This window comes from Eretmochelys imbricata, chromosome 3, assembly GCF_965152235.1.
Source record: "Eretmochelys imbricata isolate rEreImb1 chromosome 3, rEreImb1.hap1, whole genome shotgun sequence".
In the NCBI taxonomy this organism is placed as follows: Eukaryota; Metazoa; Chordata; order Testudines; family Cheloniidae; genus Eretmochelys; species Eretmochelys imbricata.
Genome location: NC_135574.1, coordinates 24,063,770 through 24,135,858, shown reverse-complemented (window position 1 = coordinate 24,135,858; position 72,089 = coordinate 24,063,770). Strand labels below are relative to the sequence as shown.

General features: G+C 43.9%; 1 protein-coding gene across 1 annotated transcript; it reads left to right on the top strand.

Moving 5' to 3' along the window:
- Positions 1 to 21,889: 21,889 nt before the first annotated feature.
- KCNS3 (potassium voltage-gated channel modifier subfamily S member 3) lies at positions 21,890 to 23,371 on the top strand. Its single transcript, XM_077811545.1, has one exon. The coding sequence runs from the start codon at positions 21,890 to 21,892 to the stop codon at positions 23,369 to 23,371; it is 1,482 nt and encodes a 493-aa protein (XP_077667671.1).
- The last annotated feature ends 48,718 nt before the right edge of the window (positions 23,372 to 72,089 follow it).

Genomic DNA, 72,089 nt, shown 5'->3' with positions numbered 1-72,089 from the left:
ACGGTCTACCCTTAAAACGCTGCTGTAATGCTGCTGCAGTGCTTCAGTGAAGACTATGCTGAGGGGAGAGCTTCTCCCGTCAGCGTGGTTAATCCATCTCCATGAGCGGCGGGAATGCTGTCTACACTGGGGGTGCGCTGATATAAGTACGTCATTCAGGGGGTTTGAAAAATCGCACCCCTGTGCGATGTAGTTATCCTGACGTAAGTTTATAGTGTAGACCTGGCCTTAGTAAAAAACACATTTAATGTACATAGCAAACATAAATAGTAGAAAATATATTCTAAATAGTATTTGGAATACTATGAATAACTTTTCAATGTAGGCTGTTAAGCAATACATCTACTGGTATCCCTTATATAGATTTACATGTATTCAAATGTACGGTTCCAACATAACATGCTATACTTCAGCACGCACAGCTAAACACACTCCCTCTGATCTCCCCTCAGAGCTGATTTCTTACTCTTTATGGTGTGGTGATATGCAGTGTGTGCCACCGAGACTCTTCAGAGCTTGAGAAGAATTGCAGCGACTGAGTCCCTTCAAACGCTGCTGCAGAACAAGCTGTCAGCAAATACACAGTCTGGGGATCTTTACAGTTAGCACCATTCCAGCTCTTGGGTTAATAGCTTAATGGTCCACAGTTGCTGGTGAAGCAGAAGTCTACAGCCTGTATCCAAAGTGGTTCAGGTATTGGGATCAGCATATAAAATATTAATTCTCTGCTTCATGCTTCTATACTATCCCCTCTCCTCCCAGTGATGAGAGCTGGTGCTACTATTCAGATTTCAGTGCAGAAATCTAATGATGTCTGAGGAGAGCATGTTGCATAAAGCAATGGGATATTTGTCATTGGGAGCAGGATTGGGCCCATAATTTGTCATGTGCTTTGGGATGAAATGCATTCTATTAATGTACTATATGCTTACTACCAACGAGAACACAGGTATTTAAAAAAGAAAACATGGGAACTGTCCTCAACAGTATTTTCCTTTTAATATGGGGATTTTATTGTATCTTTAAAAAAACATAATTGTTTTTCAGTTGTTAAAATAACTATAAACTACCAAATTGGTTAATTATTCTGAAGCTGCTCTTTAATTTGGTTAAATGTTCTTTATTACAACTTTAAAGAAAATCAGAGTAGGGTTTGACTTTGAAAAGGGCAAATCTAATTATTGCAACATCTCTTTCAGTAAGGTTTCAGTAGCTTAGTTCTAACAGAGTGGCATGTATTGAATAAGGGTTTCAGCATTGTATTGTAGCAGCAAGATTGTTTTTTGTGTGTGGATAGCCTACTCATAACGAAGCTGCTTTATAGAATCCTCTCAAGCTAAAATGCTCTGTACTTCACATATTAATACATGATAAAGCTCACCTAGTATTTGCAATGGAAAACATGGTGTTTACCCTGATGGGTTATGCAAAGATGGGCACTCGCCCATTCAAGTCAGTGAGAGTTGAGGATGCACAAAGAATGTATGGTTGGGTCCCATATGATATTTTACTACAGCCCCATTTGCAAGGCATAATTAAAGGCATGTCAATATTTCCATTATAAGCCGTTATTTTCAGGGGGTTGTAACTTGCTCTTAATGTCTGCAGAGCAGGCCAGGAGCAAATATTTTTTCCTACAGATTAATAAAAATGTTGTTTGATACAGAGGTGCCAAACCAAGAAGTGATTAACTCTTTCAGATACTTGGGGTATTCAATAGCTCAAACCAGAAACGCTGCAGTTCTGACTTTTGTTCTTGAAGTTAACAAATAAAGTGCCCAAACCTGCAAACACTTAGTACTAGGCAGAGTGCTCACCTGTCATTTCATTGAGCCAACCTCCTCTAAGGGCTGTTGTTAAGTAGTTGAGGTTAGAATGAAGGTCCTGCCTCCTTACTGTCCCTCTCACCATGGGGGGTGGGCTGTTCAAAGGCCAAGATCCTACATGACACTAAGGCACGTATTTAACTTTAAGCATGGAGTGCTTCCATTGACTGTAAAGGGACTGCATATGAGCTTAGAATTAAGCATGTGCTTAAGAGCCTCATCCAGTTCCTATTAAAGTCAATGGACAGACATCAAGGACCTGTTCTAAGTCCCAGTGAAGTCATTGGGGTCTCGTCCATTGATTTCAGTAGAAGTTGGATTGAACACTTGTTGACTTCTTCAATAGGAGCTGAATCTAGTCTAGTGGTTCTCAAACAGCGTGTTGTGACCATCAGCAAACGGGGATGCGGCAATCCCTAGTGTGTGGAAGATGCTATTTTGCTCTGCACAGCGAGACCTTGCATGTACAGTGTGTGCAACGTCATGATGCATGGGGGACACCATTTTGTAGAGCAAAATGGCATCCTCTGTGGGACATGACCTTCCATTTAATGTGCGTATGAGGTGGTCACATTGTGCAAAGGATGCCATTTTGCTCTTCAAAATGGCATACTTCACGCTGTCTGGTGTCCTTGGAGGAAATAATTCATTAAAATGGGGTCATGCCAGCAAAAAGTTTTGAGAACTGCTGATCTTTTCCTAAGAGCTTTACAGAATCAGAGCCCAAGGGATCAGTTACTGGCTCCCACAAGCGCAAGGACTGCAATTGTGGCAGGCTCTCATACAGTTTATGCAAGCCAGCTCTCTGTATCCTGCCCCCCGCGTATGGATTAAGGACAGTCTAGCCCTTAGCATGGTGAATATTGTAATGAACCATTAGATCTTGGATGTTTTAATTCACTCCACATTGAAAGTTGGCAGAGTGCTCTAAGCCTGTCAGCATTTTCTCCTCCCAAGGTTTTATTTAAATATATTTGGCCATGTTCTCATTTGAATGTAGCAAAAACAAACAAAAACCAACCAGAGAACTACTTTCAGTTGGTTTCATCCTCTCCCCCTTCCCTCCCCACCCAACGTGTCTTAGTGGGGAAAAAGAAAAATACACTTTAATTTTTGCAGCTAAATAGTATTTTGTTGAACTGGGATTTATTGGTATGTTTTGTTTTAAACAGCTGTTTATAAATGGAAACCATCTAGGTAGAAAACAAATAAACAAAAAAACCCCAAACAAATTCGTCTTAAAATTTTCTGTACAATTGCAGAGGGTGTGCTTAATTAAAAGCTTATTCTGGTTCTAGAGTGTTCCCCATTTTGAAGTATAGGGAATCTCTCTAAAGTCAAACTGAACTGATTAAGGCCCTGACCCTGCACACTCATGCATGTTTAACTTTACACATTGGGGATGGTCCATTTTAGTTGGGACCAAAGTGTGCTCACTGTATTCCACAAAATTGCAATAACTGGAAGAATTTAGAGAAGATTTTTCTCCATTTTCTTGTTCTGTTTGTTCCATTCTGCATTTGACAGCACTGTCTCTCCTTTATAGTCAGGGTCTCTCATCTTGCATCAGAATCTGCTAGCATGGACACCTCTCACTTTTGAAGCCCCCTTGAAGCCAGTGGGGTCCATGTGCAAGGCTATATGGACTAGACTGAAGGATTGTGGCAAAACCTAATGCATGTGCTTAGCTTTAAGCACATGGTAGTCTTAATGATGTCAGACTATTCATGTTTCAAGTTAAGCACAGGCATAGGTGGAAATCCTGGCCCTACTGAAGTCAATGACAAAACTCCCACTGGCTTCAGTGGGGCCAGGTTTTCACACTAAGGTTATGTCTACATTGGTCTGCAGTTTGGACTATGGGGGTGTGAATAGCAGTGCACACCAAAGTGCTCTGCTGTAACTCTTCCCCCCCTTCCTCCCCCAGCTGCATTGTCTCCCTGCCCCCCCGTTACCCCCCCGGTGTGGATGTTGTGGGCGCAAATTAAAAGTTCCTACTTCACATTAATTGGACCTGTTTGAAGAAAACATGATAATGGCAGCTGGGAACCTAACTTCCCCCTAAGCCACGCAGCTGTCAAGCAGTCTATCAAGTGCCATGCACTTCAGGTGCCCCTCCTCCCACTGCCATGCTGCTTCTGCCCTCTGCCTTGGAGCCCCTGGCCAGCTGCTCCTGGGAGCCTCCTGCTTGCTGTGTGTGTGTGGGGGGGGGTGGGGTTATGCATCTTTAGGAAAATGTGGTTGTAAAACCAAAAAAAAAAAAAGAGAGAGACTCTGGTTGTAGTACCAGCTCCTTTGAACTCATTTTTGAATCTGTATAAGTTTCACTCTGTGTCCCCTTTTAGGCCCCAGTCTTTCTCCCATTAAAGTCAAAGGCAAACTTCACATTGACTTCAAAGAGAGCAGTGTTGAGCCCCAAATTTTTAGTTTATTTCTGTACATGTATATTTTATACCTATCGACATGACCAGAATACTATCTGTTTGTATATAACCTTTCCCTAGAATAGATAGAAAAGCATCATTACAATGTGTTGTGCCAATGTGCAGCATTTTCCTGCATATTAAAATGCATTAATAGCTACTTAATTCTACACGCAAAGATGATACATGATGATGCTAACGGAGCTGGTGAGATGTATTGCATCAATGTTCAGTAGTAGTATTTAATAAACTACTTATTTTCAGGCAATTCCTTCTCTTCATTAGTTCTGATTAGAGCTGGGATAATGCCTCAAAAATGTCTGTGAATATTCACCCAAATAGAACATTCGGTTGCTGTGTCTGTGTTCAGGTCCTTTCTGTGTTTGCAATCCACAGATATTCTTGCAAATGCTTTTTCTGACTGAATGATTGTGGAAACAGTGAAGTTTAAATGAACAGCAGGAATATTCAAGGAAACCCATTTCTGCTTAGTGGAGTGACCAGACAGCTAATGCCTTCCTGAAAAGCTGGGGTGGACGTTGGAGGACGGTGGCCTCATAAATAGTAATGGTGAATTGGTGCTCCACGAAGCTCTCAGATCCAAAAAGACTGAGGGTTCTAAGTAGAGGTGGAGATGGGTTTCACTTCACTTCTGAACCTTGGAAGTGAAACATGGATTTTTATGGATCTAAACAGACTTGAAAATTTTTGTTTTTCAGGTGAAAACAAAAGTGTGGTTCAGGCCTGTCCCACTTTAGTTAGTCAAAAACTCCTTAAAGCAGAGTGTTTTACATTTTTACCAGGGCCCCGTCTACTCTGGCAAGTTTGTGCACAGTAAAGCTTTGAGCACTGTAACTCCCGAGGTGCACACACTGCCAAGCCACTTAGTGTGCAGAAACTGCACAGATGCAGCGCTCTGAAAAAAACCACCCCCATGAGAGGCGTACAGTTTCCTGTGCCGGGGCTACAGCGCTGCGGTCTAGTGTAGACACCCTGGTAAATTACAGCGCGGCGATTGGCCTCCGGGAGGTGTTCCACAATACCTGTTCTCGCCTCTCTGGCCATCAGTTTGAACTCTACTGCCCTGTCCTCAGGTGACCAACTGTCAGCCCCACCCCGTACAGTCCTTTTGCAAATTTGAAAGTCCCCTTTCTGTTTGCTCGGTGACACATGCAGTGGTCTCAGCGCATCTGTCCAGGTGGCCGTGCTTGCTCCATGCACCAGGCGATCCCCCGCTTGGAGCAGTGCCGAGCTGCCGGACCTCCTCGGCATCTGGGGAGAGGAGGCAGTGGAGTCACCGCTGTGCTCCAGCCATCGGAATTATGATACCTGCGGACAGATTTCTAGATGCATGATAGAAAGGGGCCATGACCGGGACACATTGCAGTGCAGGGTCAAAGTGAAGGAGCTGCAAAACGCCTACCACTCCAGTGCTAGGCTCACAAGCTGCTGGCTCTACAAAGAGCTGGATGCGATACTCTGGCGACCCCACCTCCACTGTGAAGGACTTTGTGGATACTTTGTTGGCTTCCATGCCAGTCGAGAGTGGACTGAGCCAGGAGGAGGCAATCATGGACGAAGAGGGGTAGGGGGACCCAGAGGCAGAGGATGACTTGGAGGCCAGAGATACATGCAGTCAGGAGCTCTTTTCTATCCCGGAGGAGCCTAGCCAGTCACAGCAGTCAGATCTTGGCGAACCGCAAACAGGAGAGGAGGCCCCTGGTGAGTGGATCTGATTTCGGGAATTGTTGAAGCGAGTTGTTGGGGGCTGGAGGGTTGCAGAAAGCAGGCTTGTCTCCCACCTCATACCTAGCCTGAGCGGCCGAACAGGCTGTTGATCCACTTCCTCATTTCACAGGAATCTTCCCTCAGTGATCTCCAGGAAACTCTCATGGAGATACTGGGCAATCTGCTGCCGCAGGTTCCTCGGCAGAGCTGCTTTGTTTCTTGCCCCATTAACGGTAACTTTCCTGCGCCACTTTGCCCTGACGAGTGAGGGGACCATTGCTGCACACAGGCTAGCCACATAGGCGCTAGGGCAGAAGCCGCAGGCTTGGAGAAGACCCTCCCTTGATTCCCTGCTCACCCTCAGCAGTGAGATTTCTTCCATAGTGATCACCTCCCGTGGAAGGTATGGGGACAGGAATGATTATCAGGCCCACCCTACAGGAGGCCCACCCCAAGAGCCACGTGCCCAGTGTACAGCAGGGTCTGGGAACAGTGATTTACCCTAGCCCTATGGCTACTCACTATTTTGGGGGTCTTGTGGCTCATGTGTGCTTGCCTGGGGTCAGCCAGTTAGTGACAGGTGTGTGAGCACTGGCTGTGTTTTAAAGCACTGAATCAGAGTTGTGTGTGTTGCAAAGAATACTGCTTCTGTAAAATGTTGCATTTAAACTTCACAAAGATGACCTTGGGAGCACAGCCTCCCTCTTTATCAGCGGCAGAATTAGAAAGCGTCCAAGAAGAACTAAGGAGGACTTTCTGCATGAGGTTATGATGCACTCTGCCACCGAGAAAAAAGAATAGCGAGACAGGACAGCGAGAAGAGGGACCGAAAGGAGAACGTGGCACACCAGAAAGAAGCCACAGAGTGGCTCTTAACAGTTATGGAGCGTCAAGTGGACATGCTCCCGGGGATACTAGTTGTTCGAACCGAGCAGCCCCGCACCTACCCTCTCCTACAGCCACTGTCACAAAACTCTTCCCCATATGCTCCCCCTACACCGCCAATACCCTCTTATCAACCTCCTGGCTCCACCCTCTACCTGCAGCATTCAACTTCTCCCTCCTCACAGTCCAGCAGTGTTGTCTCCCACCACCCTCTGCGCTCAATCCCATCCCTCTGCGGTTTGGCCCTGCTGAAGTACAGCACCCACTGTATTGTACTCCAAAGGAGAAGGTTGGGTATGATCCCTGGACATACACAAATCTGTAGCCATCATGGGACCCCACCTCCTCTTAAGACCTTCTCTTCCCCCATCCCGCTCCCGGCTGATGATTTTTTTTCATTTGACTTTCTCCTCTGGTGGTTGCCTTTCAATAAAAGATTTGTTTGTTTGAAAGCAGTCTTTATTCTATTAAGTGAAAGCAAAAAGAGCACTGAAAAGCAGCATACAGTTATGTCAAGGTCCCTTCTTGCATCATGTGCACCTAGCATTACAAGCTCTGCAATCCTGAGCGTAGCAACAAATATTAGTGGCTTTCAGCTTCAAAGTGCTGCCTCATGGCCCTCTAATAGCCCTGGTCTCTAACTGTTCAAACTCAGTCTCCAGGCACTGAGCCTCTGGTCCAGCCCTCAGTGAAGCTTTCACCCTTCCCTTCACAAATATTATGACGCGTACTGCACGCGGCTATAAGCATAGGAATATTGTCATCGGCCATGTCCAGCTTCCCATACAGGCATTGCCAGCGGGCTTTTAAACGGCCAAATGCATGCTCCACAGTCATTCTGCACTTGCTCAGCCTGTTGTTGAACTGCTCCTTGCTTTCAAGTTGCCCCATGTCTGGCTTCATGAGCCATGGCATTAAGGGGTAGGCGGTCTCCCAGGATCACACTGGGCATTTCAGCTTCCCCTATGGTGATCTTCTGGTCAGGGAAGAAAGTCCCTGCCTGCAGCTTCTTGAACAGGCCAGTGTTCCGAAAGATGCATGTGTCATGCACCTTTCCGGACCAGCCTGCATTAATGTCTGTGAAACACCCACAGGGATCCACAAGTGCCTAGAGAATCATTGAGAAATACCCAGTGTGATTGATGTACTCGGTGGCTAGGTGGTCTGGTGCCAGAATTAGAATATGTGTGCCATCTATTGCCCCTCCACAGTTAGGGAAGCCCATTTGTGCAAAGCCATCCGCAGTGTCACGCACGTTGCCCAGATTCCATCAACACGACTCCAGTGGTCGACTTTCCCACTCCGCACCGGTTAGCGACTGATCGGTAGCAATATGGAGTAGCCAGCTTCCACAGTGCAATCACCATGCGGCTGTCCAGCGACACAGTAGCTCTCATTCTCATGTCCTTGCGCTGCAGGGCTGGGGCGAGCTCATCACACAGTCCCATGAATGTGGCTTTCCTCATGAGAAAGTTCTGCAGCTACTGCTCGTCATCCCAGACATGCATCACCATGTGATCCCACCACTCAGTGCTTGTTTCCTGAGCCCCAAAGTGGTGTTCCACTGTGGCCATCACCTCCATGAATGCCACAAGCAATCTTGTGTCGTAACTAGTATGCGTGGCGAGATCAGTGTTTTACTTCTCTTGCCTTTGTAGTTTAAGAAATAACTCCACTGCCACTCGTGACATGTTGGTCAGTGCGAGCAGCATATTGGTCAACAGCTCGGGATCCATTCCTGCAGCCAGAAAGAGGCAGGACAGGGCGTGCAATACACAAACCGTTGAAAGATGGCACCAAATGTGGACAGAAGCACAGGGATTGCTGGGATGCGAAACAATGCATCGCGGGACATTGGGATAGGACCCAGGGTGCCCCGCGACCCCTTCCGCCTTCCCACAAGTCTTAGCAGCAAAAAAAAGAAAGAGGTGCTCTGTGGGATAGCTGCCCAGAGTGCACCGCTCTGAATAGCGCCACAAATGTGAACACGCTATTGCTCAGGCAGCTGTCAGTATGAACACGCAACAGCGATTTTCCTTCGGCGCTCTCTGAGCGGCGCTCTAACTGACGGCACTGTAACTTTGCAAGTGCAGACGTGTCCTAGGTTTCACAGAAACAATTTACAGTAACAACTGTAAACTGTAGTAGTTTTGCTGTTCAAGAGAGTCTATAAACATCTTGGAGATTTAGGACTTGGCTAAGAAACCAAAACCACACTATTACTTTCAGCAGTAAACATCTTTCAAAACATCAAAAAATCCCATATAACTTCAGGTGCTCAATCTGCAAAGTGCAATTAGATATATAGCAAAGGAAGTGAGTTGTTAAGCAGAATTTGAAGAAGTCTGATTTCTGCCATACATCCTCAGTGATTCCATCCCATTTTCACGGTGCTCTTTAAATGTGTTCTCTTTCTACACGTGTGCGCATGCATGAGTCTGAGGGATTTTCATGAATGAAGCACAAACAGTCGGGGCAATATGGCATGGCAAGAAAAGTAATCTCTCAAACAGTCAGGTCCCAAACCATCTCAGGCATTACAGGCTAAAAACAACCAATCCTTTGAACTCCACCTGTAAACTTACAGGCAGCCAGTTCAGATTCCAGAACACTGTTTAATCATGTGCTTTCTGTGGCTGCATCTGTGCTTGGAATGTGGTACCCGCTTTCCAGTGTTAGCAACAGTGTAAGTGCTAGTGTAGACAGGGTTTAGCCATCTTCGGCGTGTCAGAACAGGTTTCTAACCTGTCAGAGCTAGTTTTCGTGACGTGGTGTTGCTGAAAACACAAGTTTGGGGGTTGTATGTTCGGAGGCTTCACTTCACAGAACAGGAAAAGTCCCTCCCTATGAGGTACCTAGATGACTTTTTAATTCTAGTCGTGTTTTCACAAGGAAGGTATTGTGGAACTGATGAAATTTAGAGAAGAAGAAAAGAAATGGTTAGAGGGCGGGGAGAAATTTAGGATTTAAAATGAGAAATCAGTTATGTGTAACTTGTAGTTAGTTGCCTCAGAGGGTGGGTGGGGGAACAGTTTACAACCGCGAAAGATGTACATCTCAAGGAGAGAAAGGAACAATTAGCAGGATTAGAGTTATAACTAGGAGTAATGGGATGAAAATACAAAAGGGAAAATTTTGCACTGAATATCAGGAAAATCTTCCTGGTATGATATGAATTTATTCTCCACCTTCTCTTGGACCAAATGCAAGATTTCTGTGGGTGTGGGGTGTGTGTGTGGTTTTTTTTTTTTTTTAAATTATTAATTAAAGATCATAGACTCTAAGGATGGAAAAGATTTAACAGCTCATCTGCTGTGCAATTCATTATGTGCAGAGGATAGCACTAGGCCTATGCACCATTTAAATCCTTTTTTGAGAGTTCAAGTAGGTCTTAAATAAGGTTGCCAGGTGTCCAGTTTTCGACTGGAACGCCTGGATGAAAAGGGATCCTGGTGGCTCCACTCAGCACTGCTGACCCGGCTGTTAAAAGTCCGGGTTGGCGGTGCAGCAGGGCTAAGGCAGGCTCCCTGGCTCCACGCTGCTTCCGGAAGTGGCCGGCATGTCCGTGCGGCCCCTAGGCGGAGGGGCGATCAGGTAAGCTCCATTTGATGCCCCTGGGAACCATGGCCAAGGAGAGCTGTGGGGGTGACGCTTGCGGGCATGGGCTTTGGGAGCCTGCGCTGAGCCTTGCTGCACTGCTGACTGGGAGCTGTCTGAGGTAAGCGCTGTCCGGCTGGAGCCCACATCCTGATCCCCCTCCTGCACCCCTGCCTCAGGTTGGAACCCCCTCTCACACCCTAACTCCCTCCCAGAATCCTCACCGTAACTCCTCCCAGAGCCCACACCCCTACCCCAGCCCTGCACCCCCTCCCATACCCTAACTCCCTCCCAGAGCCTGCACCCCCTCCTGTACCCCAACACTCTGCTCCAGCTCTGAGCCTGCTCCCACACTCCAAACCCCTCAGCCCCAGCCCGGAGCCTTCTTCTGTCCCCCAAACTCCTTAGCCCCAGGGGGCCTGCACCCCAACTTCTTGCCCCAGCCTGGAACCTCCTTCTGTATTCTGAACCCCTCATTTCTGGCCCCAACCCTGAGCCTGCACCCCCAGCCAGAGTCCTCACCCTCTCCCGCATCCAACCCCCTGCCCCAGCCCAGTGAAAGTGAGTGAGTGGTGGGTGGGGCCTCTGGGAAGGGGCGTAGCAGGGGCAAGGCCTCCGAGAAAGGGCGTGGCAAAGGTGTTTGGTTTTGTGCGATGAGAAAGTTGGCAACCCTAGTGTTAAATGTTACATAGGCCAATGCATAAGGGTAAATTTCACCCTTTAGATCGTATCCCTTTCCTTTACATTAGGCCTGGGTGCTGGTAAGGGGCAGAGTAATTTGTGGAGTCTCACCTTATTAGAAAATTCTGCCGTCTGTCTCTCCAAATACTAATGTCTAAAAATCCATTTCACTCTGGAGTGTGTGAATAATATTCAAAGCTTGCACTGTTGCTAAATACTTGGCTTTGTTTAGGATGAGACATCAAAAAACGTTATATAAACCTTCATAGGATTGATCACAACACAGTTTCAGTTTTGGGGGTGTAAAAGCAGTGTTGTTTATAATAAGACCCTGGATCTATGTGGGTGGAACCCTCTGCTTGTGTGGGGGATTCATTTACATCATTGTTTTGACCAGTTGATTTATCTGGGCTCCTTGCAGGTTCAGGGGTCCATCTGCATGGATTCAATTGCAGGGTGGGCTGAAAGGCCCAGTCCTGAAACCCCTTGCACTAGTATTCCATTCACTTTATGTCCAGTTTCTTTGTGGAAATAGTGTGGACAGAGCACTGGATTTAGAGTCAGGAGACTTGAGTTCCATTTCCCACATCTACAACTGACCTGCCGTGTAACCTTGGACAAGTGACTTAACCTCTCTGTGCCTTTGGTCTGTTTGTCTCATTTATTTAAATGATTAACTCTTCGTGGCTTACTTGCCTCTGACTGTGTGAATGTACACTGCCTCGCACAATGGGGCCCGCCTCTCATTTGAGGCCTCTAGACCAGGGGTTCTCAACCTTTTTTTTTTTCTGAGCCCCTCCCCCCCAACATACAATAAAAACTCCAAAGCCCAGCTGTGCCACAACTGTTTTTCTGCATTTAAAAGCCAGGGCTGGCATTAGGGGGTAGCAAGCAGGGCAATTACTCAGAGCCCTACACCAGAGGGGGCACCCTAAAACTAAATTGCTCAGGCTTTGCCTTCAGCCCTGTGTAGTAGGGTTCAGGGCCCCGGGCTGCAGTCCCTTGCAGGGGGGCTTTGATTTTCTGCCCTGGGCCTCAGAGAGTCTAATGCTGGCCGTGCTTCACGACCCCCCTGAAACTTCCTAGCAGCCCCCCAGGTCCCTGGTTGAGACCCATGGCTCTAGATATTACTATAATATAAATATTGATGATAATAATATTGGATATTAATTGGACTGCTCATGTGAATAAGAATTTCCTGAACAGATGCTGCAGGACTGAGCCCAATATGAAATTCAGCACATCTCAAAAAAGATATACTGGCATTAGAAAAAGTTCAGAAAAGGACAACTAAAATGATTAGGGGTTTGGAACGGGTCCCATATGAGGAGAGATTAAAGAGGCTAGGACTTTTCAGCTTGGAAAAGAGGAGACTAAGGGGGGATATGATAGAGGTATATAAAATCATGAGTGGTGTGGAGAAAGTGAATAAGGAAAACTTATTTGCTTGTTCCCATAATATAAGAACTAGGGGCCACCAAATGACATTAATGGGCAGCAGATTTAAAACAAATAAAAGGAAGTTCTTTTTCACACAGTGCACAGTCGACGTGTGGAACTCCTTGCCTGAGGAGGTTGTGAAGGCTAGGACTATAACAGGGTTTAAAAGAGAACTGGATAAATTCATGGAGCTTAAGCCCCTTAATGGCTGTTAGCCAGGATGAGTAAGGAATGGTGTCCCTAGCCTCTGTTTATCAGAGGGTGGAGATGGATGGCAGGAGAGAGATCACTAGATCATTACCTGTTAGGTTCACTCCCTCTGGGGCACCTGACATTGGCCACTGTGGGTAGACAGGATCCTGGGCTGGATGGACCTTTGGTCTGACCCAGTATAGCCATTTTTATGTTACATCCATCTCATTCCAACGTACTGTGGAAATTTTCCTCCTTACAGAGTTCTTTCAGCTAAAATGTACAATATTCACATCAAATAGCATATCTTGTTTTTAAATTGTGCTCCTGATAGTAGCTGAGCATCATTAAAACTACCCGACAAATAAGATTATTGTCTCTCTGCAGAGAGACATTTTTTCTTTATCATTGAACTGTGCTGATGTTGACCTGGACATAACAATGCACTCGGGTTCTCCTCATCTTCCTAAATCGCTCCGTGAAGTTCAGTAATTGGGGCAAAGTAGCTCAAGGAAACTCTTGACATGATCCACTGCCTCAGGCAACTGAAAGGTGTCATCCTTGCAGCACTGTAATTGTTGTTAAATTGGCCAGGATCACGGATGGGCTTTGAAGCAAACATTATTTTAACCTGTCTATTCCACTTAGTACAGGTTGATAGTGATCCATCTGAACACTGAACCTTTGAGTCACTGTATGTATTCTGAACAAAATACAAATGATGAAGCCATCAGAAATTGCGTCAGGTGTGTGTCTCGTTAATTAGCATACTGCACGTTATCTCCAGGGTGTCTCGTCGTGTTAGGAAGACTGTTAACGGTACTTTTTTTTCTTTTTCTTTTTTTTTTTTTTTGATCCTTACGTAAATGACATTCAGATAACTAGGTAGTATTGTATCACACTCCTGGGTGTTTAAAGTTCATGAGAAAGCAATTAAAATAATAGACTACAATCACAATGTACCCCCTATAATACTGCCTCTAGAGCTGATAGCATTCTGGAAAGTCAGCATGCCCTTCACCCACATCTAGCCATATACCCTGTAACTGCCAACCAACTCAAAACAAAAACTAGTAGATAGATGCAAATATGCAATCTGCATGAGTAGATACTTATTTAAATAATTTGCATAAATTCTGCAGTCCTTATATGTGTAAAACCTCCCGCTGACTTCAGTGTATGTTTTGCCTGAATAAGGAACACAGAATATAATTAAAAATGAAATACAGAGATTTGATCCCAAAGTTTATTTACTAAAAGGTCTCCTTGGAGGTTGGATTTAATCCATTTCAGGAGAAATGTAGTGGAGTAGTTTTGTTTGCTCATCACAGCAATGCAATGTACTGGATAAAGAATACCATTGCCAATGGAATGCATAAAATATTTTTATGGCTGAGCAGATCATTTAGTTGATGGATTGACCTTCTTTTTCTGCTTACAAGATGTCCATAAACAAAGAGCAATTTCTTCACATGTTCTTACGACTCACATTTGACTTTTTTTAAAACAAATTGCCCCCTATCCATTTCTTGTGGACATTTTATTATGAATAATCAATATTTGATATACAAAAACTGAGCTATGTTGGCAATTGTGATTGGTCACATCAGTTACATGTATTATTTTTGTTCCCTGATAGGATGAACATATGAGGATTTAAGTGAGATGTAATTGATGCATTGGCCTTCTGCTAGCCTGAAGCATAAGGGAAAATTTCACCTTCGTCATATTTGTCTTACAGTATGTCTACGCTGCAATCTGAGGTGTGATTTCAGCTCAGGTAGACATACCTTTGCTAGCATGGCTAAAGCCAGGTCTATGCTACAAAGTTAGGTCAACGTAAGTTGCCTTATGTCAACCTACCTGTGCATGTGTCCGCACTCAACTTTGTCTCCGGCCGATGTAAGCGCACAGTTACAGCGACACGGTAAAACCACCTTGCCAAATGGCGTGGAGCTTTGTGTGACCTGTGTTGACCCCAACAGACCACCAGCAGCTGTTCTACAATGCCCTATGACAGTGACCACTCTGCTTACAGTTGTAAACTCCACTGCCCAGAGGTCACAGAGACCATAAGTCTCCTTTCAAGAAGAGGCATTTCAGAAACACCTGGGAAGTTTTAATGGGGATGGGGGAGCAAACCTAGTAGCTCTCGCTTGTGTGTGCTACCCAAACGACCATGCCAGCTCCAGTCACTAGACACAATGTTTTCTGGAGTTGAGAGGAGGTAAGACTAGAAATGTAGATGCAGCAGTGCGGGCTTCAGCAACATGAGCTGGTATCTAGAGCCCCAGGCATACCTGTAAAGCCTGTGCTGAGGCCTGCACTGCCATATCTATGCTGCTATTTTTAGCTATGCTTCAGGTTTCCAGGTATCCGGTTTTTAACTGGAACGCCCAGTCCAAAAGGGACCCTGGCGGCTCTGGTCAGCACCGCCCACTGGGCTGTTAAAAGTCTGGTTGGTGCAGCAGGGTCCTGGGGCTAAGGCAGGCTCCCTGCCTAACCTAGCTCCATGTGGCTCCCAGAAGCAGCCGCCAGGTCCTTGCGGCCCCTAGGCACATGGGCAGCCAGGGAGGCTCCACGTGCTGCCCCCGTCCCGAGTGGCAGCTCGGCAGCTCCCATTGGCCGGAAACCGCGACCAATGGGACTGCAAGGGTGGCGCCTGCGGGCGTGAGGGCAGTGCATGGAGCCTCCCTGGATGCCCATGCGCCTAGGGGCTGCATGGACCCAGTGACCGCTTCCTGGGAGCTGCAGTAAGCACCACCGGGACCCTGCACACCAACCCCCTGCCCCAGCCCAGAGTCCCCTCCCGCACCCAAACTCCCTCCTGGAACTCTTGCCCCACACCCCCCAATACCCCAACCCCCTGCCCCAACTCTGGGCCCCCTCCTGAACCTCAAGCTCCTCCTCCCTGGCCCCACCCCAGAATCTGGGGTGGGCAGACTACGGCCCAGGGAGCCAAATCCGGCCCTTCAGACATTTTAATCCAGCCCTAGAGCTCCCGCCGGGGAGCAGGCTTGGGAGGTTGCCCCAGTCTGCGCATGCCAAGGCTCCTTGTGGCTCCTGGAAACAGCGACATGTCCCCCTCTGGCTTCTACATGTAGGGGCAGCCAGGAGGTTCCACACACTGTCCCCACCCTGAGGGCCACCTCTGCAGCTCCCGTAGGCTGGGAACCGCAGCCAATGGGAGCTGCAGGGGTGGTGCCTGTGGACAGGGCAGCACGCAGAATTGCTTGGCCGTGCTTCCGCATAGGAGCTGGATGAGGGACATGCCGCTGCTTCCGGGAGCTGTTTGTGGTAAGCGCTGCCTGGAGCTTGCACCCCCGACCCCCTCCCATGCCCCAACCCTCTTCCCCAGCCCTGATCCTATTCCTGCCCTCTAAACCTCTTGATCCCAGTCCTGAGTACCCTCCTGCACCCCAACCCCTCATCCCCAGCTGGAGCCCTCACCCACTCCCGCACCCCAACCCCCAATTTTTTGAGCATTCATGGTCCGTCATACAATTTCCATACCCAGATGTGGCCCTTGGGCCAAAAAGTTTGCCCACCCGTGCATTAGAAAGTTGGCAACCTTAGCCATGCTAGTGCAGTTAAAGCTAGCGCAGGTATATCTACCCATGCTGCAATTACACTTCAGATTGTATTATAACCATATCCTTGATAAAACAGTCAAACATTGCTTATTCTCTTTTATTTCCCCAGATCCAAACACCCCCAAATATGGGGGAAGTTTTAATCATGCTGTGAACTTTGTGGTGAAGGTCAAGTTTTTAAAAGTAATCTAGGTGTCTAAAGGTGCAGATAGGTGCCTTACGGTAATCTTACCAGGTGCCTACCTTCATTTTTAGGTGCCTAATATCTTTAGAAATCTGGCCCATTTAAGTGCTTTTGGGTGTCAAGCTTGAGACACTGTGTAGGGTGGGTGTTCACCATATTTTGAAAATCAGGACCCTTTAAGACTTTTCATACTGGAAACCCAAAAACTGCAACTCTCCTAATCACTTTTGAAAATCTTGTCCTTGGGCTTATTTATACATATTTTAGTTAACTTACAAGGTTAGGATCCGATCCTGCTACCATTGAAGTCGGAGGGATATTGCTCTTGACTTCCATGGTAGCAGGATCTGTCCCTTTGTTAGTTGTTCTTGTTCAGTTCAGTAGAAAAGTCCTTGAAATTTGAAGATCTCTTCTCAACTCTGGAGAGATGTCTGAGGAGCCTACACAGATGCACAAGGATGTATATAGCTGCAGACTAATTGGCCACAAGATAAAATACTAAAAATCAATAGGAGCTTGCTGTGTTTAAAAAATGCAGTAATAAAACAGTGACATCAATCCAACCATGAATCAATTTAATCTTTAGCATGGTAGTGCTTCCTTTTCTTTACCTGTGATTGACAGATCAATTAATGCTTTGGAAAAAAACCCTCCCACCATAGTAGTTTTGTCAAACACAAATATGCCATTAAAATAGCATGACACCCATTAAGCTCTAGATTGTATCTGTAAGGCATATCCTTACCTTGAATGTGTTGCAGATCTGCATTATCCTAGTGGGAGCACCAGAGGCATTCCTTTTAAGTCATAGGGTCTACTCCCATAAGTGGACATGGTGAAGCCACCTATATTCCCACTCTTTGGGCTTGTCTACACTTACCGGATCAACGAGCGGTGATCAATGCATTGGTAATCAATGCATTCTAGTGAAGACCCGCTAAATCGACTGCAGATTGCTCTCCCATTGACTCCTGTACTCTACAGGATCGAGAAGAGTAGGAGGAGTTGACAGGAGGGCGTCTCCCGTTGAAATCACATAGTGTGGACCCCACGGTAAGTAGAGCTAAGCTACATCGATTTGAGTTACATTATTCACGTAACTCAAATTGCGTACCTTATATCGAATTTCCCCTGTAGTGTAGACAAGGCCTTCTTTGCTCCCCTTTGGACATAGAGGATCTCATGGGAAGCACCTCTGAACAGTTATGAGGTCCCCAGACTGCAAAAGCTGTAACACTGGCCTTAACCAGGCCATGCAGTGGGTAGGGAGAGGATTCTGTACTCTTCCCCCACCCCCCCGATCCTGGCTAGCACTTAGAGGCAGCCATGCAATCACTAAACTGGAAATAATTAGGTTCCAGTATTTTCTCCTGATGTTTACAGCAGCAACCCATATTATTCCTTTCTTGTTCACACAATGAATGGGGTTCCTCGGTGCTATGATAATACAAATAATAAATAGCAATAATTTAATACATGCTATGAAAGAATTCTGACCAGGCCTCTTGAAATGTCCTCCTGCAATCTGGGCCTGATTCAAAGTCCACTGTTGTCTAAGGAAGAACTTCAGTGGGCTCTGAATCAGGGCCTTTATAAGCAGGAGTCAGTTGCCCTGTATACTGTGCGTTAATGTTGATTATTATCCTCTTAAAACAAAGTGGCGGATGCTTGCTTACTGGAATTATTCAAATGAGTAATCAAATGGAGGCACCATTATAAATATGCATAATGATCTGCATAATCAATAAGGATTTATATACTGCAAGTTCAACAATGGTGCAGTGTTTTAAAGAATTGTTGAGCACTAAAATCTTCCATTAGTTACAATGACTTCAATAAGTCAGCAGTGGGCAAAATTTTCGTCTTATTTCTTTAGTATACTTAGTTATCCCAAATTTAATTAAATTTTTCTCTTGATTTGATCAGCATAAAAATAAATGGATTTTACAAGGCATTAAGGCATATTCGGGCCCACTGAAGTCGATGGCAAAACTCTTGTTGATGTCCATACAGCTAAAATTTGGCTCACTATTTCTGTGGCATTGGTGTTGAAGCTGAAATGTTAAGCTCAGGGCACTAAAGTATCACTTGAACAAAGATAAACATTTCCCACTGGAAATTAATAAACAAAGCCTATTTGAATTGACATCGATGTAAATCCAGAGTCACTTCGTGACTTCAGATAAGGTATTCTGGGTGTGAAACCAGAATTTGCGTCAGGACCATGAATGAAGTGGAAAACCATGTAAGGATTGAATTCTGACACTCTTATTCCAGGAGTTGGGCAAGGTGCTTCTCAATGTACATGTAATGCCGACAGACCCCAGTTGTCAGCGGGCAGGATCGAACCTGGGACCTCTGGAGCTTAGTGCATGAGCTAAAAGCCAACTGGCTGTTAGCTAAAGCTGTAGAGCAAACTCATTAATCTCTCTCTTCAAGTGGTCTCCGTGCCACTAGATGGGACAGAACACCACACCCAGGAGGTGTGTGGGTTACATACACATCACAGAATTAGGCCTAAGAGGCTGCAAAGGGATGTGACTTTGGAAAATACTCAGAGTGAGCGTAACTCCTGTTATCAGTTTATTATCTTGAAAGCTCCTATTTGCAGATGCATACAAGATTGTAGTTTATGCTATAAATGGAATGGATAAATCATGTAATCTCTCTTCACCATGGTTTCTCATATATAAAATGGAGATAATAGTACTTCCTTTTTGGTCTTATCTAATTAGCCTTTGGCTTGAACAGTTTACAATCTGTCTCTTACTATGCCCAATGCTTTAGCACAATGGGTCCCTGATCTTGGCTGCACAGTAATTAATCCAGTTGCTAAAAATAAACATGTCAATTTAATTTTGAAAGAAGTCATTTAAAGGGCTTTACAATATTATCATAAATGAAGAGCTATTTTCCCACTGAAGAATGTCAGTTTCCACAGTTCTAATACAAGAACGGATTGAGGTGTCTGCTGTACAAAATGAATTAAAAAAAACCCCTCTCTGGCTACACATCTGCTTTTGTAGAATTGAAACTACTTGTTCTGGTAAATAACTTCTGGGCCTGATCCCACAACTCCTATAGATGTGAGAAGTCTTGCTGGCCTCCCTTTGGGTCTGATCCCACCAGTCAGATGAATTAGGGCTAGTTAGGCTACATCTGCGCTACAGCACTTACTGCAGCATAGCCGCAGTGCTTGTGATGGAGATACTCCAAGCCGACGGAAGAGAGCTCTCCCATTGGCTTAACTCCTGCCTCTGCGAGAGGCAGTAGCTATATCGGTGGGAGAAGCTCTCCTGCCAGTACAGCACTGTCTACACCAGCGTTTAGGTCGGTATAATTTACGTCACTGAGGGGGTGTGGATTATTCACACCCCTGAGTGACATAAGTTATACCGAGTAACCTGTCATGTAGGGAAGGATTTATATGCACACAAGGGTTTTAGCTTCTGATCCTCGGTCCCCTCTGTCCCCTGACTGCCCCTGGATTCCCTGCCCCTAACTGAACCCCCCCCCCGCTGCCCCATCCAACCCCTCCTCTCCTTCCTGACTGCTCCCCTGGGACCCCTTCCCCATCCAACCACCCCTTCTCCCTGACCACCCCTGGACCCCCCACCCCTAACTGCCCCCTGCCACCCCATCCAACCCCTCTCCTTCCTGACTGCCCCCCCACCCAGGACCCCTGTCCCATGCAACCACCCCTTCTCCCTGTCCCCTGACTGTCCCCTGCCACTCCATCCAACCTCTCCTCTCATTCCTGACTACCCCCCTGCTCCCTATCCCCTGACTGCCCCGGGACCCCTGCCCCTTACTGCCTCCCGCCTCCCCATCCAACCCCTCCTCTCATTCCTGATGGCCTGCCTGGACCCCTGCCTCCATTCAACCCCCTTGTTCCCCGCCCTCTGACCGCCCTGGCCCCTGACCACCCCCTGAATTTCCCTGCCCTCTATCCAATCCCCCCTGCTCCCTGCCCCCTTACCGTGCTGCCTGAAGCTCCAGTGGCTGGCGGCGTGGCTGCACCACGACAGGCAGCCGCAGCATGCAGCACAGAGCATCAGGTCAGGCCGGGCTCTGCAGCTACGTGGCCCCAGGAGCTCACAGCCCCGTTGCTCAGAGCATTGTGCCGGCGGTGCAGTGAGCTGAGGCTGCGGGGGAGAGGCCGGGGGCTAGCCTCCCGGGCCAGGCAGGAGGGTCCCGCGGGCCACATTTGCTCTAAAGCAAAGGTTTATAACTAAGGAAAGGAAAGCCTAGGGTAAGGTCTCCTAAAAATGTTAACAGACATTTTCTATGGTATAATCTGCCTTTTTTATCCAATTTAGCCTGAATAATATATTTATGGTGAAGGTGTGTAGATATTAAAATGCCCTTTATTTGTGTCTACCTACAGGTACTCCTTACTTGCTGAGACAAAATATTTCTGGAAGTGCCATCTCTGGAAGCTGCTCTTTCCAGAAATGACATTTCAATGTGAGTTTATCAGCATAACCATAATCTATAGGCATGCTGTTGCAGAGAAGGAAGTACTTCTGGAACTGATACAGGTCTTAAGGAGGAACTTTGCATCACTACAGGTGAGTAGCAAGGCAGGTAACAAAATACCTATGGTGGAATCTTCATGAATGCAGATATCCAAATGTGGGTGAGAGATGTCTGCAAAGTCAGGAAAGGAAAATGAAGAAAAGCTGTTTAAAACAGACTCTTGAAATGTTTTCAACCAAAGAGTGACAGGAATATAGAATGCTCTTTAAGGGAAGGGTGTAGATTAAGATGTGTTGGCATCATGTAAGAAATAATAGCATGCCCCCTGAGTGAAAATTATATAATAAAGAATGGGATACTACGGGCCAAATTTTCAGCTGGTTTAAATTGATGTAGCTCCCTTGATTTCAAAACTGATTAACTCGTCCTCAGGATCTGGCCCTAGATGCTTAATAGTCTGAGTACATTTTCCTTTTAGTCCCAAAATTTGTAATTTCATTTACTTTTCAATATGAATATTAATTTAAATTTGATAGTACTAGAGGAAAGGAGTAGTAATAAATGAAGGGGAAAAAAAAGAATAAAATAGTTTCTGGTTCAGCATTCATCTTTAAGTTTGCTAACTGATTTAATCACCCAGACTAATTTAAGTCTACTTTAGTGGAACTGTTAACAATGTATTTGTCATTTCATTTCTTGTTTTTCAGTGTAGCATTTCCACAGTAAATGGAGATTAGAAAATAATTGTAGCAAGAGCAAAACTGAATTAAATTTTCTAATAATATCTTATGTTCTTTTAGGTGCAATGTAATCTTATGGGTTAGTGCCTCGGAAGCCAGCAACAGAACTACTGTGTTCAAAATGGTTTATGGTGAATTTTTCCATAGACCTGGGAAAGATGAGGAACTTATCCACTTGAATGTGGGTGGCTTTAAGCAATCAGTTGATCAAAGTACTTTGCTCCGATTTCCCCAGACCAGACTTGGAAAACTGCTCAAATGCCATTCTGAAGAGGCTATCCTGGAACTGTGTGATGATTACAGTGTTGCAGACAAGGAATATTACTTTGATAGGAACCCTTCTTTCTTTAGATATGTTTTGAATTTTTACTATACAGGTAAACTGCATGTCATGGAGGAACTTTGTGTCTTCTCCTTCTGCCAGGAAATAGAGTACTGGGGGATCAACGAGCTGTTCATTGATTCTTGCTGTAGCAATAGGTATCAAGAAAGAAAAGAAGAAGGTCAAGATAAGGACTGGGATCAGAAAAGCAATGACAGAAGTATAGACTCTTCCAGTGAAGAATCATCCATATTTGAAAAAGAGCTGGAGAAATTTGATAAACTGTGGCTTGGTGAAATACGAAAGAAAGTATGGATCAGAATGGAAAACCCTGGGTACTGCTTATCAGCCAAGTTAATTGCCATTTCCTCCCTGAGCGTAGTGCTAGCATCTATTGTAGCCATGTGCATCCACAGCATGCCAGAGTTCCAAAGGTGGGATGACAATGACAGAGAGATTGAAGACCCTGTTTTGGAAGCCGTGGAGATAGCGTGCATCGTCTGGTTCACCGTCGAGTTAGTGATAAGGCTCGCCGCAGCTCCAAGTCTAAAGAAGTTCTGGAAAAACCCTCTCAACATCATAGATTTTGTCTCTATTATTCCATTTTATGCTACCTTGGCTGTGGACACAAAGGACGAAGAAAGCGAAGACATTGAGAATATGGGGAAAGTGGTTCAGATCCTACGGCTAATGAGGATATTTCGCATCCTGAAACTGGCAAGGCACTCTGTAGGACTGCGGTCTTTAGGTGCCACTTTGAGACATAGTTACCAGGAAGTTGGACTTTTGCTTTTGTTTCTGTCTGTCGGGATTTCTATATTCTCAGTTTTGGTCTACTCAGTAGAAAAAGATGATGATGAGTCAGAACTGCACAGCATCCCGGTCTGCTGGTGGTGGGCAACTATCAGCATGACCACTGTCGGCTATGGAGACACTTTCCCGGTCACCCTACTGGGAAAGTTCATTGGTAGCATTTGTATTCTCTGTGGAATATTAGTGGTGGCCCTTCCAATCACTATAATTTTCAACAAGTTTTCTAAATACTATCAAAAGCAAAAGGATATTGATGTAGACCAGTCCAACAGTGATCACAAAGAGAAATGTAATGAGCTACCTTATTTTAACATTAGGGATATTTATGCAAAAAGGATGAACTCCTTCATTTCTAGCCTTTCTTCAGTAGGGATTATAGCCAGCGATCAAGATTCAACAGACGCCTCCAGCATCCAAGATATAGAGGACGTTTATAACACATCTGTAGAGAATGGTACTGGAAAATGAGTTGAATCACTTTCTCTTTCCTTTATTTCTGTTTTCAGATATTTGGTTAATGCAGATTTATAAACTCCAGTGAATTTAAGAGCACTTAATTCTCAGGGTACTTAACTGTCAGCCATATTTGGACATTCTTTGCTCTCATGTTGTCACACAAGCTTTATTGTTTAGATGAGGCTTAAAAATATACCTCATATGGCAATTTAGTTTTCATATGACTAGTTCTATGCATTTTGGGAGTGTGGAGTGGAAAAAGCTGAAAAATGGTATAAATTAAATGCAAGTCAAATGTTTGTTCCTGCAGCAGTCTGATTTATACAGAATGTGTTTTTGTAATATATTGCTATTTAGGTAACTGCAGATTGCTAATATGTGGGAAATACAGCACAATTAAGTGAAGTTTCTACATGCAAGTATACTTGCAAAAAAAAAGCCATTAAAATATACGTAAAACTACATTCACTAAGATGACATGGAGATTAGGAACCTAATATGCTTCCTGAGTCAGGATGGGAAATTCATTGGGGGGAGGGATAGCTCAGTGGTTTGAGCATTGGCCTGCTAAACCCAGGGTTGTGAGTTCAGTCCTTAAGGGGGCCATTTGGGATCTGGGGCAAAAATTGAGGATTGGTCCTGAGCAGGGGGTTGGACTAGATGACCTCCTGAGGTCCCTTCCAACCCCGGTATTCTATGATTATGTTGTTACTCTATGAAAGCATAATATTTATGAATTTTTCCTTCCAAAGTCAGAACACTTTTTTTAGATTTAAAAAGAAATTGTACACACGGAGCGTGTTTCTCTATATGGTTTTGTTCCTTGTGTAGTCAGTTACACCTGTATAAAGTGAGTGGAAAAAGGGGTTAAAACACTATGGTTGAGATCCTGTGCGCACCTCTAAAAGGCCCAGCACAGAATTTATAGCCCAGGGGTGGAGGGCTAGGGGGCCTGTGATGGGGTCTTCAGACCCCACACTAAGGCTGAGACAGCACAAAGGCTGAAGCAGTACTGGGCCTGGAAGGTCCCGCTCCTTAGCCATTGTTGAGCATGGTCGTTTCCCCCAGGAGCAGCATAAAGGAAGCTCCAGCAGCTCCAGGCAAGAGTGTGAGAGGAGAAAAGAGAAGTATTTTGTAGAGGAGCACTGCTCTGCAGCAGCAGGAGTAGAAACTGCTACTGAGGGTGTCTGGCTGTGATTTCCCTCTGTCCTGATACCACCCAAAAGGCTGGTGGAACCAGGGGCAAGGGCATCAGAGGGTTACAGGCATTGGCCCTAGACTGCGGGTTTGAGGCAAGGACTTTAATGCAATTGTAGTCACATCCCAAACTGAGACATAGGGTGCACTGGGAAGTGGCCTAGGGGATTGTGAGCAGTGGGTGGGCTGAACCCAGGACATCCCACACCACTACAATTTCAGGACCCTGGGCAGGGACCCCTGACTCCCATCCCCAGCCAGTCCAGCAAGGCCTCAGGCAGAGTGCCAGGGACACACTGAACTGAAAAAGAGACTGAGGTGTCAGTCCCTGCTACAGTGTCTTTAAGCCACCTTTGTGCTGTTCTGGTCCTGGGCTGCTCTGGGGGCAGGAGAGGCCCTTGGCATAACTTCGGGTATATCTATACTGCAATCACAGGGTGTGACTGGCTTTTGGTTAGATGTACCTGAGCTAACTATCTTGGGTCTCAGAGCAATGAAGCTGAGACACCATGGGTGGTACAAGCCTGCCTGGAGCACTGGTAGTCGGGCAGCTAGCCTGTGCTGAAGCATACGCGACTGCGGCTTTATTGCTTCGACACATGAGCTGGCTAGATTAAAGCTAGCTCAGGTATGTCTGCTTGAGTTGCAGTCACATGTAATGACTACAGTGTAACTGTACCCTTAGGTGGCTCTGGTGGTCTGAGTTATGGCAGCTTCCCTGAACTGGCCACGGTCTACAGCATGGACCAGAATCTCTGCCACACTGCATGCTGCAGCCACCAGCATGCCCCTGGCATGTCCCTAACACCAGGATTTGTGAGGGGGGTTCTCGAAAGTCAGCCTTAAGGCAGTCTTCCATGGTGATGGCACTGGGATAATCCTTCTCCAGCCAAATACAGGATGTTTAGGGCTACTATATACCACCTCAGACCGTTAGCCTCTGAGTGAAATTCTGGCCCTATTGAATCCACTGGGAGTTTTGCAGTTGGCTTCAGTGGAGCCAGGATTTCACCGTATGATTATGATTTGGGGGTATTATACACCCATTTTATACTCCTTTTGTCCTTAAATGACTCTGCAAGGAGCAGGCCCATGGAGAATCAGACCCCTTGGCTTTTTCTGTTTTTTTTTTTTTTTTCCCCTTCCCCCTTAAAGGCATATTTTGTTTATTATTAATTGTGGACCAAATCCTGAAGCCTTTAGTCTATACTCAGCCAGAATGCTTATCAATGGGAGTTTTGCCAATGAAAAACAAAGGCTAGATCTTATTCAGCATCTGCAGAGTGCCCTAGAATGCTGTGTAACTGGTGGTGTTCATACATGCGTCAGGATTTCTGGAGCTGCATAGCTGGGCAAGGCAAGCCAGCAGAGGAGCAGAGATGGGCTGATAGATTTGATGACACACAGATCCACTGACTGTGCTTCCACCCCACATCATAGGCTGCAAGACAGCAGAGTGGATCATCTGCCACACTCTGTGTGGAGAGGACGATTCCTTCTTAGGTCCTTCAGAGCCCCCTCACGCTAAACCTAAACTAGCTGTGCAGGATTTGTGGAGAATATTTTAAGCTGTGTAGGGACTTCAGAATTTGGCCCATTCTTTATATAGTACCATAAATGTGCATGATGCTTCACTTACAATTAAGGCACGAAGACCAGTTCTTCTCTCGGTTATACCATCAAGAGCAGAATTTAGCCTTAAATATGCCTCATTCTTGTTCGACAATTAGTGTTACAAAAATGCCATGACTGTTTTCATCGGCAGGGATATTTAACACAAACCACACAGGAAAAAACCCAACAGCAAAGAAATTACTGAGTGCCCGAAGAAGCCCTCTCTGTAGCCTTCACATATAAGTAGGTTTCAGAGTAGCAGCCATGTTAGTCTGTATTCGCAAAAAGAAAAGGAGTACTTGTGGCACCTTAGAGACTAACCAATTTATTTGAGCATAAGCTTTCGTGAGCTACAGCTCACTTCATTGGATGCATAAAAGTGGAAAATGCAGTGAGGATGTTTTTATATATACAGACCATGAAAAAATGGGTGTTTATCACTACAAAAGGTTTTCTCCCCCCACCCCACTCTCCTGCTGGTAATAGCTTATCTAAAGTGATCACTCTCCTTACAATGTGTGTGATAATCAAGATGGGCCATTTCCAGCACAAATCCAGGGTTTAACAAGAACGTCTGAGGAACGGGGGGGGGGAGGCAGGGGGTAGGAAAAAACAAGGGGAAATGGGTTACCTTGCATGATGACTTAGCCACTCCCAATCTCTATTCAAGCCTAAGTTAATTGTATCCAATTTGCAAATGAATTCCAATTCAGCAGTCTCTCGCTGGACTCTGGTTTTGAAGTTTTTCTGTTGTAATATCGCAACTTTCATGTCTGTAATCGCGTGACCAGAGAGATTGAAGTGTTCTCCGACTATATCATTCGTAGCAATGTGATATATGCCATTATGTGCAAGCAGTGCCCTTCTGCCATGTACATCCCATGAAACCTCCTTAAGGCTGTCACAGCGCACTTTAGTTAACTGTTTAACTTCCTTTGAACTGTTTTTTTTTAAACACATGGATGGATTTTACACCCAGAAGCTCATTTCCATAGCTAAGCTCCAGAAAACAGAAATACGTATTCATTCACATTCCATCTACTGTGCATCATTTAGACGCCTGGGGTGAAATTCTGGCTCCACTGAAGTCAAAAGTCCCATTGACTTAAATGGAGCCAGGATTTCACCCTTGGTATTTTCTAAAGGAAATATGTCTGATTTTTATCTGGATTTTGTATTCTGTGTCAAGGAGAGAGAATCAGCAAGGCTCCTACTTGAACTACTCCCTGCCTGCTGCCCTGATTCATTATTCATGAGCAGGGAGGGTGGGTAGATTGCCAGTTGTAGCTACAGTTTCACCTCTCCCCATTCCAAAGAGGTGGGGATTTGGTGATGCTCTTGTACTGGATTCTGCTTGTGCTTCTTTCATCTTTCTCTTGTCACAGTGGTACCTCGCTGACGGGCTTCAGTAAACTACAAGGTGCTAAATTCTGTCCCAAGGTACTGCGTGTTGGTGTAAGTCCAGAGCAATTCCACTAGAGTCTGTGGAGATACTCTGGATTACTCAGGTGTAACTGAGAGCAGAATTTAACCCTAAATCCATACAGAAAACAGCTTTCCAGGTTCCCTGGTGTCCTATAAGGCAGAGCAGTGAGACTAGCCTTATTACCTGCACTGGTGCCCTGAAACCATGCCTGGAATTCACTGAGTCCCAGAGCAGGACCAGGTGGTGTGTGATTCTCCCACTGTTACTGAATCTGATGCTCACTTGTGGACCCCTCCCTCTAATCAGCATTCCTTCTATTAGTGGTGTTTAGTGTACTAAGGCTGTTGTGTTGTATTGTCTTCCTCGCACTTGGTCTTGACTTAGACATACATTATCACTAATAGAAAGTACATCATGTTTACTCCTTGTTTGCTTTTCTATTTCCCGGCTTCACACATTTTTCCCTTTGAAGATGTTGCTTAAGGTATATTCATCCAACTGTTATCTACTGTGGTATCTGAAATATAAGAGAGCTTTGTTAGGATGTGCATTCCAGCTTAGGTTGTCTTCCATTATACAAAACAGTTTCTCAGCATGTTGTTAGTTTTTGTGTCTTGCTTGCAGGAGCTTTTTCTTTTGATACTCGGTATTGAACATTGTTGCGCAATAACATGCAGCTTTGTGGAATTATGCCCGAGTGTAATAGACAGATACACCAATGCAGTGTTCTGTGCTTCCCAGTTTGAATGACTACCAGTGGGAGATCTGCATCAGAAGTTCCTCCCCTAGCCAAATACCTGTGGTGTTTTGTCTCATGCCATGCTGCTGTATTGTTGCTGCCATTTTTTATGCTGGGAGAAAGGGGAGGCAAAGAAGAAAGTGGGAGCCATCAAGAGAAGGGTGAGGAAAGCAGAAAAAGATGGGAAACTTAGGAAAAAAAATAGAAAAGGAAGATGGGGAACGGGGCAATGGAATGAGAAGAAAGCAAAAGAGGAAACGTGATGGGGAGGGAGTTTTCTTTCCTCTCTCTTGCTTTCTCCCTCACTGCTTTTCTTTTATTACCTCCTCTCACTACCCGTAATATCTATATTTTGTTTCTTTTGACAGTCACAAAATAAGTAGTGTAGTCTCTATCACAGAAAGAGCTTCTGCCTGAAACTGGAGTTGCTGCTAACTAGTTGACTGAAAGGTGCACGTATGACTTAATGGAGATGCTATCAATGTGTAATCTTGCCATAGCATTGAGCTGCATTTAGAGCTTTTAAAGTAATATCCCTATTTGCTTATTGTAAGAAAGGCCAAAATGCAGCACTAAGCAAGAGAGACAGTCTGAAAGTAAACATTCTGGGCTTAATAAATGGCACATCCAAGTCCTCTTAAACTTGTAAATACAGTACTACTCACTGGTTAGCTGGAAATTAGAAGCATAAATTATATCTTCTCAGAAAGCAAGCTCTACATTGATTTCCATATGAACTGACTCCTGTCTGGGAATGCAAAAAGTATTAGAGAGATTTGTCTGGTAAGAGCAGTTAAGCTGCCTGCACCGTTCTTAGAATGCTTGACATGATGCTGTTCACTAATGCATATATTCAGCCCCTAACAACTTGAGCAAGTGACAGAAAACTGTTAAGAGCTGGAGAGATTCTCCAATGTCCTTGATTAACTGACAGCATTTTTGAGCCCATTAGTGTCTCTTCACACAAAAAGCAGATGTCTTGAAAACAAAACCAAAATAACCATATCTTGGATATGCAATTGGTATGTGATTCCAATAACTGTATCCCATGAATATAGTTATCTAGCATTTTAGCTTTGGCCATGGCTGCTAATGCATACATTTCCTAACTGTTTAGACTCAGTTAATCAATCTACAGCAGGTGTCGTTAAAAATCAACATTTTTTTGCTCCACAATAATTGTAGAGCTGTAGAGTAGCAGCTGTGTTAGTCTGTATTCGCAAAAAGAAAAGGAGTACTTGTGGCACCTTAGAGACTAACCAATTTATTTGAGCATAAGCTTTCGTGAGCTACAGCTCACTTCATCAGATGCACAGTATGCATCCGATGAAGTGAGCTGTAGCTCACGAAAGCTTATGCTCAAATAAATTGGTTAGTCTCTAAGGTGCCACAAGTACTCCTTTTCTTTTTGTAGAGCTGTAGCATATCTTCTAAGTACAGAAAGATGTCCTGGCTAGCAGCGGTACGTAGGACAGTGAATGTTGAGTTTTTAATTTTCATTTAGTTAGGGCTATGGTGTGATTTGAACTACAGGCCCACTTGAGGCCAAGAGGGAGTAAGATTTGACCCATATGCCTCTAAATGGGCTACTGGGACTTGGGTACGTGCCTGCTTACTGCCTCCTTGGGGCACCATCCTCTCACTTGCTGTCTAGCACAACTGAGCCAGTACAGAATGTGGTAGTAATTTACTCTGATAAAGGCTAATAGTAAATCATTACTGAGCTGGAGCAAGGGTAGAGCAGAGAGGGATGCTCCTGGATTGGTGTGACTAACACCACCCATGCATCACTATGGCCTGTGTCCTTGAGATACCATCTAGTCATTATTGATTACATTTTATAAAAATCTCAGTTGGGGCTATCCAGTGTTCTGGGCATAAATTCAAATACATGCTATGAAAGGACTTTCCATACATACATGAATTTCTACCAAACCCATCAGCTCTCTTGCTCCCCAGAACTCCAGGGGAAAAAAGGCTTTGCAGCCTATATAGAAGGTTAACAAACCTGGATGCTGATGGTCCAAGAGGAGAGTGCACTCCAAAGTAAAGGAACCTTCATGGAGAAAACCTTGTCTATACTAAAGGGGATACTGTTGATCTCAACTGCTGCAGCATGGTACAGGGAGGGAGGTGATCTTTCAGATAACCAAAGCCCTACCTATTTACTGGTTTAGGGATTAAAACCACACCTTGAGTTCCACCTGGTAGCCTATTGGAAGCATTCCACTCTGACTCCTTCCCCCAGGTGATTTCATGGTTTAGTCCCATGCCATGTAGAGTGCATCATTATAGTCTAATCTTTAACGGCATCCACTTTAATATCTAGGAACGCTGGCCTTTTATTGGGGTTGTAAATTAACGCATGGTCTCTGCATTAGAAGTGTGGTGTAGTACCTGAAGAAAGCAGGCTGTATAAGGGATAACTGCATGGCTGGGGAAGAATTGCTTTTGTTAGTCCAGTGTGCTATAACTATCAGTAGTTATGCAAAGCAAAATTTAGGCTGAATACCACAAAAATCCCATTCTAACAGTGACACTCATTGGAGTTTGGAATAACCTCTCAACGAAAGTCCAGTCTCCTGAAGCATTTAAACGTACACACTGTAAGGCCTGGTCTACACTGCGGGGTTGGGAATCAACCTAAGTTACACAACTTCAGCTATGTGAATAATGTAGCTGAAGTCGACGTACTTAGATCTACTCACTGCGGTGTCTCCACTGCGGTGAGTCGACAGCTGACGTTCCCCCGTCGACTTCTGTACTCCACCAGGGCGAGAGGAGTAGGCGGAGTCGACAGGAGAGCGCTCGGTGGTCGATTTATCGCGTCTAGACTAGACATGATAAATCAACCCCAGCTGGATCGATCGCTGCCCATTGATCCAGCGGGTAATGTAGACAATTACTGCAGGGAACAATCCTGTACTGGCAAGGAGTTAGACAAGGTACCCTGAAAGTTATTTTCCATCTTAAATTTTTATGATTTCTTGGCTTCATTATAGCCCATGTGAAGTATTCATAGTGTGTGGTGTGTGCTGCATGATTAATGCAGGAATAATATGGGGCCAGATCCTGGCATGAGTTCACAGCCTGTGGGCCTGGATTTCCCTGAGGGCAGGGTAGGAAGGTTCATCCTCCACAGCAGTGCAACCACTTTTTTGGCTGCTACTGTAGCCTAAAGGCCACAGAAGCGACCAACTCCAGTAGGGAGTGATGAGCGGCTCCGCATGGTTGCAACTCCATGGGCCAACCCTCCCCTCTCTCTTGCATTCTACAGCACAGTGAACCACGGTAGAACTATTCTCAGTGGTGCATAGGGGACAAAAATACTGAACCTTGTGTGAGGACCACAAATCCTGCCCTTGGGAAGTAGAGCTGCACCAGTTCTGTTGTGGCCAGGCCTTTCCACCATCCGGGCAGGATGGGGATGACATTAGACAAAAGCCTTTTTGAGCTAGAATTGGCATCAAGAAATACTACAAGAACAAGCAAAACCGAGGAAGTTGTTCATATTTCAGATGCATAAGTGCAGCCTGTTGCAACATGTAATTGTGTGTCTGAATCAAAATGCTTTCACTGAACCACAGTTAGTGATTAGTAAATAATGTTAGCCCAAACCCATTCACTAGTATAAAGTATTTTCCTCTCTTCCCTCCCTCCTGACACTAGGTCTTGCTTTCTAAGTGAGCCTGTCAGAAAGTAGTGATGATGTATTCTTGTTTCATATCGTCTGAAGTTTTCCGGTCCCTAGAACACTAAAAGCCAGGTGTAGGTGGCTTTCCTATCTTTGTTTAGGAATAAACAAAACCAAACAATACATGATCTTTCTAGTTGCCTATCCCAGTTTCTAGGAGCATAGGAACTGCCCCTGTGAAACAGCTCAATGGTCCAACTAGTGCAATATCATGTTTCTGACCGTGTCTAATGCCCATTTGTTCCAGAGGATGGTGGCCCTCCTGTACTATAGGGAAAATTTCTTCATAACATCTTTTGACAATGAGCTAGTGCGCTGAAGCATGGAAACACTTCCTTTTAGACTTTTATCCCAGCTAGTGCAACTACAGGAGCTCTGTTTCCTCAGATAAGTACCTGCCTTTTTTGTTTTGTTTTGGTATTTTTGTTTTCCAGAAGATGAGGTGCTAATTCTGCAGGTCTGGACTATAGAACTTCAGCAAAACCAGGTGGTAGGTAAGGTAGGTCACACCTTTCAAAGCCAATGGTAAACCTTAAATAATTATTAACAAAAATACTGGAGCTCAGTATGAAAGAGAGGAAGCTGTTGGCAGCACGTTTTCCATGAAGGTCCTCAGCTTTGGAATTTGCTCCTCTCCTTGGCCCACCATACTCTTGATTTGTTAACCTTCTAGAAGCATGGCACCTCATCCTTCCCCTCCCCCAGCTCCTTCACAGGGACTGGAGAAGGAGGTGGGGGGATGGTCTTGTTTGGGAACTGGGACTGAGGGTAAATAAGGATAAGGGGTCTGATATGCGCAGGGTATGCTGAAGGTAAGGCTGATATAAATAAATAGGATGACATTACAAAGAAAAATTAAAAACCAACATTTTTCATTTTGTTAAAATTGTTCATTAATTTTGTCAATTTTTAGTTTAAAAAAAAAAAAGCTTCAGTCGTTCAGGTATTATTTTTTTTAACAGTTTCCCCACCTCCGCATTTTCAATTTTTTTCATGTTGGAAAAGGTTGATTTGGTCAACAAAACATTTTTTGTTAACGCACTTTTTCTTTTTGCCCAGCTCTAGTTAAGATTGGTGAAATATTAATGGCATGTGGTAGGATTTTATTACAATGAAGTTTGTAATATTGCATATTTCATTTGCCATTAGGGAACCCAAAGCATTTGCCTGGGTGATTTTTATATGTTGGTTTACAAATAAAAATATAAAAACATTATTTCACAGGAAAAGGTCCTTGGACAATTGAATCAGAAAGAAAAACAGGAACATAAAAAGTGTGGAGTGGTGTCATATATGGAGTGTCCTCACTTTAATAGTTTCACAGTCCTGTGGGATATTTTGCAGAATTCTCCAGGAGCTGTGAAATTGAGGCTGCTATCCCAGGGAATCTTTTCAAACGTTAGCAGCTTCATTGTCAGTTGAAACAGAATCATTTGAACCCAGGCTTCTATTGCAGACAACTCTCTAATATGTTTGGGTTTTTTTTCAGTTTAATACAAATGTAAAACTGGAGAGACTACGTGATCCTTGGGGAGCATTTTTCTGTTAATCTGTCCGTTAGTTTGTTTGCCACGTGCTTGCTTGTCTGAATATTATTTTGTGGTCTGGTGTGGGGGTTGTGTGCTGAGCCTAGCAGCCTGCTAGCCAACTGGCCTTACTAACGAGCTCTAGCCTGCTCCCTTCAATCATTAATCCCTTTAGGATCCCTTGACAATGGGTCGGGGCTAGCTCCTGGAGAATGGAGGTTTAAAAAGCCAGCCCATAGGTGTTCTGTGAAGCTAGCAAATGGGAGTTTTGTGATGGAGTTTAGCGAGGGAGCATGAGAGCCAGATATGCTTAACAAACATATTCTAAACTTAGGCTTATAATCGTCTCCAAAAAACAAGCAAGCAAGCAAACACCCCTTCACCCAAGAGTAAAAATAATGCACCCAGAAGTACAGCAGAGTGTGGGGGGACTATTAAGTTTATTGCACTGAATGCAGCATGTATGATTACCTGCCTCGTGGGCAGGTGCCATATAAGTGCATTCAGTATAAGCAACTCGTGGCCTTCAGAGACCCAGTCCAGGCCCTTGAGACTACAGTGGTTGAACTGGAGGACCTAAGGGAGACAGGTACATAGACAAGACTTTCTGGAACACACTAGAGTGATCCTTCCCCCAGCCTGACAGCCTGTGTGCTGTTAAGGAGGATGAAAGTCTCAGGGAAGGAGAACATTAAGTTGGAGCAGAGGCAAACTATCCCATAGTTGGGACCCTCTTTCCAGATGATGTCATGATATCCTATGACACTGAGAATACCCCGGCAGGGGAAGGGTCCCCAGTTATCAGGAAGAGACAGCTAACAGTAATGGGGGATTCAATTATTAGAAATATAGATAGTTGAGTTTCTGATGACCAGGAGAACCACATGGTGAATTGCCTTCTGACTGCAAAGTTTGCAATCTTTTGAGACAGATAGGTAGATATATATGCAGTCTGGGGAGGAGCCGGTGGTCATGGTGCATGTAGGTAACAGTGACATAGGGAAAGGTAGGAATGACCTCCTGGAGGCCAATTTTATACTGCTAGGTAAGATATTAAAGTCCAGGACCTCCATGGTTGCATTATCTCAAATGCTTTCAGTTCCACATGCAGGGCCAGTTTGACAGACAGACCTTCAGGGTTTCAATGCATGGATGAGACAACTGTGTTGGGAGGAGGGATTTAGGTTTATTAGGAAATGGGGAACCTTTTGGGAAAGGAGGAGGCTATACAGGAAGGATGGGTTCCACCAAAATCAAAATGGAACTAGATTGCTGGCATATAAATTTTAAAAGGTCATAGAAGAATTTTTAAACTAAAGGAGGGGGAAAGCTGACCGGTGTGCAGGAGCACATGGTTCAGACAGAGGCATCCCTTAGTGGAGGATTTATTAAAGGGAATACTCTATATCCTAGTAAAGAGGAGAGGATAGAAATTGGTAAAGTACAGACAGGAACTGAAGAGAAACAGTCAAATGAAAAAGAGTTTCATTCAATTATATCACATGAAGGCAGGCCACTAATATTGACAAATTTTAGAAGTGCTTCTGTACACATCCTAGAAGTCTAAATACTATGAAGAGTGAACTTGAGTGCCTGGTATTAAATGAGGATATTGATATAATAGGCAGCACAGAAGCTTGGTGAAATGATGATGGTCAATAGGATATGGTAATACCAGAGTACAAAATATACAGGAATGACAGAGTAGGTCATGCTGTCGGGGGAGTTACTATATGTGAAAGAAAGCATAGAGACAGATATAGTAAAAATCTTAAATGAATCAACGTGTATCATAGAATCTTTATGGATAGAAAGTCCATCCTTGAATGATGAGTATAGCAGTAGGGATATACTACTGACCACCTAAACAGGATGGCAGTGGTGATTGTGAAATGCTCAGGGAGATTAGAGAGGCTACAGAATTAGAAAACTTAGTCTAAATCCCCCATTATTATTAACTCCATATTGACTGTGAATATATCACTTATGGAGATAGTATGCAGAAATAAAATTCCTAGACACCATTGATAGACTACAGCTAATGCTGAAATCCACAAGGGGAGATGCAGTTCTTGATTTACTCCGAAGTGGAGCAAAGGATCTAGTCCAAGAAATGAATATAACTGAACCACTCGGTAGTAGTGACCATAATGTAATTACATTTTACATCCGTTTAGGGGAACGAAATACCAAAGAAACCTAGCATGGTACCATTTAACTTCAAAAATGGAAATTACACAACAGTGAGGAAGCCAGTTAAATGGAGATTAAAAGAATCAGTCAGAAGAATTCCTGCTAGCTGCATGGAAACTGTTTAAAAACACCATAAGAAAGATTCAGACTAAATGTATTTCCCAAATAAAAAGGAAATAACAGTAAAAGGACCAAAAAATTGCCACCATGGCTAAAAAGCTGAGCAAGAGAGGAAGTTGAGGCAAAAAGGTGTCCTTTAAAAATTGGAAGTCAAATCCTAATGAGGAAAATAGCAAAGAGTGTAAATTCTGGCAAGTTAAATGTAAAAGTATAATTAATCAGGCCAAAAAATAATTTGAAGAATGAATAGCAAAAGAGAGACAAATTAACAGCATTTTTTTTAAAGTACCCCAGAAACAAGAAGCCTGCCAAACAACCGGTGGAGCCACTGGACGACCATGGTACTAAAGGAACACTCAAGTTAGACAGGGCTGTTGTGGTGAAGCTAATTAATTCTTTGCATTGGTCTTCACTGTAGAGGATCTGAGGGAGATTCTGACACCTGAGCCATTCTTTTTTGGTGGGAACTGTCCCCGACTGAGGTGCCAGCAGTAGTAAGTCACCAGTACTAGATGGTATTCATCCAAGAGTTCTAAATGAACTAAACTATGAAATTGCATTAAAACTGTGGTATGTAACCTACTGCTTAAATCAGTCTCTTTACCAGATGACTGGAAAGTAGCTAACGTAGAGCCGATTTTTAAAAAAGGCACCAGAAGTGATCTTGGCAATTATTGGCCAGTAAGCCGAACTATAGTACCAGGCAAATTGGTTGAACTGATAGTTAAGAACAGAATTATTAGACACATAGATAAACACGATATACTGGGAAGAGTCAATACTGCGTCTGTAAAGAGAAATCGTGCCTCACCAATCCACTAGAATTTTTAAGGGAGTCAACAAGCATGTGGACAAGGCTGATCCAGTGGCTATAGTGTACTTGGACTTTCAGAAAGCCTTTGACAAGCTCCCACACAAAGGCTCTTAAGGAAAATAAGCAGCTCTGGGATAAGAGGGAAGGTCCTCTCATGGATCAGTAACTGGTTAAAAGACAGGAAACAAAGTGTAGGAATAAATGGTCGGTTTTCACAACGGAAACAGCCAAATAGCAGGGTCCCCCCAGGCTATGTACTGGGGCCTGTGCTATTGAACATATTCGTAAATGATGTGGAAAAGGGGGTAAACAGTAAGGTGTCCAAGTCTGCAGATATAAAATTACTCAAGATAGTTAAGTCTGAAGCTGACTGAAAAGTTACAAAGGGATCTCATGAAACTGAAGGACTGGGTGACAAAATGGCAGATGAAATTCAGTGTTGATAAATGCAAAGTAATGCACATTGGAAAGAATAATTCCAACTATACATACAAAATGATGGGTTGTGAATTACCTATTACCATTTGAGCAGGATCTTGGAGTCATGGTGTACAGTCTTCAGAAAACATCTGCTCAGTGTGCAGGGGTAATCAAAATAGCTAATAGAATGTTAGGAACCATTAGAAATGGGACAGAGAATAAGAAAGGAAAATATCATGCCACTATATAAATCCATGGTACATCCACAACTTAGATGCTGTGTTCAATTCTGGTTCCGCAGCTCAAAAAAGATACATAGCAATTGGAAAAGGCAATACAAATGATTAGGGGTACAGAACAGCTTCCATACAAGAAGAAATTAAATAGAGTGGGTCTGTTCAGCTTAGAAAAGAGACCCTAAGGGGGGATATGATAAAGGTCTGTACAGTTAAGAATGGTGTGGAGAAAGTGAATAGGGAAGTGTTATTTACCCCTTCGCATAGCATGAGAACGAGGGGTCACCCAATTAAATTAAGTCAGCAAGTTTAAAACAAAGATAAGGAAGTACTTCTTCACACCACACACAGTCAACCTGTGGAACTCGTCGTCAGGCCAAAACTATAACCGGGTTCAAAAAACAACTAGATAAATTCATGGAGGATAGGTCCATAAAAGGCAATTATCCAGGATAGTCAGGGATGAAACCCCATGCTCTGGGTGTCCCTAAACTACTGACTGCCACAAGCTGGGACTGGACGATGGGGGATGGATAACTCAATATTTGCCCTGTTCTGTTCATTCCTTTTGAAGCACCTGGCACTAGCCTCTGTCAGAAGACAGGACACTGGGCTAGATGGACCATTGGTTTGATGCAGCATATCTATTGTAAAGCTTAATACATTGTCCTAAGGATTGCACTTTTGGAGGATTGAATCTAGACTTGTTCCCATATGCAGTGTGGGCGGTATCTTCATAGTTTCTTTGATGGGAGACAATAGTTGATTGAGTTCATCCACCTGAGAAATAGATCACGCTCCATTAAACCAAAAAGTGCTGAAACATGTAGCCATTGTTAGATCATCATATGTTGGTCAGGATTGCATGGATAAGCACTATGTCTAAAATGCTTTCCAGACCACAGAAGTTACAAGCATGGTATACTTTGTCATGTAATAATATGAACACTGAATCAACTGTGGTTAGTGGTAAAATTGCAGTGGTTAATGCCTGCTCTTGATAGGTAGTGTAGGAGGCAATCCCTTAAGAGACACAGTAGTGTCCAAGGGCTAACTAGAGACATTACATGTAGCTACAGACCTCAGGTACAAAAATGATCTGGTGACCCCAAAATCTAGACAAAATGAAATATTTCACTGACAACAATGAATTAATGAAGTGTACCTTTTTTGAGCATGCATGCAATATCTCTGGAAATAGTCAAGTGAGATTGGGCAGACTTTTCATGATTGAGATGAAACGTTTTGGGAGAGTGAAGAATTGCTATTCTAGCTCCTCCTATAATAACTGTAATTATTGATTGTACATATAGATCAGGACTGTATTGAGGAGCACATCCTAGTGCTCCAAGAGACTCTTCCAACTGGTCAGCAGCAAGATCGTCTAAGGAGGTGAATACTCTATTTTGAAATTGTGCTCTTACTACAAACTTTTTTAGACAGAAGCAACTTCAGTATGCCATGATCCATCTGGAGCCAACCCAGCATGCTAGAATCTAATGAAGACCTCATTCAACCTTCTGAACAAGCCAAAAACACCCCAGAAATTTTCTATAAACATGTCAGACCCAGCCTGCACCACCTGAAGCCATTCCTTACTAGATAAGAATGAGGATCCCTCTCCCTAACCTTGCAGAATAACCCAGGTTCACCTTCCATTACTGCAGACCACACTCACCAACTATAAAGAAGGTGTATCTATCCCCACTATGCAAGAACTACCTGCATCAACCTGGGATATTTCCCCTGCTACTGGAATAAATTCTGAACTATTCCCAATAGCAGTAATGATTTTCATTTACTCCTTTTTTTCCCCCTTGCCTATTGCATTAGCTTGATACTCTCATCAAATTTAGCTTCAACTCATGTTCTCTTTTCAAAATCAATTACAATTTTTCTTTTGTAAGCAGCAGCATTCTCTGGTTTGTTTTTGGCTCTTTGGACATGGTTCTGGATTAATTTTGGTGTGTTTAAAAATGTGTAGAATTCATTATAAATGAGTCCAGTTTGATAGCTGCTTGTTGGGGATGAGGGTAACATGGGGGTAGTTTACAGGTGGTTCTGGCTGAGTGCAGGCTAGCGAATAGTTGATACCAAAAAATTCAGGCTTGAATTTAGAACTGTTCTGGTTATAGTTTCAAGTTTCTTTCTGGATTAAGGTTGTCTCCTTAAGGAAATGCTACTGCCTCTGATATTACTACATATACTGATTGGATGGCTGTCGAAACATTATTGTATAACCTTAAACATTCTGGCACCAACGATAACCTCTGCTAATGTACTGTGCTGGCATTCATACAGGGATTGCTGCACTACAGGAGTGTGTAATGCATGCAAAGTGGTTCTATTATAAAATGCAGTATGAGTGCTAGGTTGTGAATGCAGGGCTGTTTGCTGGGAGAGCTTTGAGCAGAATGCTGAAAGTTTCCATTTTTGCTAGCTTGTTTTTTTACCATTTTTTTGCCTGCTGAAAGCTTTGAACATTGGTTAATGCTTAAAGAAATTATGTTAATAATAATAATAATAATAATGATGAATGTGGCTTGATTGGTTTTCGAAAAACAAGACACGTATAAAGGCTTATCAGAATTTAGAAAATTGGTATCACCCTCCCCCCCCCCCCAAAAAAAAAAAAAAAAGTGGTTTAAAAAGCCAGGTTCAAATTCTGGCCTCTGATTTGGCAGCATTGCAGATGGACTGTAAAGCTGTCCTAAATAGGCAGCTAGGATTTCCGGGACAAATCCTGGTGGGTGTAGAGCCAACATAGCTGGTCTTTTATCACCTCTTCTGCCCCAGGCCCATGTCAGGGATAGAGGGAGTGGGACTAGAATGTGCTATGCAGTGGTGAGAGTCCCTTTAAGGTCATTATGAGCTGGTATGAGAGTAACTGTGAGGCAGGGAAAGAGCTATTCTGGGATCCCAGGTAGGGAGTGATGACTGGTTTCAGAGTAGCAGCCATGTTAGTCTGTATCTGTAAAAAGAAAAGGAGTACTTGTGGCACCTTAGAGACTAACCAATTTATTTGAGCATAAGCTTTCGTGAGCTACATCCAATGAAGTGAGCTGTAGCCCACAAAAGCTTATGCTCAAATAAATGTGTTAGTCTCTAAGGTGCCACAAGTCCTCCTTTTCTTTTTGCAGGTAGGGAGTATGCACCCTGCACATACCACAGAGCTACTGTGTGCCTTGGCAGTGCACCCTGAGCCATAGTTTGAGGGGTTTGGGGATGGGGAAGGGGTATCCCAGGGAGACATGGGAGTGCGGCCAGTGGATCTGCCTCTGGGCAGAGCTGGGGTGTAGGAGTTGCAGGAGCTACTACAGCTCTTCTTGCCCGAGCATCATTTAAAACCCTTGATTTTTTTTCCCAAAGGTTTAACTTGGGGGCTATATTGTCCTCTGGGCTGCCATTGGTGGGGGGACAGCCACGGCAGCTGGAGTGGGATTGGGCTGTAGCTGTGGACACAGGCCTGGCAATGCCTCTTTTGCCAGATCTGTGGTGTTGTCCTTTGGCTGGTTCACTCACCTCGAGTGCTATTGTGCTGTGCTATTTAACGGTAGCCCACTGCACCCTCCTGGTTGCTAGCGGGAACTGCACTTGAGTGCATCTGCTGCAGGGAGTCTGATCCATACTGTACAGCTAGTCATGCTTTAGGGCTCTGGACCACTCTTTATCATATCTCTACCCGCAGATCCTCCTTAGGGCTCCAGAGCTTCAAAGCATGGGGCTGTGAACTGGAGCAGGGAGGTGGGTGAATGTATGGGCCTGGTGAAGGGAGCCTGACGAATGTGGGTGCCCATATGGGTGACTGAGCGAAGGAGAGCCTAAAACAGCAATGGGAATAATTGAAGTGGGATAGAGAGGAAGGGATGTAGATGGGGGAAGGCTGCAGGAATGCTGTGAGCGCAATGATTGGAGAGTGGGCACATTGCAAGGGGACAGGCTTCAGGATGCCTCTATTTTGAAATCTTGTCCCAGACCCTAAAAACCTGGCTGCAGCCTTGAGAATCCTATTAGGAAAAAATCCTTACAAGAAAAGGGATTGGACGGAGGCGCAGCCTGCCAAAGGTGGAAACCCCTTCACTTGGATTATAGAAAACTGGTCTGGACAAAGTACTGAAGACTGTAGTAAATGAGATAATCTTACAATGGCAGGGGGAAAGACTAGGTCACCCTCCAGGTCTTTTGGATCTTTATAATTCTGTACTTGGTATCTCCAAGAGTGTTCGGGGTTTTTTTGTTTTTTGGTTTTGGTTTTTTTTGAACTTCAGAGTTTGCTTTCTCTTTTCTTAGACCATGTATCCCCAGCAATGTGCCTAGCTAGTTACCAAATTACTGAGTGGGAGGCAGAAAGACATGTATTTCAAAAATCCATACATCCTTTTATGTCATCTTTTATTGTCACATTAATATCCTTAAAATGTCAGTGACTTCCCTACATGTCTGCAAGCCCTGCTTCATAACCAAAGATATTTTACATGTGTGCAAGCCCAAATTTGTAGGCTTCAGGTTTGTTTGTTTTTTAATGAAGGGGGAGAGGAGGAAATGACAGAAGTGTGTTTTTTCTCATTTTTATTTTTGAAATTCAGAAGAATTAATTGCAACAGGAGGGCAATAATCTTTGCTGGCTAAATATTTCTCATAATCATGAGAGTGATTTCTATTAGATTACCTTGCCAAAAGAATACTAAAATAATAATAATATAATAACCAAAGAAATAAAAATTGCTGACTCATTATCTCTCTTTGCTGACATGGAGACTGGGATGCCTGAAACTTTTCTCCTGGCAAGTGAGATTATGAATATGTTTTTCATTAAGCAGTCAAAAAAGGAGTTCAGGATCTGAGTAAGCTCAATGTAGAGAATAAAAAGCACTGTTCATCAATACTGTCACAGTTCTACTCCATAATTAAAGGACATCTTTGGTAGCATTCCATAGATGTGAAGGAAGTTCAAGTGCCAGGGAAGTGCACACCCAAGCTTTGTACTGTGACATGGAATGACATCACATGATAGAGTTCAGTCCTTCTTCCATTTATGTTAAGGGAAAAAATCCTGTTGACTTTAATGAAAGCAGAACTGGATACATAGGGAAAAATTTGGGCTGGCTCATGTGTAGTTGTGCTTGGGGGTGGGGAACATTAGTCATGGACCCAGGAGAATTGGGTTCTATTGGTGGCCCTACTACTGACCCTGGGCCAGTCATTCCTCCTCTCTCTGTTTCTGAGTTTCCTCATATCCTTTGTCTGTCTTGTGTATTCAGTTTTTAAGCTCTTCAGGGCAAGGGCTCTGTCTGTGTTTTTTACAGTACGTAGCATGGTGTGGTCCTGATGGGTTAGAATGAGAGAGAGGAGCTGAAGAACCTGGGTTACAGGCCTAAGTGTCAGGGAGGTTGGGAATGCCATAAGCTGTTGAGAACGGGGAGGGTTTGGGAGGAACGATTATGAATTTAATTTTGACCAAGGTGTTTAAGATGACAATGAGCCATCGATGATGAAATATCTGAGTTAAAAATGGAAAGATGAGACTTATTAGTAAAAGCAAGAAAAATCACTGTCCCATGCTTTCCTGTCATAGTTGTTATATCCTTTGGAAATGATTTATATTTCTGAGAGCATTAGCAGTGAATATGTGAGTCTGTCCATGGTCTCTATAACCAACTAGCCGAAATCCCTCATTGTATATGAAACTCAGGTAGTGAATGAGACTGGTCCAAAAGAGAACACTGTGAAGATAAAAATGGTGTAATTTGCTCAGACAAGGGTCTAGAAACACATTACGAAGAAAATCACATCACGTCTTAACAAGCTTATGAGTGAGGCCCTCATTATGTAAGATACTTAAACTCATGAACTGCTTGTGGCAAAAAAACTATTTTTCTCATGAGAGCCTTTTTGAAAGGAATCTGATAGTTAAAGCTGATGGGGTAGCTTTTCTCTGACTATTAAAATGATTGGTTAACTGCTGTGACCTATGTACTTGACTAATGAAAATTCTGAAAAATGTAATTCTGAAATGTATTCTGAGGTTTAAAATACATTATATGTAATGTTGCAGGAAATAAAACAAACTGATCAGATGGAACTATAACCTTACTGAGGAAGTACATTGCTGCTTCTTTGAAATGGTAGATACAAATGGATATTTTCTTTCTTAAAAATGAGTGGTGAATATGTTGTAGATGGAGTCATCAGTCACTAATTAACTAGTAATTTGGGGAACATAAATATAGTACCAAAGTGAACAAGTAGACTCAGGAGATAGATTATTTAATATTTGTTTTATGGTAGCACCTAGAAGGGTAGAGCCTCAATTGGTCTTAATTGTCATAGCTCCATAGAATTCAATAGAGCTATTCCAATTTATACCACTGAGGCTCTGCCCCAGATGCCTCAAAGGATCAGGGCCTCATTGTTCTAAGCACTGAACACACCTGACAAAAAGACATCTTCTGCTCCCACAGAGTTTACGTAAGTATATGATGAGAAACAACAAATGGATAATGGGATACACCTTTTACATTTAGATCAGTGTTTTGTATCTAGTGAAAGACAATAAGGGTGTTTGATGGCCTACTGCAAATGAAGTAGTTGTTCTCATCCTGCACGTATTGGACAAATATCCACATCACAGAAATGACCTCTGGAGCAGACAGAAACAAACAAAAAACCCCAAGGAATGAACATGAATGAAGAGCAAAGTATCTTCTGATCCCGTTGTATGGCATGGTTGACCGGTAGTGGTGATCGGGTGGGAAGAAATGTCAACTGCTCTTGGTGCAGTTGTAACACACACACCTCCTGGATGTGGTGTTCTGTCCCATCTAGGGGCACCAAGACCACCTAGAGAAAGAGATAAAATGAGTCTGCTCTTCAGCTTTAGCTAACAGCCAGTTGCCTTTTAACTTATGTAGTAGAGGCTCATGCACGAAGCTCCAGAGGTCCCTGGTTCAATCCCGCCCACTGACGACTGGGGTCTGTTGGCGTTACACAGTCACCCTAGGGGATCCCAGCTTTTCCCTAACTGGTCCATTTCAATTCAACTGCAATTAGATCGGTCCATAGACTCTTAACTTAAATTGAGTCTATCAGCTCTTAAATTCCAGAGCTTACCAATCTCCTTTTGTCTCCTTGTTGATTTCCCAGATGCAGCCTGGCATGGGGTTGTTGTCCCCCTGCTATCCCAGGCCTCTCTGTTCCCCATCCTTTATAGTTTAGCTTATTTCCTTTAGCTGTGGGTGCATGTCTCCATGTTTGGCAGTTCTGGCAGCTATGCAGGGAGTGTGATTAGCCTGGTTGCCTGTAAATAGGAAAGACTCTCCTCTCCCTTCTGCCTGTGCTCAGTATGGGGTTTGTAAACCCCATTGCAGGAAGATTCCATTGCTATTTTCCATACTTGGCCTATCTGCCTACTTCTTCGGCCTCAAACTCTTTAGTGTCTGAGCACCTCCCAAACAAAATTTTATCCTCAAAGCACCCGTGTGAAGTGAGGAAGTATCGTCATCCCCATTTCCCTTCTGCTGTAGTAAATCCAGGTAGAATGTGTGGAAACATTTGATTTTCTTTTTCGCCCTACACCTTGTGACTCCCACTATTCACTATTAATCAGAGAGTTTCACTGGCTGCTTCTTAAATTGGAATAAAAATAGATGGGAGACATTTTAAAAGGAAACTAAGGGCTTGTCTACATGAACATTTAGCTTACAGCAAGCTGCATTGTGAAGCTACTCAGGACTAGTCTGCCAAGGACTAACTATCCACTTGGACCCTTCTGACACACAATAACAGTTTGTTAACGTGGTTTGATCTAGTCCTCTTTGAAACAGGTCTAGGTGCACGCCAGCAGGGTCTCATGAGGACAGTTAGTCCTCGGCAGGCTAGCATGGGGTAGATTCACACCCCAGCTTGCTGCAAACTAAATGTTTGTGTAGACACACCCTAAGGAGGTTGGGTGCCAGCATCTCACAGGTAGAGCTAGTCAAAAAATGTTCGACTTAACAGTTTTCCATCAAAAAATGCTTCTTTGAAGACTTCAATCAGCATTTTTATTACTGACATGTATTTGAAAGCCAATATCGCAACCTTGCAGCTCCACTTAGTTCAATGGAGCTAATCCTTTTTTTCCACTGGAGAGGAGAATTAGGCCTTTATTCTCTTACTCTTTCAGGTGTAATTTGATTCATGTTCATGATGATTTCAGGATTATGTTCACATTTAAGCCTTACATTCTGGGTCCGGTTCTTTCCTTGTTATGGCATCAGTGCTTTGTACAATTTCTAAGAACAGGGCTTTTTCAAACCTCGCTCCAAGGTTGTGGAATATAATCTTCTTTCTAGTGATTCCCGGAGTGTTTTTAAAGTCCGACATCTCAAATCTCTCACTTCTCTAGTTTTCTATTATTGAACATTGTGTGTATTTTTACTCGATGTTCAGAACGTCCAGCACCCAGATCCATGTGATTGATTGCTTTATAAATTCATAATATAATTAATAACAAATAAATATTACTCTTGCTATTCATGCAATCTTGAACTATTTCAGAGTACTTATCCTTGTAACCTGATTTCTAACTCCCACAGCTCTGTCAGTTTGTGTGAACCATGAATTCTCATTGTATTTAGCACCATCCTCACCTGTGCCCAATGGTGGATTAGCCACTGGGCAAACAGGGCCAGTGCCCGGTGGCCTGGAAAAATGGGCGCCCTCGTGCACTGACCCGCTCTGCCTGTCTGCTCTCCTGCCGGGGAGTAGGGCAAGCCCCTGCACCCCAACCCTTCTCCCTGGCAGGAACACCAGGCAGGCAGAGCGGGGCAAGCCTCCACGCCCTGACCCTGCTCTCTGGCAGGAGCACTGGGTGGGTGGATTGGAGCAAGCCCCTTGCACCCCGACAGCACTCCCCAGCAGGAATGCCAGGCAGGTGGAGTGGGGCAAGCCTCCACGCTCTGACCTCGCTCCCTGGCAAGAGTGCCAGGGGAATGGGGGCCACTTGCTCAGGCCCAGGCCCCACAAAAATGTCATCTGCCTCTGCCTGAGCCACAGTTTTATTTATCATCAAACTTATAACGCTTCAAGATAAGGAGGTTCCAGTTCTACTAACCTCTTAACTCTAACTTGGTTTGAGGTTGGGGTTGAAAATCAGGAATCAGACTGCGGTGGAAAGATAGCGATATGCTCCCTTGCTCGCCCCACAAAATAAGCTCTGCCCATGTGAGCTGTAAAAATGAGACCACACCCACTGTTGATTGCGTGGCTATTCCTCCTTCAAACTCTTCTTTGCAGTGAGGCCTACAAAAAACTTGACAAAGGCTAGGCTGCTGGTGTGCTGAGGTCACTGCTTATCATGCTGATCAATAGTGTCTCATTGCTTCCTTGTACTCCCCTGTCAGTCTGTCTGTATCCAATTGTTGTCTCATCTTACACTTAGACTGTAACTCTTCAGGGAAGGGACTGCCATTTTGTTCTGGGTTTGTGCAGCACCTCACACATTGCGGCCCTGGTCCATGACTGGGGCTTCTAGTCATGATACAAATACTATCGTATTTTCATTATTATTAAGTGCCACTGGGCTCCTTGAGCTTAGCTACCCCTGAGTAGGGCTTGAATATGTGCATACTAAGCTCTGCTATGCTCCTGAGGCTGGGCTCTTTTTCTGCTTGGGGGAAGGGGGAGGAATTGACGGTATCTCCCAAGTCCTACCTATTTGTGGTACCAAAATGAGTAAACTGTGCAGATCTGTGATCCTCCCTCTCCTTTCATACACAAGAAATGAAATAGTTAATAATGTTGGCATTTAAATTATCATCACAGGGGATCTGAATTAACACCTTCATGCAATGAATGGGGCAGGTCACATCTCTCAAAGCTATTCTCCATTCTCTGTAGACTCAGGCCAGGTCTACACTGTAAACATACATAGGTATAACTGTGTTGCTCGGGTGTGGATTTTTCACACCCTGAATGACACAGTTATACTGACCTAACCCCCAGCGTAGACAGCGCTATGTCAGTGGGAGGGCTTCTCCTTTCGACATAGCTACTGCCTCTTGCAGAGTGGGATTAACTATGCCAGTGGGAGAAGCTCTCCTGTCAGCATAGTAACGTCTTCATTGAAGTGCTACAGTGGTGCAACTGCATCAGTCACAATTTTGAACTTTTCTTCACAATCATAGTAACTAGAGATTTACTAAAAACAAAAAAGCTGAGATTGCAGGGAACAAGTTAATAGCTTCCCAGAGGTATCAGAATGGCTCAGGGTACTATGAGCTGTTCCTGACCCCTGTTGAGTATTTTCTGTTTGGCAAAGACAAATTTAACCTCTTAAAGATTTGATAACATTTAACTTCCAACTCATCTGGAGGTTTCCTGTACTGTATGGCTATCTGTCTGACACAATGTAAGCTTTTTATGTTTGTTGTTCTTTTATAACTCAGTGAATTGACATGCCTCTGGCTGGTACTCATATTCATTAATAGATATTTATATAATATGGGTTTTCTGCTGATGCTGCTAGAATTTTGCTCTCTGCTGATATTCAGATCTGGGGGGTTAATTTGGACTCTGTACTCCTGTTTGGGGGTTATAGTAACACTAGGATAAGCATTGTCCTTTTACCATTAATGGAATCTAGCCAGACTTTGTCCATTGCTGACACTCGTGTGCTTTCAGAATCTCTAGGTCACATTATTGTCATGCTTTGCTTCTATGGATCACTGAAGAAAATATTGCCTAGGTGCTGACTTGCGGGAAACGCTGCCGTCAGATCTTAATGTGCTCCAGCATGACTCAGCTTGTCACTTCACTTTGCAGGGAATTACACTGGCTGATTTGATAATTGTTTTGCTTCAAAATGCATATTTTGGAGACTGTATATTTATCCGAGATTTTATCTCCTTATAGGCTTAGCTATTTCTGAAGGTCATCTGAAGTTGCTGTTTTGGCTGTTCTGAAATACAACTTAATCACTCAGGAAAAGTGGGACGGGGTGAAACTGAATGGTTTCACTTTGCAGAAGATTTTGCAAACATTTTCATCCATTTTGAGCTCCATAGGTTAGTCCAGGTTCATATGAAACTTTGTACCCCAGCAGACCTTTCAGATAACCTTTTCTGAAGTTTGTGATCACAGTGAAACAATCATGCTTTGTAACATTTAACCCAGCATCTCCAAAAAGTTCATGCCATAAAGGACCATTGAATGAATGAATTTAAAGGGAAACTTTCCATATAAAACTCATAGGTATGAGTCTGCAAATATATTATCTACATTTTGAAAAGAGACATGATTTTGGGTGGCACAGTTTTCCACCTCGAGACTCTTTAAAGGGCGAACTTGACTTTCAGAGAGTGGGTGCTTGAAATCGAACCCCTTCAAGGTGACTCAAATACTTTATTAGATGTTGCAGGTTTTTAGAGTAATTTATATCAATCCTTCTTCATTTCTGTAGGCCTTTTCCATAAGGATGGTTTGAGAGAAAAGTTAAAAAGAAGACTAAGAGGGCAGTCTTGATGTGTCCTTCTTCCAGATGAAATGCTGGTGAATTTAATATGAGAGTTAATTTTTATGCAAAGAAAAGTATATATTACCTCAGTGCTGATGAGAAAGGTTGACCAAATTTCCTGAATACTGATCATAGATAGAGAATCAGATGGCTCTAAAAATGCTTTCTCCACATCTAATGACAAATGGCAGGTATGACTAGTAACTGGGATCAAGTGAATGGTTTTCTTTTCCAGAGTAGTTGACAGTGACACTCCTATATGCAAATCCTACCTGATCTTCATGAATAATTGTTCGCATAAGATCCTTTAAACATGTTGCTTGAATCTTGGCTTTAATTTTACAAGTCAGTATTTATAAATATAGGTTGATACTGCAGTCCTTATTGTGTGCTCCCATTGAAGCCAATGGGTACGTCTACACTGGATTGTAAACCTGGGTCTGTGGGACCCGGACTTGTGGATTCAGTGTTTCCAAGCCTGTGCTTGAGTGTCCACACTGTACTGTAAACCTGGGCTTACTGGTGCTGGACCTGGGTCTTACAAACATTCTAACATGTCCATACTGCACTACACAGCCCTTCTAATTCAGGGCTGTGGCTTCAGCTATGTCCACATTGCAATATGATGGGGTTTGGACTCGAGTCACAGCAGGACTTGAGCTCCAACCCACCCTTCCAGTAGGGTCTTAGGACCTAGGTCCTGCCTGCTTGTTCACCCAAATCAGATTGATGTATGTGTGGATGGAGGAGGGGTTAGGGCTCAAATCTGAGTCGGAGCCCAGGTCTAATGTGCAGCATAGACATACCCAATGAGACCACATAAGTCAGTGAAGTCCATCCTTGAAAGTGTTTGCAGAATTGAACTTGTAGGTTGATCTCTCCAAAGCTGTGTCCCTCTTTGTCTTTTTATCAATCACAAAGGCTGTTTTCATGCTTTGGGACATGATCCCCTGTCTATCAGATTAAGATGTAGTTTAGATTCAGGACAATGATATGACTACTGAATATTTTACTTTTTTTTCAGTTGATTTATATACTATGTATTGTTAATGTGGGGATTTAATTTCTTACAATGTTTTAAAATGAAGCAAATCAATAATACGGAGTAGCATCTTAGCTGAGATCACTTACAACCAGGTACATTTTTTTATTTCTCATTTTCTTTTTAGGATTGGGTCTGTAGAACATTCAATTCTGTCATTTAATCTTTAATACTTCTCATCTTGTTGTTTAATTATTAGATGAACATGAATTATTACTTGTCATTCTGGATGCGTTTGTGAATGCAGAGATAAGTGTAGGTCATTGATGATCTGAACTTAACTGTAGGTATTTCACTTTTAATTTTCTAAATTTTTCTACAAAGCGTTATCATTATTATTCTTACTAGTGATTTGTATTATGGTGGGTGCGTGGGAGCTCCAGTCACAGACAAGGATGCTGCTGTGCTGGCTGTACAAATATAGAACAACAATTAGAAATAGTAGTTTTACTATGAAAATCAAATAATGATTCTTGAAGTTATTCATTATGGGTGTACATCTCTTTCTCATATTGGTAAGCATTTCTTCACACAGTCCTGCTGGGCTCGTTGACTACTCAAATAAGTGTTTACCAACATGAGTAAAGATTGTATAATTTAACTGTATGGGACCACCAAAAAGGCTCACCAAAAACTGTACATGTCTAACTTTGAAGTCAATAGGACCTGCTGGGTGTTCAGCATCAGGTTATATTTATCCAATACTTACTCACTTCTACTCAATATAGTCATGCTATGTGCAGATAAGGAAAACAGATCTAGGACTTTTATCAATTTGTGTACTTATATGGTTCTAAATCACCAGTGTTTCTGAGCACCTTCTTTCCAATAAGCCATGCTCGGCCATATGCAGTCAAATAAGTTATGAGATAATGGGTATCATCTGAATCTGTTCATGGAATGTGAAAGGGCTTTAATAACCCATCCAAAAGAATAATAATACCGAGACAAGTTAAAACCAAGAAGAGTGAAATAGCCAAATATATGAAGAAGAGCTCTGTATAAGCTCAAAAGTTTGGACCTCTCACCAACAGAAGTTGGTCCAATAAAAGATATTACCTCACCCACCTTGTCTCTCAAATATATGTAATGAAGCTAAGGAGGATTCCTTAAGAATTGGGAAACTGTAGGAAGGCACAGCATTTCATTCTTCCTTGAAATTCAGCATGTCCATGTTAATTCACAAAAAGGATTATTTTCAGTTCTTCCAATCCTGGAACAATCCAGAAAGGATAGATTCTTCAATAAGGTTGTTTTAATTCCAAATGGCTCCTCTGGGGAAGCAAACTAAAGGAGGTAATTTTGGATTCTATAATATATTTCTAATACTCTCTCTCCTAAGAACACTTTGTCTTTTTTGAAATTCAGGTCTAGATAGGTATCTTGGCACGTTCAGTTTCACATGGTTCATTTCACAAGGTACGGAATGATAACCATCACTTTGAATACATAATCTGGATGTGAAAGATGTATGGGACCTATTATTTATTGTATTGGTCTTCTTACTGAAGCACCTGTGAGCCCTAGCCGTTGTGCTAGAATCATAGAGTATTAGGGTTAGAAGAGACCTTAGGAGGTCATCTAGTCCAATCCCCTGCTCAAAGCAGGACCAACAACATCTAAATAATCCCAGCCAGGGCTTTGTCAAGCCGGGCCCAAGAGGTTTTTAAGGATGGAGATTCCACTACCTCCCTAAGTAACCCATACCAGTGCTTTACCACCCTCCTAGTGCAGGCGAGGGCAAACTTTTTGGCCCAAGGGCCACATCAGGGTTGCAAAACTATATGGAGGGCCAGGTAGGAAAGGCTGTGTCTCCCCAAACAGCCTGGCCCCTGCCCTCTCTCACTTCCCGCCCCCTGACTGCCCCCCTCAGAACCCCTGACCCATCCAACCCCCCCTTCTCCTTGTCCCCTGACTGCCCCCTCCCAGGACCCCCACCTCTAACTGCCCCCCAGGACCCCATCCCCTGTCCAACCCCCTCTGCTCCTTGTCCCCTGACTGCCCCCTCCCAGGACCCCCACCTCTAACTGCCCCCCAGGATCCCATCCCCTATCCAACCACCCCTTCTCTCTGTCCCTAACTGCCCTGACCCCTATCCACACCCCCGCCCCCTAGCAGGCCACCCAGGACTCCCACACCTATCCAGCCCCCCCCCGTTCCCTGACCACTCCCCCCAAACCTCCACCCCATCCAACTACCCCCTACTCCCTATCCCTTGACTGCCCCCCAGGACCCCCTGCTCCCCGCCCCCTTACCATGCTGGAGCCTGCCGCGCTGCCTGACAGGAGCGGTGAGCCAGAACACTGCTGGTGCAGCGCGCTGAGGCTGCGGGGGAGGGGGAACAGTGGGAGAGGGGCCGGAGACTAGCCTCCTTGGCTGAGAGCTCAGGGGCCGGGCAAGACGGTCCCATGGGCTGGATGTAGCTCGCGGGCCGTAGTTTGCCCCCCTCTGTCCTAGTGAAATAGTGTTTCCTAATATTTAACCTAGACCTCCCCCACTGCAACTTGAGACCATTGCTTCTCGTTCTGTCATCTGCCACCACTAAGAACAGTCAAGCTCCATCCTCTTTGGAACCCCCCCTTCAGGTAGTTGAAGGCTGCTATCAAATCCCCCCCTCACTCTTCTCTTCTGCAGGTTCTAGGTTCTGTACAAACAGAACAAAATAAAAGATGGTCCCTTCCCCAAGGAGCTTACAATCTAAGGCACGAGACAACCGATGGAGGACTACAAGGAAACAATGAGACAAAACTGGCCAGTCTGATAAGTAGTGGTCTCAGCACATCAACAGTCTGTCTATTGTCCAGTTTTTTATAGGCATCACAGCACAAGAGAGTTTTGAGGAGGGTTTTGAAGGTGGAAAATGACTTGAATTAGCTTTGCAGATGTTTATGAGGAGCATCTCTCAAGTGTGAGAGGCACTGTGGGAACAACCAGGAAGGTGCTTGTTTCAACAAGTGGGTGTTGGAGGCATCATGGGCCAGCTAGAAGTGCATTGAAAGCTCGATATCAAATGAGAGATGATAGGCAGAATGAAGCTAGCTAGATCATGAAGGGCCTTGAACAGAGGCTCTGACTTTCTGATTTCCCAGGGGGTGCTTGGCCCCTGCCCTGCCCCCACTCCACCCCTTCCCCATCAGTTCCTGAACGGCTGATCAGTGGCGGGTGGGAGGTGCTGGGGCAGTGGGGGGTGGGGAGAAGCTGATTGGCAGGGTCTGGTAGTGGGTGCTAAGCACCCACTATTTTTTTCTGTGGGTGCTCAAGCCCCAGAGCATCCATGGAGTTGGTGCCTATGGCCTTGAAAGTGAATAGGAGCAGCTTATGTTTGGTGTACTAGAGAAAGGGAAGCCAGTGGAGGGATGTAAAGAAAGAGGTGACATGGTCAGACTGACAGGCTACGAAAAGGACCTTAGAAATGGGAATCTGAATAGGGATATGAACAGGGCAAAATTGCATTTGTTAAGGCCAGAGAGAAGGCTGTTGCAGCAATCGAGACGTAAGATGATGAGAGCTTGGACAAGAGTTTTAGCTGTGTGGATGGATAAAAAGGACCATACCTTAGAGATGTTATGTGGAAAGAATTGGCAAGACTTAGGTATAGCCTGGATGTGAAGATCTAGAGAGCATTCTGAGTCAAACATCACATCCAGCTTATGGGCCTGAGTGACAGGTAGGATTGTGGTGCTACCCAAGGATTTTAATTATTCACATTTTATATGTAATAATCCTACAATCTAGTCTAGAATTGTTTTGTTCTCCTCCTAGTATTACATGGTCTGATTTCCACATGCTTGGAATTAAAGACATTAATCTCTGACCATCCTCCATTCCTGCTATGATGAGGCCTACCAGATTCTCTCGTTCACATATCCTCATGATAGATAGTGGACGATCAGGTATTTCAAACTATACTTCATACAACTATTATTTACTTTGGCCTCGGTGGAGTCTTAAGACCACTGCTCTTGGCAAAAGGGACATGCAGGGGTTGTGCTGCAGTGGAAGGCCCCTGGAGGAATTCCACACTATGATTTGGATAGGATGCAGCATACACTCCCTTCTGCCTGTGGGCAGCTCTTTTAGTCAGACTAGAGAGGGGCAGGATCAGACCCCTTCCTCCTCCCACACCATCCAGCCCTTTTGGGTGAAGTTAATGCTGTTGCTTCCTACAGAGAGACCCGTTGTGCTAAACAGTACAAAGCTGAGGTAAAGCAATAGTTCAGGGAACACTAGTTATGATCCCATCCTTAGTTCAGGGAACACTAGTTATGATCCCATCCTTAGTTCAGGGAACACTAGTTATGATCCCATCCTTTAGCAAGATTATTTGCTTATATAGTTTGGAAAACACTAGAAGAACATTAAAGACCAAAGACCCTGAAGTTGGCTTAACTAAACTGAGATTGTTAGGGCCTGCTTCTACTCTCAAATCATATGTGTACTGAAGTCAATGTAGTTACATTGTTGTGAAAACAGCGTAAGAGAGAAGAGTCATTAGTATTTTTTTCTGTGTTTAAACTATTTCTTCAAGGAATGAGGGCAATTCAAGACAGCTGTAAACTGTAGAGAACTTTAATAATTAGCTACAAGACATCACAAAAGTACTTTGATGGTTGTTCTTCATGACTTTCTTTGCTGCTTAATGATGATGAACAGCATTTACTAGTAGTGCTGTGAGAGCCTAAAGGCCTCAATCCCACTCAGCTGGGAGAAAATGCAGAGTCTGGCATCCAGCTTGAGTAGCTAGACTGATGTGCAGGAGATGGGTGAAGAATCCACCTACCAGAGGCTGCAGAATAGCTGCGGATTTGTTCTAGGGAGGCTATTGCTTCCAAAGGCTGACATACATTATTCAGCCCCTTACATGGGGAAGGGCTGAAGGCTCTCATAGCAGTGGATTCTGCATTCTGATCCTTCCCAGCCTGCCCATGCACTATTTACAGCTGCCTCAAGAGGCCACATTGGCCCATTCTCTGAGAATTGGATCTTTGCAGTGGGAGGTGGTGTATTCTGGAGCAGAGTGGTGAATTCTGGGTTAACTTTCATGGCCAGGGTATAAACTTGCAAGAATTCCTTGTGCTGGAGCTGGTCTGGAACTGCTGTTGTTTTCCACCGACACTAGAAAAGTTTTTCGCTTCTTCTTTTGCTGCATAGTCATCAGGGAACCTTGCAGATCTGTAGGGACAATAGGAAGGGAAGATGCTAGAGTCTCAGTAGCCAGGCTTAGTAACTGGTAATGGGGATCCACTAGTTGTTCTATTCTATGCCTTTTGGTGGGGTAGAATCACCAGCAAGGCTGTTTTGAAATTTTGCTGGGTTCTAGATTGTTATGGTTGCTACTTCTTGTCTGAAGATGGAGGAGGGTTCTGATCTCAGCCTGCACAAGATGTTGGTTGTTCTAGGAGGTGAGGGGTGTTCTGTGAACATAAGAATGCCCCTACTGGGTCAGACCAAAGGTCCATCTAGCCCAGTATCTTGTCTTCCAACAGTGGTCAGTGCCAGGTGCCCCAGAGGGAATGAACAGAACAGGTAAACATCAAGTGAGCCATCCTCTGTTGCTCATTCCCAGCTTCTGGCAAACAGAGGCTAGGGACACCATTCCTGCCCATCCTGGCTAACAGCCATTGATGGACCTATCCTCCATGAATTTATCTAGTTCTTTTTTGAACTCTGTTCCTTAAATCCAGTCTGAAAATCAGATCCATTGTGTGCTGCTCACTTGAGTCTCCTTTTTAGTGGGGACCCTGACATTATTTCAAGGTCCCAATTGCCTTGGGATATAACATATCCCTGGGAAGGAGAGACCCACAGGGTATGTCTACATTGCAGTGTAAGCCTGGGCTCAGACTCAGGCTTGAGGCCAAACCCTGGTTCCATTTTCACACAAATCTCTCAGACTTGGCTCAGACCCAGGGTCCTAGGACTCTGCGTGGGTGGAGGGCTTGAGCTTGAGTCAAGACAGGACCCAGGGTTCAAGATCTGTTGCTTTACAGTGTAGATGCAGCCCCCCGACTCAGATCCTGGGAGTCCACCAAAAGTATCCCACAATCTCATGTGCTGACGACCTTTGTCCTCTCTATCATGAGCACCATCAATTGACTCCAGGGAAATGGAAGCAACTCCCTTTGTTCTAGTGCAGGAGTTCGGCAAGTTAGCATTTAACCCTTCCATTATTTTATTAACTCTGAGCTGCAAACACCTTTGGAGAATCTTCTCTGTTTACAATGGAGGATGACCAGAAGAATCCTTGCAAAGTGAGCTGCTTCATGGTCATGGGAGTACACCCAGATTTTGATGAGACTTTGGTGTGAGGCCAGCAAAACAGTGGACTTTAGTAAAAGTACCAGGAGTGACCATGCAGAGCAGCAAATAGCGAAGAAGTTAGCAGTATCTGATATCTACTGGATCGGTAATCAATGGAGGGAGTGGATTAAGCAGCTCAAGACCAAGTACTGAAAAACCAGGGACCAAAACTGCACCTTGGGCAACTCACTGACATCATGCCTGTTTTGTGAGGAATTTGGCTGGGTGCTGGGTACAGAGCCAATTGTGGTGCATGCTGACCTGGTCAGCCATGATGGTGCCCTGCTGGCCCCCAAATCCATCTTGGGGATTCATAGGAGCCAGCAGCAGGTGCTGAGTGAGGTCAGCACGGTGACTCTGTTGCTGAAAACAGTCCCAAAGGAAGCTTTACCGTAGGAGCAGCACATCCTGGGGCCATATTTGGAGGAGCTTTTTAATGCCCCACCTGAGGAATGGCCTGCAGTGGAACTGGCAGTGTATGTGAAATGGATGGAAGCTGCCCTAGAGCCTGGTAAGTTTCTGGGTCCATTTTAATGTTTATTAATATAAGAATGGAAGGGATTTCTGTTCTGTGAACCTATGCAAAAATTATTGAAGCAGTATGCCAGTGAAAGTGAATTTTTACTGGAAAAGTGCAGAGTTTTGCAAGGGCATTCCTGTTTCTTAAAAGTAATAACCTTACATTACCATGCCTTTAAGCACATTGCTCTGTAATCACTCAACAATGGTGGAAGGAATCTGCTGGAAACAGTGAACTGTTGATGTGGGTGGAGGGGTGGGGTGAGGAGGAAATGTGTTCCATTTACAAATAGCCCATTTCAGTTAACTGCAGTCCATAGGTGACAAAAGAATTTGTCCCAAGTATGACTGGGGTTTTAAACATTGTCCAGATATGTGCTGGGAGATGGGGGGGAGGAGGGTAAGCAGGGTGGCAGTGGAGGTCTGTGTTTACATGAAGCCATAACAGGCTGAGCATGTGGAAGCTAATGCAGCATTCTATTGATTTTTCTCATGAATTCTGACACAATCCTGGGTGCTGATAGCTGCAAACTGTTCCTGTAGCAGGAACTCCAAATGGGTAATAACATTTTGGGGAAGGGTATATTTTGCAAGGCCACCTAGGTAGCTGCCCAGCCCACTCCACTTGTAGATGTGCTGTTCAGTCACTGTACATTTGAGTACGTTGGTTGCATACGCTGCAGGTTTCCTACTGGCAGCTTGGAATAACATCTCCTTTTGCACGGCACCACAAAAACTGTTACGTCCTCTAAAATGTGGAAGGCCTAAAACAATAGCAAAATCCTTTTGTAGCATGGTCAGACTGCCCCACAAATCCAAGTTCTGCAATTTTGGGGAGGAGGGTTTTTGTTTTTTTTTTTTTTTTTAAACTTGCCATTGTCTTTGCACTTCTTTTGCTGCCAGTAACCCAGGTGTGTCCAGGGAGCTTCTGTGGTCTGAAACATCCCTCTCACAATACATTGAAGTTCAGTCTGGGAAGGTTAATATTTTATGTCCCTGAAATTCCACAAGGATTTTTTCTGTGCTCCTCTTTGAGACAGTAACCCTCTGTGTCCTGTCCTATTCCAGGCTCCTTGATCTCTACCATCTGCAGCACCTCCACAGCCACCACACTGCATCAGAAGACTGGGTCAATGGACTTTCACGGATGATTCCAAGATGAAGCATTTCTCTGATGAACTTATGGCTGAACTTCTGGACAGGGCCTAAAAGCAGGTCCAGTACCAAAGACGGAGGAACTTGTGGCTAGAGGAAAGTCATGGCTCAGGATAGCTGCACAGATTGAGGACATGGCTTCAGCACAGGAGCAGGCCCTTGTTTTGCAGTTCCTGGAACAGGAATGGCAGCTAAGGGAGGATGACAGAACTCATCAGAAAGAACAGTCTCAGCAGGTGCTATCAATAATGTCTGCAAGAATACTGGCTCCTGCTGCATCACCCACACCACGGCCTGAGTCCCCGTTGTGGTACCCTGTCCTGAAGTCCAGAAACAGCTTGGGCCACTCCATGGCTGAGTGGCCCATGCAGTCAGCCCCTATGAGCAACTGGGCAGGGCAGCTTTGCCCCATGAAGTCCTCCATGTCAACCCCCTGCCCAGTGGTTGCTTCCGCCCCTCTTCCTCAGTGCCAAGTGTGCAGCAAATGTGGAAGAAAAGGAAAGGGGAACAATGGGCCAGGGAACATACAACAGTAGGGAATTTCTGTCTTGAACATAGTTTCACGGTTTGTGCTCGTTCGTGCACATTTTTGTCAGGTTTTGCTGTGACAGGTGTTTTGGTGTGGTAATGGCAGCTGGCCTGCCAGGAAATGGGTTAACATTATACTTTTCTAAGGCATGTTTATAAATAAAGCTTTTTATTTGATCAAGAAAGTTTATTGATATTGCTGCATCACATCATACAATAAAAGTAAACGCATGATCAGGGACAGTTAGGAATTAGTATGCAAACACTATTCCTTAGTACACTGATTCCATCAATCCGTACATCAATCGCTTCCTTACATCAACCCATACTGTGAATCAAGCCCCCCCCACAGCATCCCATTTGAGTGGTGAGGTCATTTATAAGTATATTGCATGGCAATCAACTCCCCAACAATCCACAATCAATCAACCCCTCCCCCTCCCCTGACAAGCACATTCATAAAGGTAATATTTCCCCTCATCCATTGGCCCATGCAAGTCCATAGTCATAGACTCATAGAACTGGAAGGGACCTGGAGAGGTCACCTCAGCCAGTCCCCTGCACTCATGGAAGGGGTAAGTATTATCTAGACCAGTATTATCTAGACCAAGGGCCCCCTGGTGGACCACAAGCAGGTTTCAGGTGGTCCACCAAGCATGGCTGGCATTAGATTCACTAGGGCCCAGGACAGAAAGCTGAAGTCCTGCCAGGCAAGGCTGCAGCCTGGGGCCCCAAGCCCTGCCACCTGGGGCTGAAGCCGAAGCTTGAGTAAATTAGCTTTGTGTTGGCCCCTGTGGGGCCCTAGGCACTTGCCCTCCTTGCTACCCCCTAACACCAGCCCTGGCTTTTATATGCAGAAAATAGTTGTTGTGGCACAGGTGGGCCATGGAATTTTTATAGCATGTGGGGGCCTCGGAAAGAAAGGTTGAGAACCCTGATCTAGACCATCCCTGACAGGTGTTTGTCTAACCTGCTCTTAACAATTTCCGATGATGGAGATTCCACAGCCTCCCTAGGCAATTTATTCCAGTGCTTAACCACCCCTGACAGTTAGGAAGTTTTTCCTAATGTCCAGCCTAAACCTCCCTTGTGGCAATTTAAGCCCATTGCTTCTTGTCCTATCCTCAGAGGTTAAAAACAACAATTTTTCTTCCTCCTCCTTATAACATGCTTTTATGTTCTTGAAAACTGTAATGTCCCCACTCAGTCTTCTCTTTTCTAGACTAAACAAACCCATTTTTTCCAATCTTCCCTCATAGGTCATGTTTTCTAGACATTCAATCATTTTTGTTGCTCTTCTCTGGACTTTCTCCAATTTGTCCACATCCTTCCTAAAATGCGGCACCCAGAACTGGACGCAATACTCTCCGCAGAGTAGAGCAGAAGAATTACTTCTCGTGTCTTGCTTACAATACTCCTAATGCATCCCAGAATGATGTTTGCGTTTTTTGCAACAGTGTTACACTGGTGACTCATATTTAGCTTGTGGGCCACTATGACTCCCAGATCCCTTTCCGCAGGACTCCTTCCTAGGATGTAAGCCAAGCAAAAGGAGATACGCGGGATCCCTGGAATGGCAGTGGGGACAGAAAGATGAATGTCATTTGGTGGGCATAATGTTCCAGCCTGTCCATGGATGTAGGCTCCCGATGGGCTAAAAACTCTGGCATGGTGACCTTTTCTAGTATAAACCATGTTGATATTCATAAATCAAACTCTGTGGCCCACAAGGGCCTACATAAAAATGGAGTTGTATCTTCTGTGGTTTCGTGCTCCTAGAGGAGGGCAAACTATGGGCACAAGTCCAATTAAGGCCCCTGTGCAGTTTGGCAATCCCATTCTCCCAAGGGAAGCAATTACTTCAGCAATGTTCTAAACCCACCATCTTGGGGCAAGCCACAGACTTCATTGCCTCAGAAACCTCTGCCACCACTTTCCCCACAGTCAACATTCCAACACCAAACAGGTTGGCAACAGAACTGTAGCAGACTGGGATAGCCAGCTTCCAGATGGCTATAGCAACTTGCTTCAGGACTGGCATAGTTGCCTTCATGTGGGTGTCTTTACATTGGAGAGTCAGGGCAAGCTGCTTACAAACCTCCAGCAATGTAGCTTTCTTCTTGCAAAAGTTCTGGTCTCACTGCTGGTCATCCCAGGTCTTCAAGATAACGTGGTCCCACCAGTGTGTGCCTGTGGCCCTAATCCCGAAGGACCAGTCTACATAGTGGTATCAGCGGCCGTACTGAGTGTTATGAGCAGCATCAGCCAGTTTGAGTCTTCTATGTCTGTGTCCTCCTCCTACTCCATCATAAGCTCTGTCAGGGGCCTCTGGTGAGCCAGAAAATGTTGCCAAAATGTCCAGCATCATCTCTTGGAAGCTCTGCCCATTTCCTAAAACAGGAATGAAAGCACAATCCAGAAACAGGGTAACAAGCCTTGTGATTGCGGGAGAGGGGGGAATAATCAGTTGCATAAATACAAAATGGGAAATGTCTGCCTAGGAAGGAGTATTGCAGAAAAGAATCTGGTGGTTGTAGTGGATTACAAACTAAATGCGATTCAACTATATAATAGTGGTGCAAAAAAAGCAAACATCATTCTGGGATGTATCATCAGGATTGTTGTAAGCAAGACATGAGAAGTAATTCTTCCATTCTACTCAGCACTGATAAAGCCTCAGCTGGAGTACTGTGTCCACTTCTGGGCTCCACACTTTGGGAAAACTGTAGAAAAATTGAAGAAAGTCAAAAGGAAAGCCACAAAAAATTATTAAACCTCTAGAATACATGACCTACAAAGAAAGATTGAAAAAAATGGGTTTGTTTAGCCTGGAGCAGAGAAGACTGAGAGGGGACAGGATTAGTCTTCAAGTACATAAAAGGTTGTTATAAAGAGGAAAACGATGAACTGTTCTACCTAACCACTGAGAATAGGGCAAGAAGTAATGGGCTGAATAAAGGGAGATTTAGGTTAGACATTAGGGGAAAACTTCCTTACAGTAGGGGTAGTTAAGCATTGGAACAAATCACCTAGGGAGGTTGTGGAATCTCCATTGTTGGAGGTTTTTAAGAACAAATTAGACAAATGCCTGTCAGGGATGTTCTAGAAGATTATTCTTAATCCTGCCTCAGTGCAGGAGACTGGACTAGATGACTTATGAAAGTCCCTTCCAGTCATATGGCGCCTCCTCCATATTGTTGTCTCTGGCTGCTGGCAGCATGGAGACCAAAATGACCTCATGGCAGGATGTGTTGGCAGGTTGTTCAAACTTCCTGTAATGTGCAGGGTGGACAGTTGAGTTTTTCCACATTGCATCATGATCAAAGGGCTAGAGTGGCCACATTTCAGGAGGGCATTAGGGAATCTGGGATATAGCTAGTTTGACTTGTGGCTGCTTACTGCAGTGTGAACGCCAGAACCCCGTGTTCTGAGCTCAGGCTAGAAAATTCTTAACCTGGGGTTGCCCAGCCATGTAGGTGCTCAAGCATTTGGTTCTCTAACATAGGGTCCACTGATCGAGTCCCACTGACCCCGGGCTTACGTTGCAGGGTAGACATACCCACAGGCCATTCTGCCTTGCTGTTCAGGACAAGTTATCTGTGGCGGTGGATGTTATGACACTTGGAAGCCCCATAGCTGCAGAAGCTCACTGATGATGTCAGTGAATCTCCTTGTATATCTGGTAATTGTCATTCTTTGCCGCATCCTGTTAACTGGTAGATAATAATATAAGAATAAGGAGGTATTTAAGAGCGTTTGCAGGCTGGATCTGGCAGCCATTTAAACAATTTTGCCTTCAGCTGCACATTCGTAAACATACCATAAATTCCCATGAATAGCTAAGCTGCGTTCTGGAGTTACTGGAATCTGCAGAGCACTGCAAACTCTACTGAGTTGTATGACAATGAAGGGTTTAAACTAGTGTTCTTCATTGCAAGGCCCACCAGCCAGTGGCAGCTCCCATCAACCCTAAGTGTGGTTCCTGAAGTTCCTTCTAAGCTGCGTGGCCCTTTATAGCCTGCTGTGCGGCCACGCAGCAGGAACCTGGAGAGGAGAGAGGTGGGGGTGGGCAGGAACTGGGGAGGGGAGCAAGTTGGGGCTTGCAGGGCTGCTGTGGGCCTCCAGCAGGGAGAGGGCTGGGGGGAGTCCTCTGGCCCCAGCCCGGGGGGAGTCCTCTGGCCCCAGCCCCAGGGCAGCCTGCCTGCACCCCAAACTCCTCATCCCTGGCCCCCCGCAGAGCCTTGCCCCCCACATTCCAACCCTCTGCCCCAGCCCTGAGCCCCATCCTGCACCCCAAACCCCTTATCCCCAGCTCTACCCTAGAATCCTCACCCCAGCACCCCACCCTCTGCCCTACCCTGAGCCACCTTCCACACTCTGAACCCCTTGGCCCCCCCCTCATGTGGCTCTCACATTGAAGGTTTTTTGCCAAAGTGGCTCCCACTTCAAAAATAGTGAAGAGCACTAGTTTAAACCAATTTTAAAGTCATTGGGCCAGATTCAACAGTCACCATTGTTGTAACTTAATTGATTTCAATGAACTTTTGTCCACTGACAATAGTGGTGAATTTGGCCCTTGTTATGCAATGCCCAGAGGACCCAAGCCAAGTTCTTTGGAGTCAGGGGCTCTGATAGGAGTTGAATGGGACTCAGAATGAAGAGCTGGTTTCATGCATCAGCATAGTATCTGAAACCCACATTCTGTATTAATAACACAATCTGAGCTGTGACACAAGTTGATGGCAATGAAGGAACCTGTGAACCTTTCCGCTTTCTCTCTTCGTATCATGCTCCATACTCATCAGAATTGTCAGCAGCCAGAGCTGTCCCACTGTGCCTCAGGCCCAGAAGATGCAGCTGAAAGCACTCAGTATGGCAATGCTTGCATTTAAAGCCCTTTCAACAAGGGCAATCCCTTTCTGTACCGGCTGGGAGTCAGGGCGCATTGACTGAGAGACAGACCCAGGAATAGTTCATTAATGTAGATATCAAATGCTGGGCTTCAAACACTGACCAGTGTGAAACCCTGTTCAAAAGTGCTCCACAATCTGACAGAGAGCCAGCCTGTATCAGGAGGGATAAAAGAGAGAAAGAAGCTGCACAGATATAGAAGATCAAATAATTGCCTTTTAACGACAGTGATTACACATAAACTACACAATAATGAATTTATTGTCGGGCTCAGGATATGACTAAGAGCAACGAACCATGGAATGGCTTACCAGCTGCAGTAATACATTCATAATCACATGGAGTCTTTAAATTGAGATTGGAGGAAAGAGATGCTCTGGTTCACCCACGAATAATTGGGTGTGATAATGTGCACTTATATAGTAGGGAAGAATAACGTGCCCCATTGCAGGAATCAAAGGGTAAAATTCTATGGGCTGTGTAATGCAGGACATCAAACTAGGTGATCAGATTGGTCTTAAAATCTAACAATCTGTGTTCTTTCTCTAAAAGGTTTTAGGCAACTAGCTGCTTGGAGAAGCTCATGAAGAGGAATGAATCATTTAAAAAAAATATGAGTTTGCTTTTTATCTGCAGCATCTGGGCTCTTACTAGCTCCATCAAATATGAGTTTTACCGCAAAATACTTGTATGGTATTTAATTTCCTCCTGTTCTCTCTGGGCACGGAAGATGGATGTTATTGTGAATCAGATCATTTACAACCTGCTTCAGAATAGTTCTGCGAAGTCAGTGTGTATCCTTAATGCCAACAAACACACACACACACACACACACAAACCAAAAGCCCCTCTTTAACCATTTGAGGGTTAGCTATAGATCATATTACACTAATACATCTCAAATTGCTATGATAACAATGTCCTATACTATGCAAAAAGTGCCCACAGCCATTTCCATGTTCTTATAGAATCTTAGAATATCAGGGTTGGAAGGGACCTCCAGAGGTCATCTAGTCCAACCCCCTGCTCAAAGCAGGACCAATCCCCAATTTTTGCCCCAAATGGCCCCCTCAAGGATTGAACTCACAACCCTGGGTTTAGCAGGCCAATGCTCAAACCACTGAGCTATCCCTCCCCCCAATTTTCCTATGTTTACTTGGTAGTAGCAGCACTTTCATGGTCAGTTACAATGATTTCTAGTCATCTAGTTACTAGACATCTAGTTTCATCTTTGTATGAAAATAATATGCCACCATTCTATCTTCCCCTCTTTGCTCTGAAGAGGTATTTATCTCAAAAGTTTGAACTATCTATTAATCATAGTTATAGTATGTTGAGCACTATAGTATTTAGATTCCTGAACAAAGCAAGAAGGCACAAACCTTAACCAAAAAAGAGCTGTGTTCTCAGCTTTCGGGTGTTCAGTCTCCCTCTGTGTACAGCAGGTAAAAATTGCATTCTGTGAGTTGTGGCTCTAGCTGATCTGAATGCATAGTTGCATAGATTCCCTCCAAAGTGGCAGTGTATCTATGCATTAGCTTCTCCTGTCAGTTTTGAAAGGAATGCTATTTAAGCCGCATTTTTAAATGTGACATATTAAGTGGCACCAGCCAAATAAAATGCACCTACAACTGATGTGTCAACAAACCCTACATTTGGTCACGTAAACCATTTAACTTCTCAGGTAAACATCTACTTACCCAAATGAAAATGTGATCTGTTCAGACGGTTATGGGATTTTACACATTGACTGAGTCCATGGGCATTTTTTCCTGGTTGAAACTCACATTAGTACATTTGAAAATTTGGTCTTATGAAAGATCTCATCTCTCAGGTACCTTCAGATAATCCCTGTGCACAGCCTGTTTGCTAAGTGTGAAGGCTTAACATGCGTCCCATGGTAATTATCTTGTAGTGTCAGGGTAACTATTTTTCCAGGACCTGATCAAAGCAGAACAACAAGATAACAATTACTAAGGAATGGGGGAATGAGTCAGAGAAAATAAGAACTGTCCTTGATCTTTGCTCAGAACTAACCCCCACCCAAAGGTATGAGACTTGAAAAAGTTTGGTCATGCCATCTCTCCCCCTAGACATACATCCCACCTCAGCATTTCCTCATTCTGAGGGGAACCAGCTGCAGATGTACTGAGATATCACAAAAGGCTATTTTTGTGTTAGTTCCGGTCTGAGAACAATCAGTAAATGCTGCAAATTTGGTGTGATTACCAGCCCAGGTTCTAAAGCTTTCGTTTGAGTAAGTGTGAAGAAGTATCCAAACTGCTTAATCTTTGGAAATGTACTAGTTTCTTATAATTTTACTTGATTGTTTCAGAAGTAATGCAGGCTGCATGCTAATCATTATTGTATCTATACAAATATAAAGCTAAATTTACAAAATGAGGCCTGTTAGCTATGCTTGCAAAATATGTGCGTGCAACTATTTTATGTGCAAATATCTGTGGTTGCAGGTACAAATGGGCTAGTTAGATGTATGCATGTGCAAAAATGCTTGCACGTGGCCTTTGTACAGGAACATGCATTTGGATGTAGACTTTACGGGCTCAGCTTTGCCGTCAACATTTGGCCCATTGGGGCTTATCTATGGCTTTCACCAGTAAGCTAAGGAATGTTTAAATATGTCTTCCCTGTAACTTAGTTTAAAAGTTGTTCTGAAAGTTCTGTGATGGCTCATTTGACACAATTTATTTCAGGTTCTAAACAAAATGAACTGGAAGCAGAAAAGCTGCAGCTGTTTCTTTAACATAAAAAAAATGAAAAACAATTGTGCATTCTTGTTCGGCTTCCAAATACAATTATGTACTCTTGTCCTTCTGCTTAAGACACTTTGGGTGCTAATTTGACTAAATTAGCATGAGCTGCAGTGACTGCACTATCTTCTTTACACAAAACACAGAGGAAACTAAAATTTGTTGTCTTTTGTTAGTTTTAACTCCCCTTCTCCAATACATAGAGGAGCTGTGAGAAACACTGGGGTTTAATTTGTAGAAACCTAGCCTCAATATTAAAAATATGTTTGTCTCCCTCATATAGAATGCAAATCTTTAATTTCTTCGAAGATCCATCTGTGACTGGACCTGTATTCTGCTGGTTACTGATGGTCCTAAACACAGTCAAAACGAATCTTCCTTAGACACTGAAGAGACACAGCTGCACCCAGCTATTCAGAATGGTTAAAAGAACTGTCTAACACAGCTCTAAAGGAGAAAAATCACAATCAGTAAGTGGCATTAAAGGGGGTTGAACTGACAGATTTGATTCCATTATGCATTCACTAATAGAGCTTAATATCAAAACCCATTCCACCTAATAATAATCTGCCATTCAGTACTGATATCATTACTTATTTGTCAGGAAGATACTTACATAAAACCACACACACCCTTTATGTCTTCTTTGTCTGCCCTTTTCTCTGTCCCTCTCTTATGTACTTTTTATGATCCACCAATTATGTGATCAAGCTTTTGGGTTCTGTGTTACTCTGCAGGGTGCTTCATTTAATAATCGTCAACATTTACTGCTGCCATTGTATAATAATAATATATTGTGACATGTAATTAATATTGCTTGCTGTTCCTTTACTCATATGTTGTAAAATCTCAATAAATCTCAATAAAAAATAAAGTTCTCACTAGGCAAGCTGTGTAAATATATTAGCTGACTATTTCGCAATAAGGCAGGCTACCTCAACACTAATAAATCTTTGACACTACGCACTTTGGAGTGTTTTTTCTGTTTTACAGGGAAGTCTCAATCTTTCAACCCACTGACGTAGGCTATAATCAACAGTGGCTGATCTAAAAAATGCAACAGATAAGATAGCAATACACCAGCAGGGCCAAATGCTGAGAACCTTATGCAGTCAAATGCCTGAATATGATCTCAGTAAAAAATGAGTAAAGTCGTAAATGATTGACTTATGATAAGGACGTCGTTCACAACCACTTCATTGGGTGTCTGCCATTCTTTTCACGTTCTTTTATTTTCAGAACCAAATTTGAATTAGAAAAAGAAAGCTACTATTACCCATTTAAGTTAACCTTTGAAGCAATGTTCTACCATAGTGTGTTGTGGCTTAAGCCTTCATGATAAAATTTTCCAATTTAGATGCTTAAAGTTATGCTTCTGAATCTATATATAGGCATGTAAATAAGTTGCTGGATTTTCAGAGGTGCTGATTACCTGTAATACCCATTTACTTTAATGAAGCTCAGCACTTCTGATAATTAGGTCATTCATTTAGGTACGGAAATATGTATTTGAGTGCATAATATTAAACTTTGAAAACTTTGTTCTGAGCTTTTGAGGAAGAGCTCTCCATCTTCATCAATAACAGTGAATAATTCCCCTCCACCTAAAATCTGTCTGCTCATTGGCAAAGACATATTGAAACACCTGACAATTATACTTATTGTAGGTAAGGTGTGTGTGTGTGAGAGGGGGTGAGGAGACATAGGAGAGAAAGTTCACAATTTAGATTGTGTGGCTATGATCAGAAAAGCATAGGAGTAACTTACTTATTCAGCAGAGCTGTTCTGTATGTATACACAGTGGCCTGTTCAACTTAGTGACAACTATATTTTAACTACTTGTTACACTTGTAAGCACTGCAGAGCCAGTCCAGCTACAGGAGAGTAAAGTGGCTTCTATTCTGACTCATTGCTACCTTCCAGCTGCAGAATCTTTTATCTCTGGTGATGAGGCAGAAAGAACAGCTTGACTTTGGGTGAATTTGCAGCACTGGAAGAATTAGGGCTAGTCTAAATGGGAAAATTATACTGGCATAAGAACATAAGAGCTACCATGGTCCATCTTGCCCAGTATCTTTATCTCTTACAGTTGCCCATACCAGAGCTTCAGGGGGAGAGTACGGAACAGGGCAACTTTGGAGTGATCTATCCCTGTCTTCCACTCCTGGCTTCTGATAATCAGAGGTTTAGGATTGCTCCAAGCATAGGGTTGCATTCCTGACTATCTTGGCTAATAGTCATTGACAAACCTAGCCTCCATGAACTTATCCAGTTCTTTTTTTTTTTTTTAAACCCATTAATACTTTGTGCAATCACAACATCCCATAGCAATGAGTTCACCAGGTTAGTTGTGCACTGAATGAAGAAGTATTTCCTCTTGTTTGTATCAAACGTGCTGCCTATTAATTTCATTGGATGACCCCTGGTTTTTGTAATGCATGAACGAGTAAATAACTCTTCTCTAGTCACTTTTTCCACACCATTCATGATTTTATAGATCTCTATCGTATTCCCCCTTAATTTCTAAGTTGAACAGCCCTAAATTTTTTGAGATGGGGCAACCAGAACTGGACATGGTATTCAAGGTGTGGATACACTACAGATTTATATAGTGGAATTATGATCTTTTTCTGGTGTAACCCCTTTGGGGTTTAGAGAGCATAGCCTCTTTAAATCTTTGTGTTCAGGGGTGGAAGGCAGATTGTTCCGGGAAGAGGAACTTTTGTTTGGTGGGTGGGGGGAGCATGGAGAGAGTGAGAGTGAGAAGATGTGTGTGTCTAGAGCTCCAGACAGAAGACCTTCAGCAAGCAGGCCATCACGTAGGGAAGCAGCCGAGAACCTGCCCAAAGCCTTGGGGAGACAGAGCAACCAACTGGGAATGCCCCAGGACAGGGGCCAGGAAGAGCACTGTACCAAGGAGGAATCACCCGAGAAGGATAAACCAGAGCTGGACAAAGTATCACCGCTGCCCAGAGCCGTATGGGGCTGTGAGTACTGGGGCTTGTGACTTTGCATTGGGAACGAGGGAGGCTGTAGCTAGCTAAGTGGGGAGATTGTTGCTGTGTGGGTTTCCAGAGAGTGTCAGAAGCAGGCACCAGAGGGGTATGTTGGGGAAAGTTTACTGGCACTGAAAATGACCAGGAGCACCCAAGACTCATTGCCAGACTGGAACTCTACCCAGGACTCCTGAACACTGAGTGCAGATGCTTTGCTTGGTGTCTGCCCTTTCAGACTGAAGTACCGTTACCCCTGCAGGGCCTTGTGTTGAATGTAACCCTATTTTACTGCTCCCCTTATCTTTCCCCCAGTTTTTCTCCCATCATTCCTCGGTGATTAAATATTTCCCTTTCCTATATTCATTATACTGTGTTTGTGTTCGTTCAGTCTGGGGGGTTTGGAACAGGTGCCCCTGGGAAGGAAGGGACTTTCCCTGCTGTGTTCCTGCGCGTGCCTTTTCTTAGCCAGAGCTGCTTGCAGAGGAGACTCCATCTTGGCCACTAAAGTTATACTGTCTTATTTTTTATCCCTGTCCTGTTATTTCGTAGCATACGGTTAACATTTTTTACTGCTGCTGTGCACTGAGTGGAAGTTTTCAGAGAACTATCCACAATGACTCAAAGATCTCTCTCTTAGGTGACAATAATATGGAACCCATCATTGTATAAACTACGGTGCGAATTTAAACTACTGTAGTTATGCTGGTATAACTCCCTATGTGGACATTTTTATTCTGGAATAAAAGTTTCCACACAAGAAGTTATACCAATACAACTAGTGGTTTAATTATACTCCTTCAATAAATACCCATATAACTAGTGAAACTTCCATATAGACAAGTCCTTAGAAACAAGCAAAACCAAAACCAAACCAGAACAAAAAAAATATACCCCACCTTTTCCACTTATACATTGATGTAATGTGATCTGGATTGAGAAACAGTGAACATGAAATTCAATGAAGGCTTTTTTTAAAAAAAAGCCCCAAACAAAAACCCAGAGCCACTTTTTAGATTATAGTAGGCACATTCCCTCTTCACTCTTCTATAGTAGTGCAATTTGGACCAGATCCCTACCTGGTGTAAATCGGCACAGGCCATTTGATTTCAGTGGAGCTAAACTAGTTTACAGCATTTGTGGGTCCAGGTCTTCATTGTTTCTGACTCAGGTTACAATAGTGTTGAATGATGAGATGACACAAATCTAATTTTCTATCCACAAATGAATTTTTTGGGTTACTCATCCATGATGGTTCTCCATCACTTTTTAATAAATTGCTGATAACCAAGACGTTTGGTTAATTCAAAACTACCTGCCTACAGTATAAATCAGTAGTGTGCAAGCCAAAAAAGGGAAATACTCGAGAAATGTCAGTTTCTGAAGGATCTATCCAAGTTACCAGCCACATCAGAAATAAACACTGCTTCCTCAGAATGGCTGTTCATTATACATTGGCCTTCAAAGGCAGTTGAACGATTTTTATTCTCTATACTCTAGTTGCACTCTCCACTGGACAAATGCTAGGAATATGCTGGATGCTTACTCATATTCCACTTGGGAAGCCCCAGCTACAGTGGGAACAGCAAACAAGTAGTTACTCTTGCAGATGAAAATGCTCGGCAAAGTTAAAAAAACCCAAAGGTTTTTCATGTTGCAAAGAACCTATTTTTGCTTTGTGTCATCCAAGAAGTGGGGTGGTCCGTATCATAGACTTAGTATTTTTGCCATGTGGGATAAAGTGTTTTTTAGGTTTCAGAGTAACAGCCGTGTTAGTCTGTCTTTGCAAAAAGAAAAGGAGTACTTGTGGCACCTTAGAGACTAACCAATTTATTTGAGCATGAGCTTTCGTGAGCTACAGCTCACTTCATTATTATTAATTATAAGTATTACAGTAGCACCTAGATTCCCCAGCTGAAATTGGATTCCCATTGTGGTAGACATTGCAAATACACGTATATTAAGAGACAGTTCCTGCCCCAAAAAGGCTTACAATAATAAACTATTTTATCACATTCTTTAATTGATATTATGTTATTAATGATGTCAGTGAGCCTACAGCATTAGATCAATGCCTATTTATTATTTTAAATTGAAATAAATAAAATAAAAATCTAACCAAACTATTTTTAAACTGACACTTAAACTCAACTCTATTCATGCAAAGGCTGAAGTTTATAAAGTTGCCTAAGGGACTTGGAAGACAATGAATGAGAATTTGGTATTTGAATGCCCTATACGATGTTGAAAATCTCAGCCTAAGTCTCTAGATATGCTGTGGTTATCTGGCCAGCTAGAATTACAGTAAAGCTATGAAGCACATTTGACATACTCTTGTGTGTGTCCTCAAAGCCTATCTGTCACTGGGCAAACTGGCCCTAAGGGGGAGTTAACTGTGTTTGTGCCAGATTTGGCTTGCCTCTCCAAGGCAATGAGTGAAGTCATTTGACAAAGGGTCAGGTCATGAGGAGCCAGGACTGCTGGGAGGTAAAGAACAGAACTGAGAGAGAAAAATGGGGGAGGTGAAGATGTTTAGGAGCCAAGCCTAGAAGAGTGCCAGCCCTTTCTGCTGTAGAAAGAGTGGGAGGGCATCTCAGAAGAATAGTATTACAGGAAGAGGCCCTGGGAAGGAGTAGCAAGACAGGCTGAGGCTATGGGTGCAGCTGGCCCACTTCTTAGAGATTGTTTTATTCACTGTAAATGAAGCTGAATACAGGTTACATTGAACAAACAAAACTTTATTAAACCCTGTGTGCTGCTCTGTCCATATGGCTGAGGTGCTTCCAGCTTCCTGTGTTCCCTGTTCTCATGGTGTCCCGTAATTCAATGACTGTCCCTCCAGGGATCGTGGGCCCTCTGACTCCAGTTTCACTGATCTGGATACATCTCCCCTATTTACAAACATTTTAATGTAAACCTTAAAAATAAGTAATTGATGTCCAGATGCTACCCCATGTCCCTTCAGCCAGAGGTTGCTAGGCCATAGTTGAGTTGAAGTCTTGTCTTTACCAGAGACTCTGCTAGTTAAATACTTTGGT

Bases quoted from the DNA above. Each gene is read 5' to 3' on its own strand.
- KCNS3 (XM_077811545.1), top strand. From the start codon at position 21,890: ATGGTTTATGGTGAATTTTTCCATAGACCTGGGAAAGATGAGGAACTT.